The 59,001-nt window shown below is 35.5% G+C and overlaps 4 protein-coding genes across 4 annotated transcripts in view; all 4 read right to left on the bottom strand.

Moving 5' to 3' along the window:
• Positions 1-24,640: 24,640 nt before the first annotated feature.
• Positions 24,641-38,230, bottom strand: LOC133321604 (gramicidin S synthase 2-like). Its single transcript, XM_061530688.1, has 8 exons — positions 37,879-38,230; positions 37,635-37,817; positions 37,501-37,582; positions 35,136-35,517; positions 34,756-35,074; positions 26,920-27,237; positions 26,543-26,858; positions 24,641-25,622 (listed from the first exon to the last, which is right to left on the bottom strand). The coding sequence occupies exons 1-8, from the start codon at positions 38,228-38,230 to the stop codon at positions 24,641-24,643; spliced, it is 2,934 nt and encodes a 977-aa protein (XP_061386672.1).
• A 100-nt stretch (positions 38,231-38,330) lies between these two features.
• LOC133321602 (uncharacterized) lies at positions 38,331-41,753 on the bottom strand. The gene is given in 5 exon segments (XM_061530687.1): positions 38,331-38,392; positions 39,850-40,326; positions 40,402-40,545; positions 40,606-40,790; positions 41,716-41,753. Coding segments are annotated over 5 exon segments (906 nt in total).
• A 4,028-nt stretch (positions 41,754-45,781) lies between these two features.
• Positions 45,782-52,057, bottom strand: LOC133321601 (long-chain-fatty-acid--CoA ligase-like). Its single transcript, XM_061530686.1, has 4 exons — positions 51,958-52,057; positions 51,690-51,894; positions 46,835-46,954; positions 45,782-46,772 (listed from the first exon to the last, which is right to left on the bottom strand). Exons 1-4 carry the CDS (start codon positions 52,016-52,018, stop codon positions 45,782-45,784), a joined length of 1,377 nt encoding a protein of 458 aa, XP_061386670.1. The 5' UTR covers positions 52,019-52,057.
• A 6,845-nt stretch (positions 52,058-58,902) lies between these two features.
• LOC133321600 (uncharacterized) overlaps positions 58,903-59,001 on the bottom strand; it is a 2,789-nt gene continuing 2,690 nt past the window's right edge. The window contains exon 4 of the mRNA XM_061530685.1: positions 58,903-59,001. This exon is cut by the window's right edge and continues 904 nt beyond it. Coding sequence (XP_061386669.1) covers positions 58,903-59,001 — 99 coding nt within the window.

Below are 59,001 nucleotides of genomic sequence, written 5' to 3'. Positions count from 1 at the left end.
AAATATTTGGTATCAATTAAAAGGTCAACCACCCTCTTGGTTATACTATAATTTTCTCCGGTCTATTGTCTTCAGGAGTAAATGTATACGTCATGTTTATTGTTTATTCTATGAACCCAGATCCCATTCCTTGCGTAAATTTTCTTAGTGTTCGGGTTATAATTGCAGCCCTTAGATTGAACACACAAAAATTAAGTTTTTGGTTCATTTCATCCCTTAAAAACTCGCCGATCATTACCAAAAACAATGGGCGTCTTCTTTGGCCAGAACCCGTCCTACATCCAAAATTTCGTGAATTGGCCTGCTTCGTATTTAGAAATTATAATGGACATGTGTAGATCGACTCAGATAGTAGAGATATGACGATTGGTATAGTAAAAGGTGGGACCAATATACCCAGATAATACCCTCACAACATAATTGCATACAGTATAAATACTCCCTTATGGATTTGTTAGTGAACAACATATATTTTTAAATTCCAACATTATTGCTCCGATAGTTCAATTATAGTTCCTACAGTTCTTGAATGGCCCGCAAATAACTGATTCAAACCAGATTCATCGTTTTATTATTATTTTTTTAATACCCCATTTATTAGCACTTTAGATTAAGAGAGTATATAGATTAAAATATCAACAAAACTCACACACTTAGCCGAAACGGGCCTCCTTTTCTTATCTCCACACTGAAAATGATGATATGATTATTATGCGAAAAAATTCCGCCTCTTCCTCCTCGCACATTGAGACATATGCGAAATTACTATTGCCGGTTGTGTTCGTCGCAATGATTTGCAAAATTTCGCCCCAACAAAAACCAAAGTAAAAAACAATTCTTCTGGAATTTTTTATTTAATTATAACGTGGCTAACAAAAACAATAATTATCAACGTCATACACACGCCAGACATAGAAACAAGAAAAAAAAATAGATAACGACAAGTCTGGTATGACAGACTTTGGATTTTTTAATCATAATAGAAATATTCAATATGGGGTGATTCCGACAGAATTAAGGGTAGAAATTTTAAAATTGAAATTGATTGGAGAGATTTAAGAGCTTAAAATAAAATATTTTTCATTTGAGTTCGTAAAAATCTACACTGTTGATCCTTTAGAAATTACCTCAAAAAAATGGATTAAAGCTTAATCGTTTTTCATGAATCATTCTCGAAATGCCTTCTTTCAATAGGATATTTATAAAAACTTGACGTTCATAAATCCCATAGCCATTAAAAGATATTCCTAACATATTATAGAACAAGTGAAAAAGCGTTAAGTTCGTCCGGGCCGAACTTTGGATACCCTCCACCATAGATATAGAACATACCAAAAAGTATACCTATACCAACATTTCTACAAACCGATTATGGTTATAAATATTGGTCCAAGACCCAATGTTTCTTTGGACCAAATTTGTTTCAAAAATTTTTGATTTTATCCAAACTTTGCCCATCTTATTATTTCTTCCAAAATTAGTTCGAGTTCAAACATGGGGTATATCGGCCCACTCCTTCTGGTACATCCCACACAGGGGCTAGGCCTAAATGCGGGTTACAGTTCATATATATATATATATATATATTATTATTGAATCTTATGTTCTAGTTTTTTTCGTATCTTCCGCAGATGAAATGATAACAACAGAGTCTTAGAACCAAACCCAAACACGGAACAAATCATATAACTATTTTAATATAAAAAGGGGTTATATGGGGACAACCCAAAAAAAGGGGCGAATATTAAAAATTTTTGATAGGGAGATTTGTTACCATATACGACTACAAAATACAAAATTGCAGCGAATTCGGTTGAAAAACGCGCTCAAGAACCCCAAAATGCCGAAAATTGGCGGTACCCTTATATGGGGGCTATCCGAATAAATGGACCTTTATAATTTTTTGTGGAGAGATTTGGTACCTATTAAGAACTCAAAATACTAAATCACAGCCAATTCGGTGGAAAAATACGATTAAGACCCCCAAAATACTGAAAACTAGGAGGTGCCGTTATATGGGGGCTATCCGAAAAATTGACCTATATTTATAATTTTTTGTAGAGAGTTTTCTTACTTATTAAGAACTCAAAATACTACATTACAGCCAATTCGTCGAAAAAAAAATCGATCAAAACCTCCAAAATACTGAAAATTAGGAGGTATCGTTATATGGGGAGCTACCAGAAAAAGTGGAGTGGAGCTTTGTGGAGGCATTTAGTACCCAATAAAAACTCAATGTACCAAATTTCAGCGTATTCGGTACATCAGTCTGGACCATTTTCAGTACGCTGTGCAAAATGTTGTCTCAATCGGGAAAATATTGGAAGTTTTGTGCACCATTTACATAAAATCAGACGAAACTATGCATGGGAGCCATGTCTAAATCTAAACCGATTTCAACAAAACTTTAGGTATATAAATCTGGGTCATTTTCAGTACGCTGTGCACAGTTTTGTTTCTAGCGGAAAAATATTGGAAGTTTCGTGCACCATTTACCTTAAATCGGACGAAACTATATATGGGAGCTATATATATCTAAATCTGAACCGATTTACTTCAATTTCAATAAGGTTCGTCTATGGGCTAAATAAAAATACATAGAAGGACGGACGGATAGACGGGCATTCATAAATCGAATCAGAAAGTGATATTCTCATTCCTTTTGCCTGTTACAAACATATGCATAAATACATAATACCCTGTACCACAGAGTGGTACAAAACTATAGTGGTACGGAATGCATTGAAAATAAAATAATAGACGCTGATTTTTTTTTTAATATTTTCCAAGGCTGGATTAAAAAAAATATATATATATATATATATATATATATATTTTTTCAAAGAGAATATAAATGTGGATTTCTTGAAAATATTAGTTTCTAAAAATATTTAGTTCTGTTCAAATATTTTTTCGGCGATTATATGAGAATTTAATTATACCCTTCACCACACTGTGGTACAGGGTATTATGTCTTTGTGCATATGTTTGTAACAGGTAAAAGGAATCGAGATAGACCCATAGTTCCTTTTGAGAATATGCATAAAATCACTTTCTGAGTCGATATACGCATGTCCGTCTGTCCGTCCGTCCGTCCGTCCGTCTGTCCGTCCAAGTATTTTTGTGAACAAAGTACAGGTCACATTTATGATCCGATTTGGATGAAATTTGGCACAGTTCACTTGTTTGGCCCAAGGACGAACCCTATTGAAATTGGGAAAAATCGGTTCAGATTTAGATATAGCTTCCATATATATTTTCGTCCGATTTAAGGTAAATGGTGTACAAAAGTCCCTATATATTTTTTGATTTGCACGAAATTTGGCACAGCGTAATGAATTAGGTCTAGAATAATGTGTGTAAAATTTGATGAAAATCGGTTCAAATTTGGATATAGCTCCCATATATATTTTCGTCCGATTTTAGGCAAATGGTGCACCGAAGTCCCTATATATCCATCGATTTGCACGAAATTTGACTTAAAGTACTTAATTAGGTCAAGAATGAGGTGTGCTAAGTTTCGAGAAAATCGGTTCAGATTTAGATATAGCTCCCATATATATTTGCGTCCGATTTTATGTAAATAATGCACCAAAGTTCCTAAATAGCTTTCTATTTGCATGAAATTTGGCATAACGTACTGAAGTGAGCTTAGAGTGATGTCTGCTAAATTTCGTGAAAATCGGTCCAGATTTATATATAGCTTCCATATATAGTTTTGTCCGATATTATGTAAATGTCCAAAGTCCCTATATATATTTCGAAATTTGGCATAACGTACTTAATTGAGGCTAGAGTGCTTTATGCCAAGTTTCGTAAAAATCGGTCCAGATTTAGATATAGCTTCCATATATAGTTTTGTTCCATTTTATGTTAAAGATTCACCAAAGTCCCTATAAATCTTTCGATTGCACGAAATTTGGTATAGCATACAGGATTGAGCCTGGACTGATATGTGCTGAGTTTCTTGAAAATCGGTTCAGATTAAGATATATATATTTCCGTCAGATTTAATGTAAATAATGTACCAAAGTTCTAATATTGCATAGATCGATTGATTTTAAGTAATTGACGAACCAAGGAACTAGTATATGGTTGATAGAAACAAAACGTACTGTGGCAAGTTTCGTTGAAATCGGATCATATTTGGATATAGATTCCACATATATTTTCGTCCGATTTTAAGTAAACGGTGCAAATGGTGTTTGTCAAATTGACATGAAATTTTGCGCAACGTATAAAATTGAGCATAGAATAACGTAGTTGAGTTTTCTAGAAGTACAGACATAGCCCAACGGCCCAACATTTGTCCCATTGTAACAAACAAACGACCTGCTTATAGATTGATCTAAGTTGATTCACATTTAGATAAATATCACATATTTTAGTTCATCCAATTTCATGTTAATTGTTCTGTTTAATATACCCATAGTGGTGAAGGGTATCATATAGTCGGCCCCGTCCGACTTTACTACTTTCCTTACTGGTTTTTTTTTTTTAAATTTTGTTAAACAATTTTTGCGACTATAAGAGGCACAGATTTTGTTTATATATTTTTCGGGGATTTTACAAAGTCTTGATTTTTTCATACATTGTAGAAGGCGGAAATAAAGGTACAGGTTACTGCAAACAATAATAATGCAATATCGCAACAATATTCGACATAAATACGACATATCAAGTAACGACATTTGTAAGCCACATTTCCCAATATGCCTGATAAAACGCTTAACCAACGCGTCGCATAATGGTGAGAATGTAGTATCTCACCATTATGCATTTAGGATAAGATCAAATAAACCCCGACTTCGTTTTCGATATTTAATTTACAATTATACTATGTCCTTGAAATCTGTACTGTACCTATTAGGAACTCAAAATACTAAATTACAGCCAATTCGTCGAAAAAAAATCGATGAAAACCCCCAAAATGCTGAAAATTAGGAGGTACCGTTAATGGGGGCTACCAGAAAAAGTGGACCAATATTTAAAATTTTTTGTGGAGACATTTAGTACCCAATAAGAACTCAATGTACCAAATTTCAGCGTATTCGGTTGAAAAGCGCGCCCAAGAACTCCAAAATACCGAAAATTGGGGGTTACTGCTATATGGGAGCTATGCCTAAACGTGGATTGATATATCCCATCTTCGAACTTGACCTGCCTGCAGACAAAAGACAACCCTATGCAAAATTTCAGCACCCTATCTAAATTCCTTCGGAAGATAGCGTGATTACAACAGACGGACGGATGGACATTGCTAGATCGTCTTAGAATTTTACCCTGATCAAGAATATATATACTTTATAGGGTCGGAAATGAATATTGCGATGAGTCACAAACGGAATGACAAAATTAATATACCCTCAATACTATGGCGGAGGGTATAAAAACCATATATTGTTCTAATTTGACCACAATTTTTTAAATACTCACCCAACATATTATTTTTTTCCAAAACAGGAATTCTCCCCTCCACTCGAGAACAACATGGCCTACAAATGTTCGTCACCGTGTAATCATCGCAGTACACTTCAGATCATATCAATACCTATTATGTGAACAACGAGTATATTATTTAAATTTAATCGTTCCCACGGAGACACCCCCATTTCTTTTTCGATTTTTTTTCTCAGCCTATTGTTGTTTTTGTTTTCCAACACTGCTGCCGTGCCGAGCTGTGTACACCACTTAATTAACTTTTTAAAATTATTTGTTCTTAATAGCTTTTGTTCGATTTAGCGCATACTTAATAATTTTCCGCAAAGCGTATTGAAAGCTCTTTTTTTTTGCATGATTAATTAAAAACTTTTGGTATTGATATGACACATATTAAATTCTAATCGCAAGGGTGTTGTCATATCAGAAACATTGTATGTGCACATTAAAAAAAATTCAAATGTTTTTAGAAGTTAAAGGCGGAAGATGTCGCTTTCGATAAAGTAAAAAATGTATATTTTTAATTTTAGGTTTTCCCAATAATAATAATAGCCCGAAAAGTTGACTAATAACGATACACGGTTAGGACATTACTCATTACTCCGAATGATTGATAATTTCCCTAATTTCAGGATTATTCCCCTGAATTCGAGGATTACGTTTTATTACATCTTACTCAAATATATATTTTTGTTCTTCTAAAAAAATTACTCAATTTTTTATTTCTTTTTGCTTTTTGTATAAAATTAAAAAAAACAGCATAGACAATTTTTCAAAAGTTCTGAACACGCCCTCTATATCTCGCACAAAAAAGTACCATACCATACTTAATTTGTCAACCGTGAAGAGTACATTTTTTATGGCATAAACTTTTTTGTCATTAGATTCATTTCCTGCCTTGGATTTGGCAAACTTAATGATTCCGATTAAATGAAATAAAAGCTTTTTTGCTCGATCGAAATTTTGTTGGTATGGCACAAACAAAAATCATTCGCAAATGTTGCTGTAAACTTAATACCAGGGTTACCATCAAATTAATATTAAATTTATAGAACATTTGGTTGCTACAAATCCCATTTAAGTAAATTAAAAAAAGAAAATGATAGATACATTGTACAATTAAAAATACAATATTTAAATAAAAAAAATTGATTTAATCGTCAATTTTTTTAAATGACACTTTTGGCAGGACATTTAAATCCTTGAGCTTGAATTAGGATATATATACATTGATGAGATCAACAATATGACTCAACGAAATATCGGAATTTGGACCAATGTGTTCATTAGGCCTTAACTATGTTTTAAGCACGGGTATATTTTTGGATGGGCTATAAAGCGATAAGTGTGAGTCTCAAATATGTTAAAATCAAATTCTTAAGGTTATCAAAACTAAGCGAGGGCTATTTCAAAAAAATGAACTATTTATACCCTTCACCACACTGTGGTACAGGGTATTATGTCTTTGTGCATATGTTTGTAACATGGAAAAGGAAACGAGATAGACCCATGGTTCCTTTTGAGAATATGCATAGAATCACTTTTTGTCTGTCCATGTATTTTTGTGAGCAAAGTACAGGTCGCATTTATGATCCGAATTGGATGAAATTTGGCACAGCTCATTTGTTTGGCCCAAGGACGAACCCTATTAAAATTGGGAAAAATCGGTTCAGATTTAGATATAGCTCCCATATATATTTTCGTCCGATTTAATGTAAATGGTGTACCAAAGTCCCTATATATCTTTCGATTGGCACGAACTTCGGTAGAACGTACTGAATTGGGGCAAGAGTGATGTCTGCCAAATTTCGTGAAAATCGGTCCAGATTTAGATATAGCTCCCATATATAGTTTCGTCCGATTTCATGTAAATGGTGAACCAAAATCCCTATATATCTTTGATTTGCACGAAATTTGGCATAACGTACTGAATTGAGCATAGAGTGATGTCTGCCAAGTTTCGTGAAAATCGGTCCAGATTTTGATATAGCTCCCATATATAGTTTCGTCCGATTTCATGTAAATGGTGCACCAAAGTCCCTATATATCTTTCGATTGGCACGAAATTTGGCATAACGTACTGAATTGAGCCTAGAATGATTTCTGGTAAGTTTCGTGAAAATCGCTCCAGATTTAGATATAGCTCCCATATATAGCATCGTCCGATTTTATGTAAATGGTGCACCAAAGTCGATTTGCATGAAATTTGGCATAACGTGCTGCTGGAATGATGTGTGCTGAGTTTCGTGAAAATCGATTCAGATCTAGATATATATATTTTCGTCCGATTTAATCTAAATAATGTACCAAGTTCTTATGTTGCATAGCGTTTTGAATTTAATCCAGAATAATGTGTGCCAAGTTTAGTGAAAATCGGTTGAGATTTAGATATAGCTCCCCTATATTATAGATTGATTTTAACTAATTGACGAACCAAGGAACCAATATATGGCTGATAGGAACAAAACGTACTGAAATTAGTATAACATAACCTGTTACAAGTTTCGTTGAAATCGGTTCATATTTGGATATAGCATCCATATTTAAGTAAATTGTGCATCAAACTTCTCATATTTGTTAGATTGACATAAAATTTTGCACAACGTACAACATTGAGCATAGAATAAAGTAGTTGGGTTTTCTAGAAGTACAGACCTAGTTCAACGGATGACCTATTGATATTTTTTTGAAGTCGATTTACATACTTTTGTTCCATTGTAACAAACGAATGACATGTTTATGGATAGATATAGGTCGTTTCACATTTAGATAAATATCACATATTTTATTTCTTACAATTTCATGATAATAGTCCTGTTTAACATACCCATAGTGGTGAAGGGTATCATATATTCGGCCCCGTCCGACTTTACTACTTTCCTTACTGGTTTAAGAATTGCGGATGTTTTCAGAATGATTTTGGAAGGAAGGGCAAACATTGATATTTTTTTTAAGAATTCATTGTGGTTGGATATGCATGGCTTTTTATGAAAATTATTGGGGGGACTACCAATTGACAGACGTGGATTTGTATTCCCTCAACTGTTATGAATGCTATTTCTATGTAGCCTCTCCGAATATTCGATTAAAACACGAGATCGCATCACATATCGGTTCACGGCCTGGCAGACCCCATATAACGTTATATCGCCATATTTGGTATACTGCAGATTTTTAACTCGTTTTTAAATGAAAAGATTGTATTTCCATACTCTGGGATTTTTATACCTTGCACCAAACTGTGGTGCAGGGTATTATATCTTTGTGCATATGTTTGTAACAAGCAAAAGGAAACGATATAGACACATTTTTCCTTTTGAGAATATGCATAGAATCACTTTTTGAGGTCGAATTTATGACCCGATTTGTATGAATCGGGTCACAAGGGCGAACCCTATTGAAATTGGGAAAAATCGGTTCAGATTTAAATATAGCTCCCATATGTATTTTCGTCCGATTTAATGTAAATAGTGTACCAAAGTCCCTATATATCTTTCGATTCGCACGAACTTCGGTAGAACGTACTGAATTTGGGCTAGAGTGATGTCTGCCAAATTTCGTGAAAATCGGTCCAAATTTAGATATGACTCCCATATATAGTTCCTTACTATTTTATGTAAATGTACCACCATATTGCCAATGTTTGTCCGATTGAGACAAAATTTTGCACAGTGTATTGCAATTAATACAGATTGAAAGTTTTGAAGTTCGTGAAGCTTTGTTAATATCGGTTCAGATTAGATTTAGCTCCCATATATTTTTTCGTTTGATTTTTTGTAAATGGATAAACGGTCAATCATTTTACTCTCTTATTAGTATAGATAGATCCATTGTGGGGCGTTCTCAGGACTTGATCTAGGCTTAGTAAATATGCAAAGTTTTGTTCAAATCGGACATCGGACCAATCGGCCTAATATTGGATTTATAAATACTGAAAACTTAGACAATTTGTGGGAGAGGTACCAGAAGCAGTGGACAAATGAGTTCCATCTTCAAACTTGAACTATGTTTGGAAGAAAAATTACGATGTGTAAATTTTGGATAAAATTGGTTACTCTCTTCGAGAGTTATTGTGCAAACCAGCCGGCCAGATAAATCGGGCATGCCTAAATCAACTCTAAATTGTCTGAAACGGATTTGGTCCAATGAAGCATGGGGTCTAAAATCAATAATTTGATGAGACACATTTTTGAACATATGAAGGTATAACCTTATTTTCAAATTCTTTATCTTTCACTACAAATACATTAGAAATATTTTTTAAAGAGTCAAATCAAGTGACGGCTAAAGGGCTTCTCAAACTTTAAACGCGTTTTTCTCTTTTGCGAATGGCGGGCACGATAACTCAAAAACTAATAACCCAATCGATACATAAAACAATATAATTGGTATCAATTTAAAGATCAACCACTCCTATTGGATATACTGACAACATAGTTGTATAGGGTATGAAAATTCATTCCTGTAGATTAATCTTAAAAAATACAAGTGAAAAAAGCCTTAAATTCGGCCGGACCGAACTTTAGATACCCTCCACCATAGGCTAACAGATACTAACATCGAAAATATAGGGTACATACCCAAAAGTAAACCTATACCGAAAATTCAATGTACACCAAAAACTAATTTCAGCAATTTTTAATGGATATCTTTCCCAAAACCCCCAGAAAGTGGTCCGATATATACGACGCATGGTAGGGTGGAACATCTCCAAAATACTGTAATTAAGAGTTCCCAGTTATATAAAGCCATCACCAATATACACAGGTTTTATTTCGGCCAAATTGAAAAGAGATATAGCTCTATTTCGAAATTAACATTTTTCCATCAGAATACTGTAGGTATCATTATATGGTGGCTAGGCCTGAATGTGGACTATGGTTCAACGTTCTCGATATCTTCCGCAGGTGAAATAATTACAACAGAGTCTTAGAACCAAACACAAAACGCGGATCAAATCAGATAACTATTTTAATATAAAAAGGGAGTTATATGGGGACTACCCCTAAAAGGGGGTAAATATTAATCATTTTTGGTAGGGAGATTTGTTACCATAAACGACTACAAAATACCAAATTTCAGTGAATTCGGTTTAAAACACGCTCAAGAACCTCAAAATACCGAAATTTGGGGAGTACCCTTATATGGGAACTACCAGAAAAAATTGACTTATATTTATAATTTTTAGTGGAGATATTTGGTACCCAATAAGAAATCAATTTACCAAATTTCAGCGAATTCAATTGAAAAACGCGCTCAAGAACCCCAAAATACCGAAATTTACCCTTTATAGGAGCTATGCCTAAACATGGACCGATAAAGCCCATCTTCGAACTTGACCTGCCTGCACACAAAAGACTCTATGCAATTTTTGGCGATCTATCTTAATTCCACCTACGGGGAGCAGAGCTGAATGCTAACGGACGCGTCCACAGGTTGCGAATAGTGGAAAGCCCAACACCATTCGTTGGGTAACCGTGAATAACAAATAAACAGTCGCGGACAATCAGCGGGCTCAGGGGGAGATGCTCGGAGGTAATGACCGAGTGTCTATGATCCCTGAGCCGACGAGGCGAGAATGGCGCCCCTTTTTATATCCATCTCAAAGGTCTGGGACACTACCTTCTTAAAGTGTCTCCCCAAACGCTGGGGTGCCATGCGACCTCGTGCCTATCAGCGTTCCACGGTTTGCAGTCAGGGTCCCGACTGTATTAGAACGGAGCCTTGTTGATACCTGGGCGCCTCAACAAGTTTTTCAGGCTTAGCTGCCAAGTCCTTACCATGGTAAGAGGCTATGCCATGGTCGACCTCAAACCCTCACTCACAGCTCTTCTTAAAAGATGGCTTTTTCTTTTAATACCCCCCATAAACAATTTATGCGATTTTTCGACTGATGCTGGTGTGGCTGCCTTGGCACCCTCAGCCCCGAACTCTACAAGGTCAGATATCAATGAACCCCCTCAAGTGTTGACGATCCAAACCATCCCCTGGACCTCTCTTTAGCCACCAGTCCTACTCTCGACGACGTAAATGAAAGCCTTAAGAGGCAGTCGGATCTTCTCCTCAATCTTCTAGAGGAAACCGGCTCCTTCCACCTTAGTCAGGAGAGAGTCCCGAATCAGCTCTGGGATGACTCGCCCTTGTCGGACGAGGACGACATCATGGAAACTACGGTGATTAGCACTACTGTGATAAACGCAGTAGCAACCATGGCGTCTCCTCCGAAGCAAGGAGGGTCCTCCCAGTTGTTCACTAGGAAAGTAAACCCTGGCGAGGTTGAGGATCTGCACTCGATCTCCACGGCATGTAGTAATGTCGCGAAACTACTCAGGCTGTTGGCTGTCGAAACAGATGCTGGCACTGATGAGAACCCCATTTTTAAGATGGATGATTCATCAGTACCAGTATCTGCTATATAGGCCGATGCCAAGGAGATTGCTGCCAAGAAGATGTACCGGAGAGCAGTCAACTACTGTAAACGATACATCGGACGGGACAGCGACTCCTTCACGGGGAAGGAGTTCCTGTTAATCAAGAGGAACCTCAAACTCATTCGGAAGTTATCCAGGAGCTATCTTGATGATATTGATAGGGACTTCTTGATTGACAGGATCCCCCGACCCAGTACTAGGACCACAACGGTAGTCCCTTCAAAGAAGGAGAAACCTGCTGATGGGCCCGGTACATCTAAGAAGCTAATGCCTGAGACGTCTAAGCCCTCAGCACCCCCGAAGGGTAAACTGAGACGTCCCAGACATCAGCATCCACAAAGACGGAAAGTAGGGGACTGTCGAAGTCGGCCCGAAGGAGAGCCCGTAAAAAGGCCTCCAAGAAGACCGATAAGACACAACCACCCTCTGTCAATCCACCTTCTGACGAATTGCCAAAGCCGATAGCCAAGGCGGTGATAATTGGGCAGTTGCCAGTGGATGAGCAGAAAGTAGTGAGCGCGAAGCAGGTGCCTGCGTCTGCTGGGCATACCTCTGCAGCGGTTGCTACCCCGGCATTCTCAATTTTGTTTTCAAATCGAACAGACGTATTTTTTTTGTGTCTGAAAAGAAAATATAAATTGTAATAAAAAATTTTTTTTTCATTTTGTCAATAATTAACAATTTGAAAGATCCGATGTCGGCAGAGGAATGGGCTTTATCTGAAAATGTACCACCTGACAAAGCAGGGGATACAAGGAAATCTAAGAGAATCAAGCCACAATCGCCAGATGACTCTTGTCCAGAGGACCCATTGGACAAGAATAAGAATTTAAATACGAAATCGAAGGCAAAAGGGACCATTTTAAATGCTGGTGAATGTAGTCGTACTCAATCCAAACGACCAAGAATTTGTCAATCATCGGAAATTCCGCAAGGATCAGCTCAACTCAACTCTCAAAATCGGTTTGCTTTACTAGGAGACATTGATGTCATTTTTGAACCATCTGTTCCAGGAGCACAACCATCTCAACCATCCATCGAACTAAATGTAGAGAAAGAAACGTTCGCCACTCCTAGCAATGAATTCGCACCGAAATCTGGTAATATTCTTAAAGGTTTTTGTCCACCAATTTTCCTGTTCAATATAAACGTCACAGAACTTATACACTCTTTAAAATCTAAAAACGTAGTTTTTAAGATAGTTAACAAAGGCCAGAAGAAAAGTAAATTGTATTTGAAGGATCCATCTGTTCATTCAGAAATGATGGAACTCCTTAAGCTCAAAGAAGTTCCAGCATATACATATACCCCCAAAGAACTTAAACGTACCAGATTAGTTTTAAGAGGGCTTCACCATAGAACAGCTATAAATGATATTAAGGACGATATTGATAGATTAGTACCCAACACAGTAGATACGGTTACAAAATTTTCAACCGAATATTCTAGGAAAAATAACGTAGATACAGGCTTGTTTTTAGTCACACTTTTACCCGGTAAAACAATTGATGAACTTAAGGTCGAAAGATATGTTTGTACCCAGAGAATATATTGGGAAATCCCAAAATCGAATTTGAAAGTAATTCAATGTTGGCGTTGTCAGCATTGGGGTCATATATCCAAAAATTGTAGCAGGTTATATGTATGCGTTAAATGTGATAAGAAACATGCTCCAGGGGAATGCTCATTTGTGTCAAGCGATGAAAATAAGCCATACTGCGCAAACTGCAAGCAATTTGGACATCCCTCAAATTATAGGGGCTGCCCAGCATTCAAGGAATATTTAAAGAAGCAGGAGGATATTAAGTCTGCAGCCAGAGAAAAAAAGATTATTGCTCATAACCGTGTTGCTAGGGCAGTGAATAGTTTTACTGATCCTAATCGATCATATGCTGGCTGTTTAGCAGATTATACTAAAATTAGGCGTAAACCAGTCATAATTGAAGAGTTTATCAAAATTGCTAGGGATATTTGCAAACCAGAAGTTGCATCCTTAGAGGATAGGATAGATCTATTTCTTAGACGTTACAGAACTCTTAATAAGGAGCAGGCAAAAAGTCAATGTTTGGAATTACTTGAAGAAATTAAATGTCAATATGGCCCGTAATTCCCTTAATTTTCTCACATTTAATGTTAGATCACTCATAGAAGTCAGCCGCAGAATTGAACTGTCAAGATTGGTAAATGCACATAAAATTGACTTCGGATTCATTCAAGAAACTCACTTGAGAGATGCTCATAAAGTTTTAATAGATAATTATACTTTTATTAGAGACTATAGCTCTCAAGGTGTAGCAATTGTTATAAGAAAATCGTATAAATTTCGAAGAGTCCAAATACCTAATTTTTGTTTTCCAAATATAATATTAAGTATTAGTTTTGTTTTGAATGGAACCGATCATGACTTTTTAATTGGATCAGTGTATATTCCATGCAATGCTGATCGTACCCAATATAATGAATGCTTAGCTGCTCTGTATAATTTTTCTCAAAATTACTATGGTATTATAATAGGTGGTGATTTCAATTCTAGACATTCGTCCTGGGGTGATACTTTAGAAAATTTAAATGGGAATGTATTATATAGATGGCTTCAGCAATCGTCAGCAGATTTCACACGAATGTGCGATTCAGTACCCTCTTTTCCGAATGGAGCTTCTTTTCTTGATCATTACATAATAAGCACAAAATTAATAGATCCAGTGGCACCAAACTTTCAAATTAACACACTACCAACATTTTCAGACCATTTCCCTGTTAAATTGCAAATAAAGCTATCGTCATTATCGATTTTGTTAAACTCTCCCAGATGCTACACTTCGTATAAAAATACAAATTGGGACAATTTTAAAAATAATGTAAAAGAAGATTTGCTTTTTAATTTTCCAGATTCCAAAAAGAATCTTTCTAATGATGATATAGACTATTATATAAACAAATTTTCAGATGTGATAAATAATGCCCACTCCACGCATTCGGAAAATGTGCGTTTAGGAAGGAAAATTATAGTTTCAGATAGAATTAAAAATCTTTATAAAATAAAATACGTTTGGCAACGTGACTTGAAAAGAATTTTCAACAGAACTCGAGACAGGTCCGATCCAAGTTATCGCATGCTATCAAAACAGGTGCAGCTGTTAGCTATCATGATTAAAAGGCAAGTTGAAATTGAGCAGGCTAAAATATTTTCCGAAAGAGTAAGACAAATAAAACCTGGTCCAAGGGCTCATAAGCAAGTCTATAATATCGTTGGTTACAAGCGAAAATCATATATTAATAAATTATCTGAAAATGGTGTATTATTGGACGATGATTCTGTTGCATGCGAAAGGTTGCGAGAATATTTCGGCAATATTTACCAACATGTACCACTACTTCAAAATATACATGAAATGGAAAACGTCATAGAAAGAGCCACTGCAACTGATTCGAATATGGTTATTTTTAGTGAAACCGATTCTTCTCTTAATGCTAATGAAAATCCTAGATTAACGACTATAGAAGAAATTGTTAGCCTTATTAAAACAATTAATAATAAGAAATCTTGCGGATTAGATAACATTTCTAATTTTATAATAAAGAAACTCCCGACAAAAGGCTTTGAATATCTTACAATCATTTTTAATAATTGCTTAAGCAACTCTTACTTTCCAGATAAATGGAAGATCTCCAAAATCGTTCCAATTTTAAAAAAACCAAATAACATCGATATTTGCAATCTCAGACCCATTTCCATGCTTTCCAATTTAGGTAAAATTTTGGAGCGAATTATGCGCATCAAAATGGATTACGGAATAGGAACATTGTATATCCCAGAACTACAATTTGGATTTAAAAAAGGTCATTCCACGACAGACGCCCTTCTTAAATTTCATAATGATATTGTTAGTAATTTACGAGAACGAAAATGTACAGTTGCAATCTCACTTGATGTTGAAAAAGCATTTGATCATGCATCACACTTAGGTATCCTCTACAAAATGGCTCAACTACACTTTGATCCGTTCGTTATAAAACTCTTTCAAAGTTTCTTTTCAAATAGAAAGTTTTGTATAGAATTTAACCGCATTTTGTCTGAGCTAGATAACGTTAGTTGTGGTGTCCCCCAAGGATCCATTTTGTCACCGCATTTATACAGCATTTTTATGCACGATTTCCCCCATAGTGATATCTGCTCCACTGGTATTCTATATGCTGACGATTCATTGTTGTATGCTCACGATGAATCGCCCCAAAACGCGTTAAATAAAGTAAAGCATCATTTAGAGAATGTAGATCAATTTTATTCCAATTGGGGTATTTCTATTAACCCTTCCAAAACCGAGGCCATTTGTATACGAAATGCGTCTGGGAAATGTAGAAAATTTGTAGTTCCAGAAAGTAAAAACCTCAAACTGATTTTTAATGGGGTTGAAATTCCAATAGGAACTACTATGAAATACTTAGGAATTACTTTTAATAATCTACTAAAATTTAATAATCATGCTAGGCAAGGTTTGGCGAAAGCATATAGAGTAATAGGATCGTTTTCTAGAATTTTAGTAAATAAAGATCTACCAACAAAAACTAAGTTACTTTTATACAAAACCAGTATCCGACCAGTATTACTGTATGCTTTTCCAATATGGTTTAGCATATCCCCTGTAGTGATCAGTGAAATGGAAATTTTAGAGCGAAAGGTTTTACGACACAGTATTGGTAAATATTATGAGGCCAGCTGTAAACGGTATTCTAACAAGGTAATATATGGTGAGTCTAAAATTACACCTGTTGGGTTATATGTGTGCGACTTAATTTCAAAATTTGTCAATCGTATTAGAGATCATGAAAATAGTTATGTATCAGCTGTTTATGACAACCAGAAAACATTTAGCTGGACTAATTGTAAATACCTATCTCCAATCGGTTATTCGAATGAAATCCCACCGAATTTTGATGTCAATATCAACATTCGGTATACCTTTTATGATAAAGCTGTTCTTGGTACGCACAGGGGGTAGGGTGATGGCTGGAATTTTTTTTTTTTATTTTACGTTATTTTTCTAGTATATATATGTATATATATATGTTTTTTTTTTTTTTTGTTTTGTTATTTAGTTTGTAAGCATAATTGAGATTTCAACACTCATCACAATTGTATTCCCGGGAGCAAGGAATTTTAACCAATATTATGTATTAATTATATTTCCTCAACTTCTGTCTAAGTATGGCACTGAATACAAATGTTATTGTAAATTTAGACAATACATTATAGTCTTAAGTATTACTTGCTGTTATTCACACTCTTTATTATTATAACGTTTTGAAAATAAGGCTCAATAAATTAAACTTAAACTTAAACTTGCTACCCCGGGTGCCAAATCTCGGCCACAGCCTACGGCTGTCAAGAGAATGAGGTCCTCGGAGGAGCAACAACCTGGTGCAAAGAGACCCACGCAGTCGTCGGCCGTACAGAGCTCTGCTTCGTTTGCGTCTGCGGTAGCGTTGAAGGAGAAACCTGCCAAGCGACTGTGTGGCGAAGCAGGTAGCCCAGACACCTAAAACGGTGCAATGCGACTCTGCTGGAACCTCTTTTGAGTGTTCCGGGAGATCTACGGGTAGCAATCATCGACCGAGCTGACTCTGACGGGTTTATCAGCGATGATAGATGGGTGCTGGTCGACAGTCATCTGAAGGACCTCTTCCTATCCGACGAGGTTGATCGACAAAGCCTGCGGTTTGGCCTGACCTCCTCATACAAAAGGGTCAAGGTTGTAGATTGTCGCACTAAGGAGACTTCAGATTTCCTTAAGAAGACAATTAAAAACCTGGACCCTCTTTGGGAAGGTAGTCGTCTGGCAGTTGTAGCGGTCCGAGAGATACCAAGCGGTATGGTAACCTCGGTGTTTATCCCAAAATCGTTCAAGGGGCTGGAGAAGCAGAACGGTGGCCTTCAGATGAGGAGGTGGAGAATCCTCGTCTCATTTGAAAGGAACGGCGGTGTCGTCGCGAAGTTCGCTACTGACTCTGCGGGAGAAGAAGATTTGAGGAAGAACAAGGGTGAGCTTGTGTATGGAATGGGGAAACTTTGTTTCCGCCTCCCATCTCCAAAACAATAAGCAGGCAGCAGCAAGCGCTTAACGTGGTCCAGATTAATCTGCATCACTGGGTCACTGGGCGACAAAAAGTACGCGCTTTTGTCCACCTCCAATGGAAAGAAGGTGAGAACGTGTATTCTTGCTAAAAAAAGAGCTAAATTTAATGCTTCTTTCCAATTTCAGCAATGGAGATATGACGACAGCAAGACTGGATAGAGGTACCTCGAAGCCCCTTTATAGTCTCTGCCGTCTATCTTCCCTATGAGGCTCCTGACCCGCGCGGTACAGTGGTATCCCGCCTACTGGAGGAGATGGGCAGAGTTGGTGACATCATCATAGGATGTGACGTCAACGCACATCACTTCGATTGGGGAAGCAGCAACACGAATACAAGAGCTGAGTCCATTTTCGAGTTTCTACTTAGCTATAACCTTAGAATTTGTAATAGAGGCAACACACAAACATTTGTAAATAGGGTGAGAGGTGAAATCATCGACATAACCCTCACAAATATGGACGACTCTGAGGTCATGAACTGGGAGATGTCTGAGAAATGCTCCTTTTCGGGCCATAGACTCATATCCTTCCAGATTCCTACCTCTAGAGGTAAACAGAAACCTTATAGGAATCCTCGGAAGACGAACTGGGACAAATTCAAAGCTAAAACAGCAGCCTCGATCCTGGATCATAAAGATCTTAAAGCAATTGAGGATGTTGAATTAGCTGTGAACAATGTCACGCCCACTCTTCTGAAGAGCTATGAGGCTTCTTGTCCCCTAACATACCCTGACAAAAAATCTCAGCCGGTATGGTGGTCACAAGACCTTGCAACCTTGCGGAAGGCTGCAAGAAAAGCTTACAATAGAGCTAGTAAGACAAAGCTCAGTGCAGGTTGGGATGTTTATAAAAGACAATTCAATAGGTACAAGGGCGAAATCAAGAAGGCTAAACGTGAGTCTTGGTTCTGCTAGATTCCGCAGAGTACTATCTAAGGATCCAAAATCCACAGGGAGTATTAAGCGAAGTGATGGAACGTGGACAAACTCTGGTAGTGAGACTCTTGATCTTCTATCGTCAACCCACTGTCCTGGCTGTAAGGACTATAGGGAGGATGCGCGGTGTGTACATTAACCTACATTTCGGACGAGAGAGGAGGAGAAGTTGGTAGAAGATACTATAAGACACCCAAAACTGATATGGGCTATAAACAGTTTTCAACCCTATAAATCTCCTGGCCCATATGGTATAATACCGGCCATGCTGCAACACGCAGATAAACGAGTAATATCATCTCTGCAGGACATTTTTAGAGCTTGTTTACTTTTGTCGTACATACCAAGCCTATGGAAAGAGGTAACGGTGACCTTCATCCCGAAAGCGGGAAGTCCAGTCATACGTTACCAAAAGACTATAGACCGATTAGTCTTTCTTCCTTTCTACTCAAAACTTTAGAAAGGTTGGTTGCATCGTGAAGAATATGGAGTCCTCTGGTTACACGTTGGTAGCATTCCTCGATATTGAGACAGCTTTCAACAATGTGAAGCTAGAAGCCATCCATTCTGCTCTCGTAAGCATAGGTATCCACACACTCATTACGGAATGGATTTATAGAATGCTGGAAAGCAGAATCATCCTTAGGAGAGAGTTCCGTGAGGAAATCTGTCAACAGAGTGACACCACAGGGAGGAGTACTATCCCCCCTTTTTTGGCTTCTGGTGATAAATGAGATACTTATGAAATGCAATCATCTCAAGATAGAGGTTGTAGCCTATGCCGATGATGTAGTCCTGCTGGTTGGGGATAAGTTTCTAACGACAATTGCAGACATCATGGAGGGTGCCCTTTCAACCCTGTCTAATTGGGATTGCACCAAAGGTCTTGGTGTAAGCCCCACTAAGCGGTGTAAGCTATTCATTAGGAAGCGCAAGATTCCTAGTTTCCGTCTGCCATCACTTGGAGGAGCGATTTTAACCCTTTCTGAAGAAGCTAAATATCTTGGCACCATCCTAGACCGCAAACTATTGTGGAATAGGAATGTTGAGGATCGCTCTAAGAAGGGATTGCTGGCACTCTATTCATGCAAGAATTCCATAGGTAAGAGCTGGGGGTTGAGACCCGAAATTATACACTGGCTGTATACGAGATCGTCTTACCCATACTTACCTATGGTTGTCTTGTTTGGTGGCAGGGGTTAACAAAAAGATGCTGCTGACAAAATTGAGCTTAGTACAACGATCGGCTTCAATCCTGATCACCGGAGCATTAAGAAGTACACCACATGCAGCCTTGAACGCAATTTTGAATCTCCAACCATTGGATATTCTGATTAAATTTCAGGCGGCCAGGTGTGCCCTGAGGCTCCAGGAAACAGATGCCTTGAAATCGCTGAACTATGGTCATGCCAGTATCCTAAACATAACGCCAGATTATGACCTTTTTAGAGGGGATAGTCATATCAGTGACTATAATCCCCCTCATAGGGACTTTAATGACATCAAAGTTGAATTTCCTAGTAGGGAATCGTGGACTAGTGGCTCCTTAACTCTGCCAGGTCTGTCAATCTCTGAAGACGGGTCTAAGATGGAGGAACGCATTGGCGAAGGCGTTTACATATAAACTCAACAATAACTGTAGCGTTTTTCAAGCAGAGATTCTTGCAATCACGAAAGCGGCCGATATAGTAAAAGCACTTAATGTCGACTTAACGGAACCGGCGGCTATATATGTCAATAGTCAGGCGGCCCTGAAAGCGGTGAAGTCGCATACTATAAATTCAAAAGCAGTTCATGATTGTAAGTCCGCTTTGAATGATATACGACAGATAGTTGGTTTATGTTGGGTTCCAGGACATAGTGACATTGAAGGGAATGATATAGCCGACGAGCTTGCTCGAGGGGGCTCACAGTCGTCCAATCTTCTGATTGAGAGATCTGTGAAACCTCCCATCAGCTATTTCATTGGCAAAATCCGTGCGTTCCATTGCGAGGTAGTTGGCAACAGATGGCTAAGGGTGCCTACTTGCAGAATCTCAAAATCTATTTGGCCTGAATTCTCTCGTAAAAGAACGTCTTCGCTGCTGAAACACAATAAGAGGGAGATCAAAATCGTCATCGTAACAGGTCACTGCAAAATTAGATCTCTCACTTCTAAGTGGGACTCCAGTGGAGAGGATTACTGTCGTCAATGTGAACACGAAGAAGAACTGGAAACAATTGAACACATCCTCTGCAAATGTCCATCGCTGATTAGCAGAAGACATAAACAGTTTGGAAGATATGAAATTGATAATCTAGTCTTCTTCTCCAAATTAGACCCAAACCAATTTCTAGGCTTTGTCAAAAATTTGACTTGGCTAAAATAACCTCTCTTCCTCTCCTTTTCTCTCACTATCTTTTTTCCCTACTCTTCAACTCTCTCTTTTCTTTTTTTACAGGTATATTATAGATAAAGTATGATCACAATGGACATAGTCTCCGAGTGGACGGTTGTCATAACAACCGTACATCCCTAACCTAATCTTAATTCGTTCAGAGGCTAGAGTGATTACAACAGACAGACGGACATGGCTATATCGTCATAGAATTTTACGCTGATCAATAATATAATCACGAATTCCACAAAAAGGTCAACCACATAGGTGAAAAATCACTTCGTTAAGAGAGATATGAAATTATATAGGGAATATTGTTGCAATCCGGACAATATATTTTTACTTGAATTTTGAAAAATAACGGTAGTTTTTCTTTTTGTTGTCCCATTTTCTCGCGGAGAGTAACTTGGGCATATATTTATAAGTTTTATAGTGTCATTTGTCGTAAGTGTGAACGCTGTTAGCTAAATGGATCAACGAACTCCCAATATTTGTACAAGGATTTCATACAAATGATTTCATAGCTGTCAGAATGGTATGTCTATGGGTTGCTGTAAAGTAGTTCAAATATCTTTATGGTTCACTCAATTAAATTTGTCCGAATCCATTTCAATGATCTATTCTCTCTACATGATACTGTACATATGAGCATCTCTTGTATGTACCCAATGTGGCTAAGGGTATCAAATAATTGGGCCCGTCCGCCTTTTTAAATTTCCTTACTGGTTATAAGATGCAAAAGGAAAAGATACAGATTGATGATTACTTTTTATGATATATGACGGAACTCTAAATTGTTTGTATTATCCCAAGATTCGAGGTATTCCCATATAACCGCATGGGGACATTGTGATGATTTGAGACATGTTATTCAAACCAAGTCGGCTTTAATATTTTGAGTTCTCAGTCGGTGGCAAAACTTCCGAATTTTAATATGGGTCGGGTTTTGGGTAAAGAAACGCCAATATATAGATCTGACACTTTTATATGTAGAATTGGGCAATCTAGTTCCTTTGAATCTCTCTCCCTCTTTCATTGTTATTTAATTAATTTACGTTTAACCAAATTCGCTGAAAGTTTGGTACAATGAGTTCTTATTGGGCACCAAATTTCTCCACTAAAAATTATAAATATAGGTCAACTTTTTATAGTAGACCCATATAACCGTACGCACAAAATTTACGGTATTTTGAGGGTTTTAAGCGTGTTTTTAAACCGAATTCGCTAAAAATTATAAATATAGGTCAATTTTTTTGGGTAGCCCACATATAAGGGCTTCGCCAATTTTCGGTATTTTGGGGATCTTGTGAGCGTTTTTCAATCGAATTTGCTGAAATTTGGAACAATGGGTTCTTTTTGGGTACCAAAAAAATTTGGTATTTTGTAGTCGCATATTGTAAAAAATCTTCCTACCAAAAATTATTTATATTCGCCCCCTTATAGGGGTAGTTCCCATATACCCCCTTCTTATATTAAATTAGTTAGCTGACTAGTTCCGTGTGTAGGGTTTGTCCCCATATATCTAGGGGTATTCCACTATAGAATAGAGGATAGTCGTTACTGGAAATAGTCAGTTTTACCCTACATTCTAAGACGATTTAGCCATCGGTTGTAATAATTCCACTTTCTCAGGAGAACGTGATGAAAAAAACTCGATCCTGACGATAATGAAATATATCGACCAGCGTTTAGGCATCTCCCCCATATAAGTATACGTCCTGAAGAAAAGAATTGAGATACAAAACTTAAATATTGGGTTCGAAATTGACATATATCGGTCAATAATTAGGCAAAGCCCTCATATAATTATAACCCCAAATATTCGCTAATTCCTACACTATGTAATCTAACTTTCAAACCAAAATGCAGTAGATTGAGGATTGTATATTCTACTATGCGTTATTAGTATCGTGGACGCTTTGGGGTTTCCATTAAAATTTCCTGATTGTATATGCTCCTATGCGTTATTAGTATCGTGGACGCTTTGGGGTTTACATTAAAATTTCCTGAAATTTGTTTTTGGTGTACATAATGGTTTACATAAAGCGGTTTGTAGAATTATCGGTATAGATTCACTTTTTGGTATGTACCCTATATTTTCATTTCAAATATCTATGGTGGAAGGTATCCCAAGTTCTTCCCGGCCGAACTTAACACCTTTTTCACTTGTTTATTATATTTAATAAATGATGACCAGTTGACTACGTCATAAACATTTTCTGCTCATACTGCAAAAAATAATCGGGTATGTTCTGGAACTCAAGGCGTGTTCGTTTCACTTCACACATACACTTCACCTCAGAAGTTACCTCCTGTTCTGCATCTCACGTGAATTGAAATTTTCGAACTGCGACAAAAATAAACGCCGACATGGTACTTTGCAGAAAAAGTGTTGCCATACAATTTACACTGTATTCGTTTTTAACATTGTTTCTGTTATTTTTTTAGTAATTTCGTAAATTCTAACGATAATTTTATTATTATTTTTTTAATATTTTATTATTTGCAACATAAAATACATGTATGAAAGACTCTTTAATATCATTAATTTGTTGACTGATTTAAGGGAAACATTTGGCAACCCTATCTTGTACGATCTTTTTGCAAATCAGCTGTTTGTGTCAAGCGAGAGATTCATTCGGAATAAATGCAACACAAACCTAAGTATCTTATTAAAATTGGGTTTTTATGACATTTCATCTTAATTTTATGAGTTTAAACATGTAAATCTATCATCATGTGCATTTTTTATTTCAAAAATAATATTCTTTTATATAGAAAAACATGAATACACCCGACACTCACTATGAAAATGTGTTACAGAACACCTCGGCGTGTGTTCGATACACTTCTGCCGTTGAAGTGAATGCCAGAACATGTCCGAATGATTCAATTAATAAAAAGATATTGATTGCTAATATAGACGGCTTCACAATAACAGTATTTGTCTATGTGAAGTGCGGCACATATTTGGTCCGATAATGCCCTATTAACTTATTTTTAATTCATGAACAAAGTGTCTTGGTGGTATGATCAGTATCGCTGCACACTCACGATAAGACTTCAAGTGACGCAGGGGACCTCCTCATATCTCAAATAATAAAAAATGCAAAGCAACGATTCAAAAGATAAACAAAACAATTTTAATTTATATATGTGTGTACTTGACAACAAAATAAAAAATAACAAAAACAAAACTTAATTTAAATTCATTTTTTTAGCAATAAACTATACTTAAGATTAAATTATATGTGTACAGGTATGGTATTATACTAATTATACATACAAACAAAGGAGTTAAGAAACCGCTGGGTAATGGAAATTTATCGATCAATTTCACCAATAAGTTGTGCCATTTTCAAACGCTGAACTTTCCCCGTATCGGTGCGGGGCAGAGAGTCCACAAAGTAGACGCCACCCCGTAAATGATAATAACTGTCCATTTGTTGTTCGATGCATTCGTTAACCATTCGGGCCGTCAGTTGCTTACCAACAGCATCTTTGCTCTTGACAATGGCACAGGCAGCCAAGTTCTCAGCCACTAAATCGGGAATGGGAAATACACAAACTTCGGCCACACCGGGTATTCGCTGTAGTACTTCTTCAATGGGTTGTGGACAAATTTGGAAATTTTTCCATTTGAACATTTCCTTGGCGCGACCAATCAGATGTAGGAACCCTTCGTTGTCAAAGAAACCCAAATCGCCCGTCTTTATCCATTTTCCCTGCTTCGCTTGTGCCGTGGCCTCTGGATTGTTGTAATAACCCAACCATATATATGGACTGTAGACATAAACCTCTCCGGTTTCATTTGGACCCATACGTTGCCCCTTCTCGCCGACAATACACACTTCTCGGTTGGGCCATAGTTTACCTTCAGTTTGGGCCTTAAACTGGAATGGATAACCACCATTAATGCTAACACCACCCATTATTTCCGATAGTCCATAACCAATGACAAAGCCAGGACGTTTTGTATTATCGCCAAAAATTTCAATGATTTGTTCTTGTATCGCCTGGGGAATTTTGGCACCACCACACATCAGTGTATCAATGGATTCGAGCGCAGCACGAGCCACATTTTTGTCTCCATTCAGAACCAAATCGGCTATTTGTGCACCCGTGGAAAAGACATGTGTCACCTTGTAACGTTTAACCACATCGAGGAAATACTCTGGAGTATAGGGACGATCGGGAACAATACGCAATGCGGAATAGAGTAAACCTTGTAGTAAATTCATAACACCCGATGCCCAGTACATTGTACTGAAACACAAAAGCACTGAGTCCATGGTGGCGGTGAGGCTGGTAGGTTGTGGGGAAAGAAATTAAAAACGTTAGTTACTTTAGGTCTATATTTCGAATTTCTAAATAATATATTTATAGGCTCTTGGAGCTAAAAAACTGATGCCTTTAAGAATATTTTGTCAAGGACTATTTCAACTATAAGCATGGATTTTTGAATAATATTAATAAGATTATTTTTCAAGGACTACCGAGCTATTGGCGTGGGTTTTTAAGGAATATTTTTTCAAGAACTATCCGACATATTGGTGTGGATTTTTTAAAGAATATTTTTTCAAGAACTATCCGACATATTGGCGTGGATTTTTTAAAGAATATTTTTTCGAGGACTATCCGAGATATAGGCGTGGATTTTTTAAAGAATATTTTTTCAAGGACTATCTCACAATAGGCATGGATTTCTTAAAGAATATTTTTTCAAGGACTATCTCACAATAGGCATGGATTTCTTAAAGAATATTTTTCAAGGACTATCTCACAATAGGCATGGTTTTTTGAAGAATATTTTTTCAAGGACTATCCGAAATACAGGCGTGGATTTGTTAAATAATATTTTTTCAAGGACTATCCGAACTATGGGCATGGATTTTTTAAGGAAAGAATTTTCAAGGACTATCCGAACTATAGGAGTGGATTTTTTAAAGAATATTTTTTCAAGGACTATCCGAACTATAGGAGTGGATTTTTTAAAGAATATTTGTTCAAGGACTAGCCGAACTATAGGCATGAATTTTTTAAAGAATATTTTTAAGGACTCTAGGCTTGGATTTTTCAAGAACTATCATAACAATAGGTGTGAATTTTGTTGGGAAAGTTTCCAAAGGACTATCATAAAAATAGGCGTAGGTTTTTTAAAGAATACTTTTCAATAATTATCAGAAATATTTTTCGAGTTCTTTCTTCAAAGTACCCATACTTACTATAGAAGATTATGAAGCATAGACTGATGAGAGCATAGTACACCCTTTGGCGTACCCGTCGTACCCGACGAACACAATATCGCTGCTGTGTCAGCACTGGACAATTTGGTGCATGGGAAACTTGAAAGATCACCAACCTCCCTCAGTGTATTTACCAAATTTTGGATGTGTAAGACATCCTTTACACTGCCAGTCATTATAACAATTTTAGCATCCAATTCCAACGTGTCCTTGGTATAAAGGACCTTTTTATAATTTTCCTCATCACAGAAGATTATCTTGGGTCGGGTGGTTTCATAGAGTTTTGTAATGGTATCTAAATAAAAACGGAACTTATAATTAATTCGGGGAACTTCAAATATGGACACTTTTCTTACCCTTTTCAAAGCCATGGAAAACTCCATGTACCGGTGTGCCACACAGAAATGATGCCAACATAACGGTGGCCAAATGCAGAGAATGTTTGGCATACAGACCCACAATATCACCTGGTTTTATACCCAAATCGAGTAGATTCCTTGCCAATGCCATACTGTAGTTAAGATATTCATGGGCCGTGAGCGATTCTCCGGTAGACTCCAAAATTTGTATTATTTTGTTGGGAGTTCTACGTAATTGCATTACAATGACCTCGCCCACGGTCATTTCAGGGCTATAGATTTCCTTAGTTTTGGGTCCCGACCATATTTTCTCCCCTTCATTATATACAGATGCAGTTAGATGAGCCATTTTTTAAGTCAATTTTTTAATTCAATTTTTTGTTGTATTCTTTTCGCTATTCTCTGCTTATTGCCCAACTATCTTTTAACGACTAACGCCAGATGACGTTCTCACATTAATTTGTATTGCGAATCACTTGGAACATTTGTGCTACTTATCTCGACACTCAAATCTATGATTTCTAGAATTTAGTGATTGTTTATTATTTATAAACTTTCTTTTTGACTACTCATCGACCCCAAGCAGCCGTGATAAGAACATTTTTATTGCAATAATACGTTGTCACCAACCAATCACTAGGAAAAAACAAATTCCAGGTACCGTTATTTTCCATTGCAATATGCCACTGATCGTCTCCAATGTGAAACAAAATAAACAGCAGATAATAGGTGGTGGTGCAGACTGTATCATACCCTACCATAATTTTATGATCATAGCTGGGGAAACCCTAATTAAATGCAAATTGTATATTTTATTGTTGATTATGATGGCATTAGAATGTTTAAAGATTTTTTTCAGTACACAGAGTTTTTAATAAGCAGGGACCGTAACGGTTATAAGTTATATCAAATTAGGTATTAAATAACTGCTATTATGTGGCTTAAATAAAAAAATCCATTTTAATTATTTATTTATTAACGGAAAAAATAAACGTTGACTTTGAACAGTTAGAAATGACTGTTTTTTTTCGTCAAAAATAAAACTCTTTTTGGAACTTTTATTTTTTCCGTCAAAAACAAAAGTCTTTGTGGGATTTTTATTTTTTTCCGTCAAAAATAAAAATCATTTTTGGACTTTTATTTTTTCCGTCAAAAATAAAAATCATTTGGGACTTTTATTTTTTCCGTCAAAAATAAAAATCATTTTAGGAGTTTTATTTTTCCGTCAAATATAAAAATCATTTACGAGTTTTAATTTTTCCCCCAAAAATAAAACTCTTTGTGGGATTTTTATTTTTTCCGTCAGAAAATAAAACTCAATTAACTTATATTGACATATAGAAATGGCAAGACGTGTAATAAAAATAGAAAATGGTTTAGTGTAATCAATAAAATCAAGAATATTAGAGATCTACAATTCTCTCGCGCTGAGTCTTATTATGCCGAACCGTGGTTAGGACCGGCGACCTTACAGTCAAGAAGCGGATGTTCTAACTACTAGGCCACATCAAACGTGAAATCTATTTGCACAATTTTCAATTTGAATAACATTAATTATTTTGTTCATTATTCTTCTTATTTACATATTTTTTACCTACTGTGGTGAATTTAATTTATAAGACGGTATTCCATAAAAATTAGTTTACGCATATTTTTATTTTGAAATATTTAGTTAATTTATTCAAAAAATATGAAAACATTTGCTTTTTATATGTTAAGTTTAATGAACATAATATTTTCCAAATTTGAAAGATTTGAACGGAGGTCACTCAGCACCACTTTAAGAGCTGAAAATGCTCTTTCTACGCTTACCTGCGTAGCAGGAACACACTGAACAACTTTTGCCAATTTGTATAAATATGGATACTGAATTTTTTTTTGGCTTCCCAAAATTCAAAAAGTGGTTTATCAATCGGTATTGGCCTCGGAGAAAAATTGTCAATTTCATAAAATGCTCTCTGTTTTTCGTCGAAATCATTTTCTTCGTCTTCAATGTCTCTATCTACATTAAGAGAGTTCAAATACTGCCCTAAGAGCGAGGTGTTTGATTGTGAAGTCTCAAAAACATCTTGCGAAGACTGTAATGTTTCATTACTGCTTGATGGTTGATCGTCACAATGATTATTATTTGTCTGAAAAAAAGAACAAGTATATCGAACTTTATGTGCAATAAAAATACAAGTAGGAAGCATACATGCATCTCCATCTGCAATATTCTGACAATCAGTTCCTTAAGATGAGTTCGAGCACACATTAATTTTAATGGTTCTTTTAAAATGAGGCAGTTTAAACGAGGATCCCAATATAATGCTGCCAGAAATGTAGGGTTTTCCGCACAAATTCAGAGCTGTTGGACTTTGTTTGTATATCAAGCTTCATTTCAAGCCACACTTTAAAAAAATCGACAAAAAATAGCTGCTCTTCTTGGAGCTTTTGAGTTGCAATGTACACAGGGTCTAAAATAGTTAACACGATTTCCACATTATCCCATTCTGCCTGACTTATTTAAAGGGCCGCATCCATATTTTTTAAGCAAAATGATTTATAGGCCATGATGCTTTTAATCATTAGTAACTTTCGGCAAGTTCAAATCAATACTCTTGTTCCTATAATAATGTTGTGCTTAATTTCGATGATATTAATTTGTTTGTAACCATCCTGTAAGTAGGAGTGAGTAAAGCCTTCGCTAAATCTCGTACTCGATTTAATAAATTTTTATTTATGTTATCTTAGTTTGCTTTTTGTCGATATCAAAGTCTTCCAAAACATTTTCAACTTTATCCTTCAGATATTCAGCTATAAGTTGATATTAAAAGGGATATAAAAATACGTGGACCAATGTTTTCAAAGATTTTTTATACCCTCCACCATAGTATTTTAATTTTGTTTGTAACTCATCGAAATAATCATTTACGACCCTAGCATGTCCGTCTGTTGTAATCACTCTAGCGTCTAAACGAATTGAGATAGATCACCAAAATTTTACATAAGTGGTTTTTTGTTTGCAGACAGGCCACGTTCGAAGATGGGTTATATCGGTCCACGTTTAGGCATATATATTACTCTGCTCCATGATATACTGTTCCCTGTGCTACTTTATTATATGGCGCTATAGATTCGAAATATAGTCACCCTTTTAAACGATTTTACACAACCGATATTTATTCACATCACCAACTTTTTCGTAAAATGTACGAACAGTGTCATTAGCTTTGCGGCCCATATTAAATCAATATATAAATATTCCATTGAAATATACTTATGACACTACCGAGACGGTATTTTTCGTAAACTAATTGGGAGAATCTACTTCTTAGGAATACGAATTTAATACTAACAGTTAAAAAACAATAACTGCACAAATATTGACAAAATAAACACAGTCTTTTAAATTAAATTTACCACAGTAAGTAAAAACCAATGAGCGGAACAGTAAAGCCGGCGGGGTCCACCATCTTATACCCTACTAAACTACCACTGAACTCCAACTTTCTGCAGATCTTTTGAACAATCAGATACAAACGGCTCATCTTTTTAACCTGGCATCTTTCTGAATTTTGTTCTTTCGATGTGAACATTTACGACATAAGATGTACATTTTATGTTTTAACACAAATATTTCTTGGCTCACTTGACCCGCTAAATATTTTCAGACCATTACCAAAAGAGTGATTCCAATTTGTTAGTAATATGCCCTTCCCCGTTTAAAATTTACGATGTTCGGCTTATACTATTGCGACAAGGAATTCTGATAAAAATAAAGTTGTTGGTCCATTTCATTCAACAAAATATCATCTGACCGTCACCAAAAATTTGGGTGTTGTTCTTGATCTTAACCAATAACAGCTCGACGTATCTGACCTCTGGTGTGGTAAGGGAAATACAAAACAAATACCCGAATTGATAGGCCCTTGTAAATATTTAGGTATAACTCCTACATCCGACTACATACTCCAATATAAGTTAAAGTTCAACCATCCTTCATGAATAATTTGCCAACTTCTCCGGACTATGTTCTTCAATAATAAATATATACGACGTAGAATGCAAATTTTGGCATTTTCCACATAAAAAATTGTTGTGTCCATTTGACCGATCACCTTGAAAATATTTATTTATATTCATATTTATTCCAAGGTCAGATCAATGTTTGGGTCTCAAAAGGATTTACATGCAAAATTTCGTGACGATTAGTACATAACTATATCCTGCACTGTGTTAAAAATTATAATAGGCAGACAGACACATATGTCTAAATCGACGTATTGTTGTAGGGTATAATGATGTAAATAATGAACAACATAATTAATGTTATTCAAATTGAAAATTGTGCAAATAGATTTCACGTTTGATATGGTTTAGTAGTTAGAATATCCGCTTCTTGACTGTAAGGTCAATTTCAATGGTCAATGATTTTTATTTTTGACGGAAAAAATAAAACTCTTAAAATGACTTTTACATTTGACGGAAAAAAATAACAATAATTTTTAACTGTTAAAATCAACGTTTATTTTTTACCGTTGAAAAATAATTCTCCACATGGGAATTGAGAGCGTTTTCTCAAGATCACTCAATATCCTTAATGGGCTCGTCAATACGAATCTATTGGTATATGACACTATAGGTGTACCATGTCTCTAACATGAAGATTTTTTTTGTTCGCATTTTCAAAAATAACGGTTATTTTCGGTCCCTGTTAATAAGGGCTACCGTTGTCGTAGATTTTGAATAGAATATTATTTTATTTACTAGAGTGGTTTTTATATAATATTTTTCTAGTTTCGGGTTAAAGTCTATAAGGTCAGACAGACCTTCCAGAGTGAAGTTTTTATAGCATTCAATGTAGCAGACCCTCCAGTGGAGTTTTTATACCTTGGAAGGTCTGCTTACTATTGAAAAAATATTATCAAAAAATTTGGTGTGTATATTAAAATTGGCATTCAGTTTTCAACACCTCGAAATATTCAGCAAGTATATATGAAGTTTGAGTCCTTAGGTTCGTTAATGCGTTACCCGCTAGCAAGAGGAACTGCTAGTTCCACTTTACACCCCTTAACAATGTATTTAACTGTTTATTTTAACATGGGGATGTCATAGGACGTAACCAATAGACACTCCTTCGCTTACCCGAGGACTACAGGTGTACAGTCAAAGACTACTTACATTAGACTACCCACATTTCTAGTTCCGTAAGAAGTAGTTCAGTGCTGTTTTTATGATACAATTAGCAATTAAAACACTCATTTATTAATTTGATTTTAATTTTTTTTTAATTACATATAAGTAAAACCGTACTACTTTCATACTGCAATTACATTTCAGTTGTGTCAGATCCTTCGGTTACAGGTATTGAATCTGGAAATAAATAACAATGATTATAATATTATAGTAAAAAAGAGGAAATATGTGTCTAATACTTTACCTAAAAGAAAATTGCATAAGTTACTAAGAGAATGTAATCCCATATTCATAATTTTCAAGAGTCATTCATTCACGTTTTATACAATAATATATATTCAATAGGTAATATATATAGAAGTACTTACATATATATCCTTCCGTTTGAGTTAAAAAATTTATTTGTTTTACATGATACAGTTTTTCTTTATAATTTAACAATTTGATGCCATCGCACTTCAAGACGATCACAAAAAGATTTCTTATTTCCTATTCACGGAGAGTAACGTATTTTTATGCAGACGAACCAGCAAAAACCGTGTTTTTCTTTAAGATCGCAAGAGACTTCTTCTCGTTTACTACAGGATAAAAAGGTAGTCACTTGATTCGGCTGGTATTAGTTTAGGCTCAAATTTGTAACTGGTACGGTAGTGCCGGAACTAGCTACATAACATAAAAAAATAGTTTTTGTGGCTGTTGGGAGAGAATGTTTAAATATTTTACGCTTCTCTTTTGACAAAAAAAAACTGAGTTTTTTCTTTAATATCGCAAGGGACTCCTTCTCGTTTACTATAGGATAAAAAGGTAGACATTTGGTTCCTCTTCATTACTTTAGGGTCAAAATAGCAACTTTTACGTTTTATAACTAGTGCTGGGACTAGTTACATACCACCAATTGGATTTTTCATTGCTAGCGGGTAATGTCCCATTATTGTCAACATTGCCGATACTTTTTTGTTGATGGAGGAACTTTTCGCAATAATGCTCGTTAAAAAATGCAAATCACTTTTGAGAGAGTTACATTAAAATATCGTTGTAGACTGTCGGCAGAACATTTTTTAAAAGTGTTTGTCTCGTACAGGGCACTGTGACATAGCCTATATTACTATTTTTTTTAATTCTGGCATTTTGAGAAATCTATATTTCCATGGGTGTTTCTTGCATTTCCATCACCAAAGTAGTAAGATGCTTGGCAATAATTACATGTCACCCTTGTCGATCCATTTTCTTTGAAATGCAACCAAATAGAACTATGTTTTATTTTTAAAGGCATATAGAAAAAATACTGGCTTTGATTCACAAAAAACTGGAGAATTATAACTGCCTTTGTAGTTTGCCAACATAAGATGCCAGCCACATTTATATTCATTGTCTTTACTGAATAACGTTGCTTTAAGTGAATCTTTCATTTGAACCAGCTCGTTCGTGAACTGTACATATCTAAATGCTGGTTTTCTGTCAAAGAAAGTGAGAGTGTGTTTGGTGGTAATGGCGGGTTTCTATGGAAGAGAAATTCTTTGTCGTTAAGTTTCCCTATTTTCATTTTATATTTTCTTATATACATGTTCATAAACATTCGGTTGGGTTTGATGTTCGTATTCACACTTGTTTGATATACATATTTTATTTGGTATTTATATCGAAATAATTTGGAAAATACATATGCGAATTTTGTAACACCAAGAGTACTGAAATAAAGAAACAATGAAATCCAAACAAGAGGCGGAGAACGATATCAAAATAAAACACAGCCGAAAAATAAATGGTGGTTGTGGAGATTTTTCTTGGGAGGAATATATTTGTTTTCGACAAAAAAAAAAGAGAGGGAGAGAGGATAAATGAGCACAAATAATGAAATGTTAAATTTTTTGAAAAAATCAATGGCTTTCTCAAGATTAAAAGAATTTTGTACTTGTATTCAAAACGAGGTGCATGCACAATATGAAAAAATTAACTATAATTATGAAAATATACCTTAATTTTTTAAGGTAAAAATTATCAAAATTATTCTACTTTTTAGGGTAGCTCCCGTAATACACTATATACCCAATTTCGGAATTTGTGTAGTTGTTTCAACCAAATTGCCCGTAATTATATAAAAATTTTATATATAATGGTATCGTTAGAAACGTTTTATAATGGAAACATTTTTCAACAAACATTTGGCTCTAATTTGGTACAGTTCTCATATAACAGTACCGATCCATTTTCGGTATTTGTGATAGTGTCGGTATTTGTGACAGTAATTTGGAAAACTCTAACCTTAGTTTATTCTATCTAGGAATTCTCCTTGCACCTATTACACAACCGTTTCCAACTTTCTTATCACGATTTACATGGTTACATGGCAATTTTTTCTAAAGCATTCAGGTTGACATAAACACGCGGATGTAGGTAATCAGTTTGAGATTAAAATAAGCTCTTCCACGTGGACTTCTTTTTATAGTGCCCAATAAAATCCGTTGAACGGACTTATGCCTTATCAAAAAACATCTTTATTTCCTATTAACATACATACATGAACTATTAAATTTTGCTAAAACTAATATTCAAATTAACTAATAATTTGTGTCATCTTCATGCGCTGCACTTTTCCAGTGTCGGTACGCGGTAAAGCATCTATAAAATAAATACCTACTCATATATGATAGAAACTATACATTTCCTGCTCCAGATATTCATTTATCATTTGCGCCGTCAACTGCTGGCCATTTACATCTTGACTCCTTACAATGGCACATGCCGTCAAATTACCAGCCACCAAATCGGGTATGGGAAATACACAAACTTCGTTCACTCCGGGTATACGTTTTATTACCTCTTCTATAGGTTGGGGGCATATTTGAAATCCTCTCCATTTGAACATTTCTTTGGCACGGCCTTTTAAATGTAGGAAACCCTCGTTGTCAAAGAAACCCAAATCTCCTGTCTTTATCCGTTTTCCCTGCTTCGCTTGTGCCGTGGCCTCTGGATTCTTGTAATAACCCAACCATATAAATGGACTGTAGGAATGGATAACCACCATTAATGCTAACACCACCCATTATTTCCGATAGTCCATAACCAATGACAAAGCCAGGACGTTTTGTATTATCGCCAAAAATTTCAATCATTTGATCTTGTATCGCCTGGGGAATTTTGGTACCACCACACATCATTGTATCAATGGATTCGAGGGCAGCACGAGCCACATTTTTGTCTCCATTCAGCACCAAATCGGCTATTTGTGTACCCGTTGAAAAGACATGTGTCACCTTGTAACGTTTAACCACATCGAGGAAATACTCTGTATTATAGGGACGATCGGAAACAATACGCAATGCGGAATAGAGTAAACTTTGTAGTAAGTTCATAACACCCGATGCCCAGTACATGGTACTGAAACAAATAAACACTGAATCCATGGTGGCGGTGAAGCTGGTGGGTAAGGGAATGAAAAGAAATAAAAAAGTTAATTACTTTAGGTCCATATTTTGAATTTGTAAATAATATTTTTCAGGGCTCTTGGATGCTTTTAAGAACATTTTTTCAAGGACTATCTGAACTATAACAATTGGTTTGAATAATATTTTTTAAAAACTATCCTGAATTATTTAAAGAATATTTTTTTCAAGTAACCACAAGGCGTGGATTTTTTAAAGAATATTTTTTTCAAGGATTATCCGAACTATAGGCGTGGATTTTTTAAAGAATATTTTTTCAAGGACTATCCGAACTATAGGTGTGGATTTTTCAATGAATATTTTTTCAAGGACTATCCGAACTATAGGCGTGGATTTTTTAAAGAATATTTTTTCAAGGACTATCGGAGCAATATGCGTGGATTTTTTAAAGAATATTTTTTCAAGGACTATCGGAGCTATAGGCGTGGATTTTTTAAAGAATATTTTTTCAAGGACTATCGGAGCTATAGGCGTGGATTTTTTAAAGAATATTTTTTCAAGGACTATCGGAGCTATAGGCGTGGATTTTTTAAAGAATATTTTTTCAAGGACTATCGGAGCTATAGGCGTGGATTTTTTAAAGAATATTTTTTCAAGGACTATCGGAGCTATAGGCGTGGATTTTTTAAAGAATATTTTTTCAAGGACTATCGGAGCTATAGGCGTGGATTTTTTAAAGAATATTTTTTCAAGGACTATCGGAGCTATAGGCGTGGATTTTTTAAAGAATATTTTTTCAAGGACTATCGGAGCTATAGGCGTGGATTTTTTAAAGAATATTTTTTCAAGGACTATCGGAGCTATAGGCGTGGATTTTTTAAAGAATATTTTTTCAAGGACTATCGGAGCTATAGGCGTGGATTTTTTAAAGAATATTTTTTCAAGGACTATCGGAGCTATAGGCGTGGCTTTTTAAAGAATATTTTTTTAGGACTATTCTAACTAAAGGCGTTGACTATTCTAATTATAGGCGTGGATTTTTTAAGGAATTTTTTTTTAGGACTATTCTAACTATAGGCGTTGATTTTTTAATGAATATTTTTCAAGGACTATTCTAACTATAGGCGTTGATTTTTTAAGGAATATTTTTAAAGGACTATTCTAACTATAGGCGTTGATTTTTTTAAGGAATATGTTTCAAGGACTATCATCACAAGAGGCGTGGATTTTTATACCCTCCACCATAGTATGGAGGGTATACTAATTTGTCATTCCATTTGTAACTCATCGAAATATTCCTTTCCGACGCTATAAAGGATATATATTCTTGATTAGGGTAAAATTCTAAGACGTCGGTCTGTCCGTCCGTCGGTTGTAATCACGATATTTCTAAAGGAATTGAGATAGGGTGCTGAAATATATATATATATATATATATATTAATATAGTTATCTAATTTGTTCCGCGTTTTGGGTTTGCTTCTAATACTCTGTTGCAATCATTTCACCTGCGGAGGATATCGAGATAAAAAACTAGAACGTAATGTTCGATAATGAGCTATATATGAACTATAACCCGCATTTAGACCTAGCCCCTCTGTGGGGTGGACCGAAATTTTCTATCTTCGAACTTGAACTAAGTTTGGAACAACTAATAAGATGGCCAAAGTTTGGATGAAATCAAAATTTTCTGAAACAAATTTGGTCCAAAGAACCAATATTTCCATGAGGCTCATTTTCACCGTATCACCGTCATTAGCCATATGGCTGAGGGTATAATTATCCATTAAAAATTTCTGAAATTTATATCATGGTTTACATAATCGGTTTGTAGAAATGTCGGTATGCGTCCGCTTTTTGGTATTTTCCCTATATTTTCATTTCAAGTACCTGTCAGTATATCTAAAGAATATTTTTTTCAAGGACAATTTTAACTATAGGAGTGGGTTTTTTAAATAATATTTTTTAAGAGATTTTTTTGGGACTTGAAAAATACTCTTTAAAGTACTCATACTTACTAAACAACATTATGAAGCATAGACTGATGAGAGCACAGTACACCCTTTGGCGTACCCGTGGTACCCGACGAAGACAATATCGCTGCTGTATCAGCACTGGCAAAATTTAGTGCATGGGAAACTTGAAAGATCACCAACCTCCCTCAGTGTATTTACCAAATTTTGGATGTGTAAGACATCCTTTACACTGCCAGTCATTATAACAATTTTAGCATCCAATTGCAACGTGTCCTTGGTATAAAGGGCCTTTTCATAATTTTCCTCATCACAGAAGATTATATTGGGTCGGGTGGTTTCATAGAGTTTTGTAATGGTATCTAAATAAAAACGGAAATTATAATTAATTCGGGGAACTTCAAATATGGACTCTTTTCTTACCCTTTTCAAAGCCATGGAAAACTCCATGTACCGGTGTGCCACACAGAAATGATGCCAACATAACGGTGACCAAATGCAGCGAATGTTTGGCATACACACCCACAATATCACCTGGTTTTATACTCAAATCGAGTAGATTCCTTGCCAATGCCATACTGTAGTTAAGATATTCCTGGGCTGTGAGAGATTCTCCGGTAGACTCCAAAATTTGTATTATTTTGTTGGGAGTTCTACGTAATTGCATTACAATGACCTCGCCCACGGTCATTTCAGGGCTATAGATTTCCTTAGTTTTGGGTCCCGACCATATTTTCTCCCCTTCATTATATACAGATGCAGTTAGATGAGCCATTTTTAAGTCAATTTTTTAATTCAATTTTTTGTTGTATTCTTTTCGCTATTCTCTGCTTATTGCCCAACTATCTTTTAACGACTAACGCCAGATGACGTTCTCACATTAATTTGTATTGCGAATCACTTGGAACATTTGTGCTACTTATCTCGACACTCAAATCTCAAATATTTTTAGAATTTAGTGATTGTTTATTATTTATAAACTTTCTTTTTGACTACTCATCGACCCCAAGCAGCCGTGATAAGAACATTTTTATTGCAATAATACGTTGTCACCAACCAAGTATTTGGTTAATTATTTTGTTAATACTTTTTATTTACACTTTTTTGGTTAACACACAGTCACTAGGAAACAACAAATTCCAGGTACCGTTATTTTCCATTGCAATATGCCACTGATCGTCTCCAATGTGAAACAAAATAAACAGCAGATAATAGGTGGTGGTGCAGACTGTGTCATACCCTACCATAATTTTATGATCATATTTATTATCTTTGTTTTTGACTACTCATCGACCCCAAGCAGCCGTGATAAGAACATTTTTTATTGCAGTGAGGAAAGTAGTAAAGTCGGACTGGACCGCTTTGGGTATATTCTATGTATGTATCCGAAAAGACGTCGCATTTTTGACATGAAATTGAACGAACTTAAATATGTGATTTTTCTTACTGGAACCTATGCTAAATTTCATGTCATTTGGGCAAGTTTAGAGTCGTTTGTGCACAGTGGGACAGATTTGTGGAAATCGATTTAAAGCAAACTTGACACACGCTATTCGGTATGCTGCATTGTTTAAAATTTAATCTAATTCAGACACCCATTGTTTATTTGGGGTACTATTAACATAAATAAGTCGTAATTATATATGGAAGCTACGATATATCTATATCTGAACCGATTTCAAGCAAACCTGCTAGAGAATAATTTATATAAACTTCAGTAGGTTGCGTCAATCGGCCTAGCTATGGATCTATAGTGCACAATTAATTTAAAATCGGACGAAAATATATATATGGGAGGTGTACACATCATTCTAGACTTAATTCAATACGCTATGCCAAAATTCGTGCAAATCGAATGATTTTCAGGGACTTTGGTGCACCACATACCTAAAATCGGCCGAAACTATATATGGGAGCTATATCTAAATCTGAACAGATTTTCACGAAACTTAGCACACGTCATTCTAGACCTAATTCATTACGCTATACCACATTTTGTGCAAATCGAAATATATATAGGGACTTTGGTCCACCATTTACCTAAAAGCGGGCGAAACTATATATGGGAGCTATATCTAAATTTGAAATTTCAAATTTCATCCAAATCGGATCATAAATGCGACCTGTACTATGTTTACAATTTAACATCAAGAGACGGATGGACGGACGGACATGCATAAATCGACTCAGAAAGTGAAAGCGGATGAAGGTAATCTGTTTGAGATTAAAATACACTCTTCCACCTTGACTTCTTTTTATTGTGCCCAATAAAAGCAGTTGAACAGACTTATACCTTATCAAAAAATCTTTTTTTCCTATTAACATACACTAATTAACTATTAAATTTTATTAAAACTAAAATTCAAATTAACTAAAGAAGAATATATAAAAAAAACTATCTTTCAATTTCTCTAATAATTTGTGTCATCTTCATGCGCTGCACTTTTCCGGTGTCGGTACGCTGTAAAGCATCTATAAAATAAATACCTACTCATATATGATAGAAACTATACATTTCCTGCTCGAGATATTCATTTATCATTTGAGCCGTCAACTGCTGGCCATTTACATCTTGACTCCTTACAATGGCACATGCCGTCAAATTACCAGCCACCAAATCGGGTATGAGAAATACGCAAACTTCGGTCACTCCGGGTATACGTTGTATTACCTCTTCTATAGGTTGGGGGCATATTTGGAATCCTCTCCATTTGAACATTTCTTTGGCACGGCCTATTAAATGTAGGAAACCCTCGTTGTCAAAGAAACCCAAATCTCCTGTCTTTATCCATTTTCCCTGCTTCGCTTGTGCCGTGACCTCTGGATTGTTGTAATAAGCCAACCAGTTATAGGGACTGTGAACATATATTTCTCCAGTTTAATTTGGACCCAATCGTTGGCCGGTTTCGTCAACAATACACACCTCTCGATTGCGCCACAACTTACCTTCAGTTGCCACCTTAAACTCGAATGGATAACCACCATTCTGGGTGACACCGCCCGTTATTTCCGATAGGACATAGGTGATTGCAGGACGTTTTGTATTATTGCTGAGGATTTCTACCAATTGTTCTTGAGTGGATTGGTGTACTTTGGCACCACGTATACGATTTTTGTCCTAACTCAGGACAGTATCAACTATTTGAGTACCGGTGGCAAAGCAATGTGTAATTTTGTAACGTTGGATAAGTTCGAGAAAATATCCTGGACAATAGGCTCTATCGGGCACAATACGTAGGGCAGAATATAAGAGACTCTGTAGTAAATTCATAAGTCCCGATGCCCAGTACATGGTACTGCAACACATAAACACAGAGTCCATTGTGGCGGTGAGACTAAGGAGGAAAAAACAAATTATTAGAATTAACGAATCGGGACGATATGCAACCTCCATCAAGGAGGATTTAAAGAAAATATTAGAGGGCTATAATTTTTATGGTCTATCTTCAAAGTAGGGGAGGATTTTTTAAATAATATTTTTTCTAAGGACTCTCATCACAATAGGTGCGGGTTAATAAAGGATATTTTTACAAATGACTATCATTTTTATATAGAAAATTTTTTCATAATAGGCGTGTATTATTAAAGAATATTTTCTCAAAGACTATCATATGCATGAATTATTAAAGAATATTTTTTCAAGGACTCACAATAGGCGTGGATTTTTTAAAGAATATTTTTTCAAGGACTATCTCACAATAGGCGTGGATTTTTTAAAGAATATTTTTTCAAGGACTATCTCACAATAGGCGTGGATTTTTCAAGAATATTTTTTTCAAGGTCTATCTCACAATAGGCGTGGATTTTTTAAAGAATAATTTTTCAAGGACTATCTCACAATAGGCGTGGATTTTTTCAAGGACTATCTCACCATAGGCGTGGATTTTTTCAAGAATATTTTTTCAAGGACTATCTCACAATAGGCGTGGATTTTTTCAGGAATATTTTTTCAAGGACTATCTCACAATAGGCGTGGATTTTTTCAAGAATATTTTTTCAAGGACTATCTCACACTAGGCGTGGATTCTTTCAAGAATATTTTTTCAAGGACTATCTAGCAATAGGCATGGATTTCTTAAAGAATATTTTTTCAAGGACTATCTCACACTAGGCGTGGATTCTTTCAAGAATATTTTTTCAAGGACTCACATTAGGCGGATTAACAGATCTCTTATAGTGTTTTTTTAAGGACTTGCAGACCTCAAGGACCAGCACCTGAACAATTAGATCTGCAAGCTGTGATAACCTACTTATACTTACTATACAGCATTGTGTAGCATTGACTGATGGGAGCACATTACACCTTTTTGGTGTACCCGTGGTGCCCGAAGATATGGCTGCAGTATCCGAACTGCAAAGTTTAGCACACGGAAACGATGCTAGATCTCCAATGTCCGTACGCTTCTTAACTAAATCCCTTATATATTATAAAAACCTCTATATCGCCGGTTATTATAATTATTTTAGCATCCAATTTTAATGTTTCCAATACAAAAAGGGCTTTGGTATATATTTCCTCATCACAGAATATTATCTTGGGACGAGTGGGTTCATAGAGTTTTGTTATGGTATCTGTAATTAAAATAATATTTGTTTTAATTTAAATTTGTCTATTTATAGAAAAAATAAATTCCATTACCCTTTTCAAAATTATGAAAAACTCCATGTACCGGAGTTCCACACAGCAATTAAGCCAAAATCAGGTTACCCAAATGTTTGGCATAAATCCCAACAATATCACCAGCTTTTATATCCCTATCAACTAAGTTCATTGCCAATGACATACTATGATCGAGAAAAAAATTTAAAATTTGTATTATTTTCCATTGTCATTTATTATTGCCCATTGTCATTTCTGAGCTATAGACTTCCTTGGTTTTGGGTCCCGACCAAATTTTCTCCTCTTCATTGTATACTGTTCCGGCTAAGTCAGACATTTTGTTCTATTTACTAACAGTAAATCACAGTCTCACAAATATTCGAAATTTAACTCTCAATAGATAATGACAGAGGGAGAGATAGTTAAATTTCGAAACTTACCACTTATCTCGTTTTGGTCATATCTATGATCTAGTTATGGTATATGGACAACAGGTGGAATACTTTTCTATGAAACCAATTTCTTTTCCTATAATCACAAAACAAAATAAAAACTTTTACAAATCTGAATCTTATCGCACTGACCCATCATAGTTCGTTGGTGTTCTCGCGATAAGCACAATTCGCTATAATAAATTAAATTAATTAAATATTAATTAATAATTAAATTAAATTATTTTGAAATTATTTGCGATAGTACGAATTTAGTTTTTGTTTACATTTTTTTCTTTTTGGTCATTGATAAGATTCTATTTTCAAGAAATAATCTATGCTTAACTTTTGGGGGGATCAACTATCATGTGAATGCGATAAACTATTCGGGATAGTTTTATGTAATGTTCACGAAAAACATGAAACTATCGGGTATGTTCTGGAACACACGCTGAGTTTTTTACACTTCACACATACACTTCCCCTCTGAAGTTACCACCTGTTCTGCTACTCACATGAATTGAAATTTTCTGCACAACAACAACAAAATAAAAGTCAACATGGTACTTTGCGGAAATAGTGTTGTTGATTGCTTTAAGAGGAACATTTGGTAACCCTATCTTGTACGATCCTATTTCAAATCAGCTGTTTGTGTCAAGTGTGAGATTCATTCGGAAACCCTTAGCATTTATTTACAATTGATTTCTAATGGCGTTTGATCTTAATTTTAAATAAATTATACGCAATAATAAAATATTAAATTATCATCATTTGCATTTTTATTTAAAAAAATATTCTTTTATAAAAAACATGAATACGCCCGACTCTCACTATGAAAATGTAAGTGTAAAGAATTCACTTCAAAATGGTGTAAAGTGTGTTACAGAACAGCTCTACGTGTGTTCGATACACTTCTAAGATTTGCCGATCTCTAAGAGTGGATTTTTCAAGAATATTTTCTCAAAGGCTTGCTTACCCCAACCGTTGATTTAATAAAAAATGGCTAGCAAATATCCAAGCGTATATTTGAAAAGAATATTTTTTGGAGGATTAACAGACTTTCAAAAAATATTTCTAAAAGGGATATCAGATGGCTAAGCTTGGATTTTTTAAAGTATATTTTCTCCAAAATTAGCTGACTCCCAAACGTGGATTTTTTAAAGAATATTTTTTTTTCAATGACCAGCAGGTCTCCAATCTATAATTTTTCCAAGGACAAGCAGATCACCTAACATGGATATTAACAAATATTTTTAGGGGTTATCAGACCTCCAAGCACGGATTTTTTTAAAGAATATTTCCACAAACATTAGCAATTGACCAAGTGTAGGTTTTCTAAAGCATTCTTTCAAGTAGTTGCTCTAAGATTGACAAATCTTCTAGACTTAAAAGGATATTTTTTCAAAGACTAGCAGACCACCAAAAGTGGATTTTTTACAGAATATTTTCTCAAAGAATAGCAGATCTCATTGCGTGGATTTTCCAAGGTCTAGCAGACCTCCAAATGTGGATTATCTAAATATATTTTTTAAGGACTAGCAGACCTCAGATGAAGATCTCTAAGAGCTGATTTTCTAAATAATATTTTCTCAAAGATTAGCAGACATCCCATTGTAGATTTTTTTTAAAAATTATGCTTACCATATGGTGCCCAATCTTGTACCTTGGATTTGTATACCCTTCACCACTCTGTGGTACAGGGTATTATGTCTATGTGCATATGTTTGTAACAGGCAAAAGGAAACGAGGTAGGCCCATGGTTCACTTTGAGAATATGCATAGAATTACTTTCTGAGTCGATTTATGCATGTCCGTCCGTCCATGTATTTTTGTGAGCAAAGTACAGGTCGCATTTATGATCCGATTTGGATGAAATTTGGCACAGCCCATTTGTTTGGCCCAGGGACGAACCCTATTGAAATTGAAGAAAATTGGTTCAGATTTAGATATAGCTCCCATATACAGTTCCGTCCGATTTTAGGTAAATTGTGCAACAAACTTTTTGTCCGATTGAGACAAAATTTTGCACAGGCTACTGAATAAGTCCTGTTTGATATTTATGAAGTTTTGTTGAAATCGGTTTAGATTTAGATATAGCTCCCTTATTTAGTTTCTTCCGATTTTTGGTAAATTTTGCACCAAACTTTCCATAATTTTTTCGATTGAGACAAAATTTTGCAGAGCGTATTAAAATAAAATAGTATTAAATTTTGTGAAAATCGGTTCAAATTTGGATACATCTCCCCAATACCGATTTTTTTGGTAAATGGTGCACTAAATTCCCAAGGATTGTCCGATTGATAAAAAATTTTGCACAACGTATTGAGATAGGTCCTTATTAGTGTATACGACGTTTTGTGAAAATCGGTTCAGATTTAGATATTTTTCAAAGGCTATCATCGCCATAAGCGAGGATTTTTCAAACATGGGCCTCCAAACATGTATTTAATAAAGAATATTTTTGTCAAGAACTAGTAGGTTTTCCAATGAATATTTGAAGCCGACTCTTCATATCTGTCAGACTTGCCATCACGAAGTAAAAATCTCAATGATGAATTTTTAAATACATTTTCTGCGTTTTGGTATGGTCCCAACAATATAAATATGGATGCACTTTTGGAGTAGCCCCGTTAAAAAACTAAAAAAAACTCTTTCTTATTCGGTATTGTCGGTCCATGTTTTATTATAGCCTATATAGCCCATTGGGAGTACCGAAATTTCAATCGAATTGGCTGCGATTTTATATTTCTGGTTATAAGTTTTCTAACCAAAAATTACCAACATCGGTTCATAAGGTATAGTCCCAAAAAAATTATATATTTAAATAATGTCAAACGTGTTTTCAACTTCAAGTCCATGCTATATGAAAAGTCTCCCCCTACAAATGTTACGCATCCTTTTCGATATCTTCAAGGATCTAGCCAAGTTTTCAATCTGAATGTCTGTAGTTTAATATCCAATACAAAGTTACCAATGCATAGACCCATATTAATGTCCCATCTAATGGGAGGTTTTATCAAGGTCCATCCCAAGCCTGGATTTTTAAAAATATTTTTTCCAAGCCGATCCCAAACATAGATTTTTTAAAGAATAATTTTTTCAATGTCTATCCCAAGCGTGGATTTTTTAAAGAATGAAAAATACGATTTGGAATCTACACACCTATCAAAGATATTGTCCTGAAACAAAACTAAGAAAGTTTCTTGAAAATTTTTGATATCCTTACAACTATTATTTAAGGTATTTTATATATTTCTTGTCTTATTCATATATATCTATAATCATTAATATAAAATTATTTTACATTGTTTCTAATTTCCATTATTAATTCTAAAACTTTACTCCTCTTTATCTTTCCCGATCCAGTTTTCGGTAGGCTCTCAATAAAATAAACACCATCAGTTATGTGATACATACTACCCATATGGGCTTTAACATGTTCCACAACATCCCTTGTCGATAATTTTAATCCTTCTACCGTCTTATTGCGTACCACAGCACATCCGATTAAATTGGCCGCCACTAAATCCGGTATTCCAACAATACATGTTTCAGCAATACCAGGCAAACGGTAAATCACATCCTCAATCATCGGTGGATAAATTTGAAAATTATTTGATTTAAAGACATCATTATCGCGTGAGCAAACATGTAGAAAACCCTCGGTATCGAAAAATCCAATATCTCCCGTTTGAAGCCAATCGTGTTTAAGAGCTTTCTTTGTGGCTTCGGGGTTTTTAAAATAACCCTTCCATGGGTATGGTGTCCAAATGCAAATTTCTCCATGTTCCATGGCACCCAAACGTTGACCCTTTTTATCACAAATTTGCACCCTTGTATTGGGTAACAATTTACCCTCAGTCCCCTCTAAACCATCTGCCACATAATATAAATTACTGCTAAGTATACCGGATAATTCGGTCATGCCATAGACCACATTGAAGCCAGGTCTTCGTGTATTACACGCCAATATGCCATTCATTTTCTCCTGTACAGCCAGTGGGATTTTTGATCCAGCCACCAGGAGGGTATCAATTGAGGCCAGTGCCCTTTGAATGTGTTCGATATCCTTATACATACACAATTCCGCCATATACGTACCACTTGCAAAGAAATGTGTTATTTTATGGCGTTCAATTAAGCCGAGAAAATAATCGGTGGTAAAAGATCGCGATGTAATTACACGCAAACAACCGCTGGTGAGAGAGGAGAGCATCATCAAAATTCCCGATATCCAATACATGGTACTGAAGGTTGAAATGATCGAATCACTTTTCAGGGTTAAACTGAAAAGGAATTGATTGATTCCAGAGCAAGATTGATACCATTGAGGAAAACGTATACTTACCACACTTTTTGATTTAGTAAAGAGCGATGCGAACACATAACACCTTTGGGAGTACCTGTTGTACCAGAGGAACACATGATCAACGCGATGTCATCTCCGTTGAGATCATGACAGCCATATCTCAAAAGATGGAGAAAAATAAAAAATATGTGTTTGAAATTATTTGAGAGAAAATTAAATAAAAGAATATATTTCTAAGATGCTTCAAGTGACGATTTATTAAGATGTGTTAAAGGGCCTATCAACGCGAATTTTAAACGATATGCGCTGATTTTTTAAGATCATTTTTTTGGGGACTATCACCACTATTACCCTGGAATTAAAACAAAAAAAAACTATTTCTTTTAATAAACCAAGTCTTCATAAGATGGATTTTTAAAAACCTTCCATAGATAAGTGTGGACTTTCTTTGGACGTTTTCTAGTAGGAGTACATTTTTCAAGGACCTTCTCTGTATTAACGTGGATTTTTAATATGTTTTTAATGGAACTACTCTATATTAGGGTGGATTAAAAAGAAAATCATAAACCTTCTCTATATAAGCATCGATTTTTTCAAAGAATCTTTTCTATATATATATATTTAAAAAAATTCAAGGACCTTCACCACTCAAATGATCCACTTTTCAAGGACTTTCAAAAGATTATTTAAAGAATATATTTTTTCAATGTCTTTCACAAGCATTATTTTTAACGGTCCATTCCAAACACGGATTAAAAAAAAAAGTTCTACCCTATGTGTGGATTTCTTAAAAAAAATATTTCTAAGCCAAGTTTGTTTTTTTAACTATTTTTAATGTCTACCCCAGCCCGGATATTTTAGGTCTGCCAAAAGCGTGGTTTTTTATACCCTTCACCACACTGTGGTACAGGGTATTATGTATTTGTGCATATGTTTGTAACAGGCAAAAATAATCGAGATAGACCCATGGTTGCTTTTGAGAATATGCATAGAATCACTTTCTGAGTCGATGTATGCATGTCCGTCTGTCCGTCCGTCCATGTATTTTTGTTAACAAAGTACAGGTCGCATTTATGATCCGATTCGGATGAAATTTGGCACAGGTCACTTAATTGGCCCAATGACGAACCATATTGAAATTGGAGAAAATCGGTCCACGTTTAGACATAGATCCCATGTAAGGGTACCCCCCAATTTTCGGTATTTTGAGGTTATTTAGCACGTTTTCGCTGAAATTTGGTACTTTGAGCTCTTATTGGATAGTCCCCATATAAGGGTAGCCCCAATATTTTGGGGGTTTTGATCGCATTTTTGGACCGAATTCGCTGAAATTTTGTACTTTGAGTTCTTATTGGGTAGCAAATCTCCCTACTAAAAATTATAATTATAGGTCAATTTTTTCGGATAGTCCCCATATAAGGGTACCCACAATTTTCGGTATATTGGGGTTCTTGAGCTCGCTTTATAACTAAAAAACGAGAAATTTGTACATTGGGTTCTTATTGGGTACCAAATTACTCCACTAAAAATTATAAATATAAGTCCAGTTTTTCTGGTAGTCCCCATATAAGGGTACCCCCAAATTTTTGGTATTTTGGGGGTTCTGATCGTATTTTTCGACCGAATTGACTGTAATTTAGTACGTCGAGTTCTTATTAGGTAGCAAATCTCTCCACTATAAATTATAAATTTAGGTCATATTATTCGGGTAACCCCCATATAAGGGTACCCCCAATTTTCGGTATTTTGGGGTTCTTGAGCGCGTTTTTCAACCAAATTCTTTGTAATTTGGTTTTTTATACCCTTTACCACACTGTGGTACAATGTATTATGTCTTTGTGCAAATGTTTGTAACAGGCAAAAGGAATCAGGATAGACCCATGGTTCCTTTTGAGAATATGCATATAATCACTTTTTAAGTCGATTTATGCATGTCCGTCCGCCGTCTGTCCATGTTAAATTATAAACAAAGTACAGGTCGCATTTATTATCCGAATTGGATGAAATTTGGCATACGTCACTTATTTGGCCCAAGGACGAACCCTATTGAAATTGGGAAAAATCGGTTCAGATTTAGATATAGCTCCCATATATATTTTCGTCCGATTTAAGGTAAATGGTGCACCAAAGTCCCTATATATCTTTCGATTTGCACGAAATTTTGTACAGGGTACTGAATAAAGTCTTGAATGATGTGTGTTATGTTTCGTGAAAATCAAAAATGCGACGTCTGTTAAGATTCATCTGTTGGATTTACCCAAAGTGGTAAAGGGTATCATATAGTCGACCCCGTCCGACTTTACCACTTTCCTTACTGGTTTAAAGAATATATTTTCAAGGACTATCCCATGTGTGGATTTTTTAAAGAATATTTGTTTCAAATTCTATTCAAAGCAAGAATTTTCTTAAGAATAGGGTTTCACTTTCTATCCCAAGTTTGGATTTTTTATAAATATTTTTAAGGTTTACCCGAATCCTGGATGTTTTAAAAAATATTTTTAAGGTCTATCCCAAGCCTGGATCTTTAAAAAAAATCATTTTTAAGTTCTATCTTAAGTCTGATTTTTTTAAAAAGCTCCCAAGTGTAGATTTTTAACAATATATTTAAGGCCTACCCTAAGCTTGGATTTTTAAACAATATTTTTAAGGCTTATCTCGTTTCTGGATCTTAAAAATATTTTTCAATTCTATCCCAAGACTGGAATGTTTAAAAAAAATATTTTTTTAAGGTCCATCTCCAGCTTGGGTTTTTAAAGATTTTTTTTTAATTGTTTATACCAAGCATGGATTTTTTAAAGAATATTTTTTCAATGTCTCTCATAAACGTCGATTTTGTAAAGTAAAATGTTTCAGGATCAATATCAAGCGTGAATTTGTAAAAAATATACTTTCTAGATCCATTCCAAGCGTGGATATTTAAAGAATATTTTTTCAAGGCCTATCCCAAGCGTTGTTTATTACAGAAAATTGTTAAGGATCTACCCCAAGGCTTGATTTTTTAAAAACTATTTATACCCTACACAACTATGTTGTCAGGGTATTATAGCTTTGTGCAGCCCGAAAAGTTTGTAACGCCGCGAAATATTGGTCCTAGACCCACCTTTAAGTATACCGATCGTCATATCTCGACTAGCTGAGTCGATCTAGATGTGTGTCCGTCCGTCTGTCTGTCCATTATAATTTGTAAACACGATACAGGCCGCAGTTATGGACTAATCTTTATGAAATTTTGCATGTAGGATGTGTTCCTGCCAATGAAGACCCCTATTGTTTTTGGGAGATATCGGTTAATATTTAGGGGATGAAATGGACCAAATACTAAATTTTTGTCGGTTTTTCTGGTCGTTCCAGAGGCCACAATAATGGCACGAACATCGTGAAATTTTGCATAGAGAAGGGGATCGGGCCAAAGTATAAGCATGCCTATTTTGATAAAGATCGGTCAATATTTAGCGGGTCAAATGAACCCTGACGTTTGTATGAAAAAATACAAAATTTGTAGTCTATAGCGTATATAATTAATACTGAAGGAGCCGAGTAGTTGATAGTATATCCAAGAGGAGTGGTTGGACTTTAAATTAATACAAATTATATTGCTGTATGTGCTCGGATGTGGGAGTTACACCTAAATATTTTTTTAGGTATCTCCTTATTTGTATATTATTTAGTAACCCATTATCACTCTAGAGAGCGGAATTATAGCGCAAATCGCTTTGAAATGTTCCATGAGGTTCCAGTTATGGTCAAGGACAACGCCTATAATTTTCGGTGATGATCAGATAATAATTTTGGAATGAAGTGTGCCGAAAACTGAATTTTTTGTGTTATTTTCGAGTCGATCTATAGACAAAAATGAAAGCCGAACATCACAACACAACCCACGGTGAAGGGAATATGGACAATATATGTACAGAATACTCGTAATATTCTGAAAATATGTCAGTGTGAGGAAGAGGTGCTGTTTACCTCTAATCGAGCAAGAGGGTGCAAATATCACGAAATATTGCCCAGGCTCGGAATAAACATCCGCAGAAAATTTGAGTTCCGTGGTAGTTGTGTAGGGTATCGTATGGTCGGCCCCCTCCGACTATACTGCTCCGCTCACTGGTTAAGTTCTATCTTAAGTCTGGATTTTTAAAAAGCTCCCAAGCGTAGATTTTTAACAATATTTTTTAAGGTTCTGGATTCTATTAAAAAATTTTAAAAAATATTTTTTCAAGGTCCATCCCCAGCGTGGGTTTTCAAAGAATATTTTTTTAATGTTTATACCAAGCGTGGATTTTTTAAAGAATATTTTTCCAAGGCCTATCCCAAGTGTTGTTTATTACAGAATTTTTTTTACGATCTATACCAAAGCTTGATTTTTTAAAAACTATTTTTCAATGCCTCTCATTAGCGTGATAATATACCTGATACAGATACACAAGTTGGAACATTCGAAATAGACCTTTGAACACGGACAGGACTACATAAAAATATTTTTCAATTCTAAAAATGTCCAGGTAAGTGGTCTTATGTCCACCACATTAAACCAGGAATTTAGTGATGCAGATTCTTTATATGAGGACTACACAAGGACCTGTAGAGACAATTTTCAGCAAATAAGTTTTATCCCACCAAGAACATGGAATGCCAAATTGGACGAAAAATGAGCATCGAAAATATGGCTTAAACCTTTAAAATACTGAAAATGAAACAGAATCGTAAAATGGAGGCTGGCCGACGAATATTTTATGGAGTTGCAAAAGTTATGACAATTTTAGTATACACAACACCTTTTGGTGCAGGATATACAAACCCATGTTTGTAGCTTCTTTTACAAATACTCTTTACCAAATCCACACCTATAATTGCGGTAGACCTTCGAAAACTTCACCCTTATAACTTTACTCACCTAAAATCACTTTTAATCTGTGACTTCTCAATTTTCAGCAAATCCTCGATATGGCCCACCCCTTGCAATCTCTCATCATCGTTCATTATGAAAATCTTTGCCTCTAATTGCAATTCACGATTAATATCCTGGGCAATTGGATAATTTGACACTTCGCAGAATAGAATTTTTGGACGGGTTACCTTATAGATAACCGAAACGCTGTCTAAAAGAATATAAACTCATAAGGGATGTTCTCACAAAAAATAATAACAAAAATAATTTTTACCTTTATCAAAACCCGGATACAGGGCATTTACTGGCGTGCCAGCCAAAAACGAAGCCACCATGAGTGATGTAACCTGTGTCCAATTGTTGGCAAAGAGGCCAATAATGTCGCCTTTTCTTAAACCCAAATTCCATAGGTGATTAGTCAAGACCAGCGAATTGTGCAACAATTCTCCACATGTCATTTGAACACCACTAACATCATGAATTTGTATCAGCTTCCCTGCCGATTGTTTGGAGAGTACCTCAAAGATGACTTCACCCAGTGTTATGCTGTCACTGTAGATCTCCTTGCACTTTGGTCCTGACCAAATTTTTTCCTTGGCATCGTAGTAGGTGGCGGTTAGTGGATGCATTCGATCCTCCATTGACTTTTGATGTTCAACAAATGTTCAGAAAAAAAAACTGAATATTTTATTGCTGTTGCTTCTAAATTCATATCCGCCTTTTATAAACCTGGGAAATTTAGTGTTGCATGCATGTCACTGCCTTGTTATGACTTTGACAATGTCAGTTAATAAAGGTTATTAAGTGTCAATTTTATATTTAAATTACTGTTACATTTGTCAATATAAAACAGGAAAAAATAACGTTTTGCTACAACATTGTTTGAACTTATTAACTAAGAATTTACAATTTAATAGAGCACGCTCACATTTATGATGGGTTGTCGAACAAATTAGCAAATTTGTTGAAAAAAAAAAACATTAAACTGTCATGCAATGCAATCAATCGAATTCTGAATAAATTCGAATATGGGAGGTAAGAATAATAGAATGGTTTAATTATAGTCTCCGCCATAACTACGAATCGGTCAGTAGCACTCCATAGGATTCGCACAAGAGAGAAATTATTCCAGAGCAGTTTTAAATATAACAGCTTGTATAGCTAGTTTTATCCAGACCAGAGTTTAAATCTTACTAGTTTAGGCACTCCGTTGTAGCTTGAGCCTCATATTTACGCCGGTTCTCGTTCGAGAGTCTGTATTTGAATTCGTAATTTATATGGTTAAATACAAAGAATTAGACCGATATGTATTTATACCCTTCACCACATTGTGGTACAGGGTATTATGTCTTTGTGCATATGTTTGTAACAGGCAAAAATAATCGACATAGACCCATGGTTCCTTTTGAGAATATGCATAGAATCACTTTCTGAGTCGATTTACGCATGTTCGTCTGTCCGTCCGTCTGTCCATGTTAAATTGTAAACAAAGTACAGGTCACATTTATGATTCGAATTGGCTGAAATTTGGCACAGGTCACTTAATTGGCCCAAGGACGAACCCTATCGAAATTGGAGAAAATTGGTCCACGTTTAGGCATAGCTCCCATATAAGGTTACCCCCAAATTTTTGGTATTTGGAGGTTCTTGAGCGCGTTTTTAACTGAATTCGCTGAAATTTGGTACTTTGAGTTCTTATTGGGTAGCAAGTCTCCCTACCAAAAATTATAAATAAAGGTCCATTTTTTCTGGGTACCCTCAATTTTCGGTATTTTCGGGTTCTTGAGCTCGTTTTATAACTGAATTCTCTGAAATTTTGTACATTGGGTTCTTATTGGGTACCAAATTACTCCACTAAAAATTATAAATATAGGTCCAGTTTTTCTGGTAGTCCCCATAAACGGTACCCCCAAAATTTTGGTATTTTGGGGGTAATTTAGTACGTCGACTTCTTATTAGGTAGCAAATCTCTCCACTATAAATTATAAATATTGGAAAATTTTTTCTGGTAGCCCCCATATAAGGGTACCCCCCAATTTTCGGTATTTTGAGGTTCTTGAACCAAATTATTTTTATACCCTTCACCACACTGTGGTACAGGGTATTATGTCTGTGTGCATATGTTTGTAACATACAAAAGGAAACGAGATAGACACATGGTTCCTTTTGAGAATATGCATAAAATCACTTTTTGAGTCGATTTAAACACGAAATTTGCACAGCGTAACAAATTAGTTCTAGAATGATGTGTGTTAAGTTTCCTGAAAATCGGTTCAGATTTATATATAGCTCTCATATATATTTTCGTCCGATTTAATGTAAATGGTGCACCAAATTCCCTATATATCTTTCGATTTGCACGAAATTTGGCACAGCGTAATGAATTATCTCTAGAATGATGTGTGTTAAGTTTCCTGAAAATCGGTTCAAATTTAGATATTGATCTCATATATATTTTCGTCCGATTTAAGGTAATATATCTCTCGATTTGCACTAAATTTGGCTCAGCGTAATGAATTATCTCTAGGGTGATGTGTGTTAGGTTACCTGAAAATCGGTTCGGATTTAGATATCCGGTTCGGATATAGATGGTGCACCAAAGTCCCTTAATACCTTTCGGTTTGCACTAAATTTGGCACAGCGTAATAAATTAGATCTAGATATGTGTTAAGTTTCCTGAAATTGTTTCAGATTTAGATATAGCTTCTATATCTGAACAAATGAGAAATTTAGTATAGGTTGCAGAATGGCATGTTTATGGATCGATTTGCATGTTAGTGGTCCTTCAAAAATTCGACGTCTGTTATGATTCATCGGTTGAATATACCAAAAGTGGTGAAGGGTACCGATTTAGGTTTATCTGGATGACCTCAATTAATTGTCCAACAATAAATAATTTTCTTGGTAGTCTGTCATCTTCTCCTCGGCTTGGTTGCTAGATGTTTTTCCCTCGTTGCTTTTTTGGGGCTTTCTTCTCTCCAATCCTTGCCTTCCCAATCTAGGCAAGGATTGGACACGAAGAGCGCCCTACCCTCAATCTTAGCCAGAAATGCCATTGAAGCCCATCGCCTGGAGAGCGCCCTCTTCGTTATCCTCTCTGTTGTTCTTCACCAGCAATGTTTTTTTTCTGCAGAGCGAAGACATCGAACATGCTTTCTGTCGTGAAATCTCTGCTCCAACTTCTATCAAAGCTTGAGTTTCATTGTCTCGCTTATGGGGGTCAATGCTTGCCACTAAATTCCTCAGGGCTTCAATGCTATTTGAGGGCTCAAATTGAAGCATTAAGTAATCCCTCTTGAATTTTTCAGCTGTCCAGATCGCTGAAGTGCCCTACTTCCAACAGGTGTTTTTTAATCTTGCTAGCACAGTGCCTGGTACATCGTATGCGGAAGGGAATAAAAAATAAATAAATAATATTTCATATGGAAATTGTGAATACTGTATAATTTCTTGTACTATAATTCCGAATTCGACCTCTATTACTACATCTAATATCAAGTTTATTACCATTTAGTACTCTTCATACACATAAGCATTATTTTGCGAAATCTCAGTCTTTTATCCATTATACAGATTCAAAAGTGATCAGAATACCTACAGGTTCCACAGTTAGGTCCATTCAGTACTTTTCGAACACATAAGTACTGATTTTCAAGACTACCTCCATATATCACTAAATTTAGTAGTTCCAGTTAGTACTTTTACACTCATAAGTATGAATTTCTAAAACTACATCAATACTATCTTCTAACAGTAATGATTAACCCACCAAAGTCCAAATTGAACCAAATTTAGTACTTTTCGTACTCATAAACACGAATTTCTAAAACTACCTTAATCCTCCTTTTAAATAGTAATCGTAAGTCCAATTTTAAAAATTTCATCTGTTCACCAAAATCCAAATTGTACCAGGGGTACTTTTGGTACCCATATTCCAAAACTATCTCAATCCTACACTCCGACATTAATCTTAGTTGCAACTTTCTGTATTCCACTTCTACCCGTTCTCCAAAGTCCAAATTGTACTAAATTTTCTACTTTTGATACCCATATGTACGAATTTCCAAAACTACCTCAGTCATGCATTCCAATAATAATCTTAGGTATAATGTTAAATATTCAAGCTCTATCCGTTCGCCAAGTTTTCATACTTAATAGTTCGAATTTCTGTACCCTAACAGTAATTTTAATTCCAAAAATAAGTCTCCCATCTCTATCCGTTCACTCCAATTTAAATTCTACCAAGTTTAGTACCATTAATATCCATAATTACGAATTTTCAAACTACATCAATATCTCAATCCTGCACTCCAACAGTTATTTTAATTCTAAACTTCAGGATTCCAGCCCCATCCGTCCATCGTTCAAATTTAGTACCATTTTGTGCTTTTCGTACCCATAAGTAAGACTTTTTTATACCCTCTACCATAGTATGGAGGGTATATTAATTTTGTCATTCCGTTTGTAACTCATCGAAATATGCATTTCCGACCCTATAAAGTGATCAGGGTAAAATTCTAAGACGATCTAGCCATGTCCGTCCGTACGCCCGTCTGTTGAATTAACGCTATCTTCTGAAGGAATTGAGATAGGGAGCTGAAATTTTGCATAGGGTTGTCTTTTGTCTGCAGGCACAAAAAATTATAAGTAAAGGTCCATATTTTCTGGTAGCCCCCATATAACGGTACCTCCTAAGTATTTTGAGGGTTTTGGTCGTATTTTTCCACCGAATTGGTTGTAATTTATTATTTGAAGTTCTTTATAGGTACCAAACCTCTCTACAAAAAAATATGTATATAGGTCTATTTTTTCCGATAGCTCCCATATAAGGGTACCCCCAATTTTCGGTATTTTGGGGTTCTTGAGCGCGTTCTTTAACCGAATTCGCTGCAATTTGGTATTTTGTAGTCGTATATGGTAACAAATCTCCCTACCAAAAATTAATAATATTCGCTTCCTTTTTGGCGTAGTCCCCATATTGCCCGCTTTTTATACCCTTCACCACACTGTGGTACAGGGTATTATGTCTTTGTGCATATGTTTGTAACAGACAAAAGGAAACGAGATAAACACATGGTTCCTTTTGAGAATATGCATAGAATCACTTTTTAAGTCGATTTATGCATGTCCGTCCGTCCGTCCTTCTGTTGGTGTTAAATTGTAAACAAAGTACAGGTCGCATTTATGATCCGAATTGGATGAAATTTGGCATAGGTCACTTATTCGGCCCAAGGACGAACCCTATTGAAATTGGGAAAAATCGGTTCAGATTTAGATATAGCTCCCATATATATATTTAACCAATTTAATGTAAACGGTCCCTATATATCTTTCGATTTGCACGAAATTTGGTACAGGCTAATCATTTAGGTCTAGAATGATGTCTGCCAAGTTTCATGAAAATCGGTATATAGATTTAGATATAGCTCCCATATATAGTTTCGTCCGATTTCATGTAAATGGTGCCCCAAAGTCCCTATATATCTTTTGATTTGCACGAAATTCAGCACAACGTACTGAACTAAGCCTAGATTGTTGTCTGCCAAGTTTCGAGAAAATCGGTCCAGATTTAGATATAGCTCCCATATATAGTTTCGTCCGATTTCATGTAAATGGTGCCCCAAAGTCCCTATATATCTTTTGATTTGCACGAAATTCGGCACAACGTACTGAACTAAGCCTAGATTGTTGTCTGCCAAGTTTCGAGAAAATCGGTCCAGATTTAGATATATCTCCCATATATAGTTTTGTCCGATTTCATGTAAATGGTGCCCCAAAGTCCCTATATATCTTTCGATTTGCAGGAAATTTGGCATAACGTACTGAATTGAGCCTAGAGTGATGTCTGACAAGTTTCGAGAAAATCGGTCCAGATTTAGCTCCCATATATAGTTTCGTCCGATTTCATGTATATGGTGCCCCAAAGTCCCTATATATCTTTCGATTTGTACGAAATTTGGTACAGCCTAATGATTTAGGTCTAGAATGATGTCTGCCAAGTTTCGTGCAAATCGGTCCAGATTTAGATATAGCTCCCATATATAGTTTCGTCCGATTTCATGTAAATGGTGCCCCAAAGTCCCTATATATCTTTTGATTTGCACGAAATTCGGCACAACGTACTGAACTAAGCCTAGATTGATGTCTGCCAAGTTTCGAGAAAATCGGTCCAGATTTAGATATAGCTCCCATATATAGTTTCGTCCGATTTCATGTAAATGGTGCCCCAAAGTCCCTATATATCTTTCGATTTGCACGAAATTCGGCATAACGTACTGAATTGAGCCTAGAGTGATGTCTGCTAAGTTTCGAGAAAATCGGTCCAGATTTAGATTTAGCTCCCATATATAGTTTCGTCCGATTTCATGTATATGGTGCCCCAAAGTCCCAATATATCCTTCGATTTGCAGGAAATTTGGCATAACGTACTGAATTGAGCCTAGAGTGATGTCTGCCAAGTTTCGGTCCAGATTTCTAAATAGCTCCCACATATATAGCTCACATATTTTAAGTAATTGACGCAACAAGGAACCAATAGGAACAAAACGTTCTGAAATTAGTATAACCTAACCTGTGACAAGTTTGCTTGAAATCGCTTAATATTTGGATAGAGCATCCATATATATTTTCGCCCGATTTCAAATAAATTAGACATCAAACTCCTCATGTTAGTCAGATTGATATCAAATTTTGCACAACGTACAAAATTGACCATAGAACTACGTAGTTGCGTTTTCTAGAAGTGCAGACATAGCCCAACTTATGACCTATTTATATTTGTTTGAAGTCGATTTACATACTTTATGGATATATCCAGGTAGATTCACATTATCACATATATTATTTCATCCAATTTCATGTTAATAGTCCTGTTTAATATACCCATAGTGGTGAAGGGTATCATATAGTCGGTCCCGTCCGACTTTACTACTTTCCTTACTAGTTTATATTAAAATAGTTATCTGATTTGTTTCGGGTTTTGGGTTTAGTTCTAAGACCCTTTTGTAATCATTTCACCTGAGGAGGAGAAAAAATTCATAAAATGCAGAAATACAGAATAAAGAGATTTTAAAATATTGCGATGATATTCTCATACTCATACATCGAAAAAAGGACAATTGTCAAGTTATTGATTCTTGTAAAATATTTAATTATCTCATCCAGTATTACAGATCATTAATTCTTTATTGTATTGTATTATTATTGCATTGTATTATTGTTATTGCAGCTTATCATCTCCTTGCTTTTTCATTGCCATTACAAGTTCCAACACTTTTCTTCGCTGAGCCTTTCCCGATCCCGTCTTTGGTATTGCATC

The sequence above is a fragment of the Musca vetustissima genome, unplaced genomic scaffold, assembly GCF_032173495.1.
Source record: "Musca vetustissima isolate MV318-11 ecotype Yass unplaced genomic scaffold, APGP_CSIRO_Mvet_v1 utg11109, whole genome shotgun sequence".
Classification (NCBI taxonomy): domain Eukaryota; kingdom Metazoa; phylum Arthropoda; class Insecta; order Diptera; family Muscidae; genus Musca; species Musca vetustissima.
Note: the sequence above shows the minus strand (reverse complement) of the source record. Positions and strands in the feature narration are given on the sequence as shown.

Excerpts from the sequence above, each read along its gene's own strand:
- LOC133321601 (XM_061530686.1), bottom strand. The coding sequence starts at position 52,018 with ATGGTGGCTTCGTTTTTGGCTGGCACGCCAGTAAATGCCCTGTATCCG. Across the intron at positions 51,895-51,957 it reads GTATCCGGGTTTTGATAAAG|ACAGCGTTTCGGTTATCTAT; the intron begins GTAAAAATTATT and ends ATATTCTTTTAG. Across the intron at positions 46,773-46,834 it reads TTACTAAATCAAAAAGTGTG|TTTAACCCTGAAAAGTGATT; the intron begins GTAAGTATACGT and ends ATTCCTTTTCAG.
- LOC133321604 (XM_061530688.1), bottom strand. The coding sequence starts at position 38,230 with ATGGCTCATCTAACTGCATCTGTATATAATGAAGGGGAGAAAATATGG. Across the intron at positions 35,518-37,500 it reads ATGCTTCATAATGTTGTTTA|CTTCACCGCCACCATGGATT; the intron begins GTAAGTATGAGT and ends CTTACCCACCAG. Across the intron at positions 26,859-26,919 it reads TTTCCATGGCTTTGAAAAGG|ATACCATTACAAAACTCTAT; the intron begins GTAAGAAAAGTG and ends GTTTTTATTTAG.